The sequence below is a fragment of the Equus asinus genome, chromosome 16 (genome assembly GCF_041296235.1).
Source record: "Equus asinus isolate D_3611 breed Donkey chromosome 16, EquAss-T2T_v2, whole genome shotgun sequence".
Classification (NCBI taxonomy): Eukaryota; Metazoa; Chordata; class Mammalia; order Perissodactyla; family Equidae; genus Equus; species Equus asinus.
The window spans coordinates 27,330,988-27,403,076 of NC_091805.1; the positions used below are offsets into that span (position 1 = coordinate 27,330,988).

At 39.9% G+C, this 72,089-nt stretch overlaps 1 protein-coding gene across 3 annotated transcripts; it reads left to right on the top strand.

Moving 5' to 3' along the window:
• Positions 1–25,594: 25,594 nt before the first annotated feature.
• CDC7 (cell division cycle 7) lies at positions 25,595–52,094 on the top strand. Of its 3 annotated transcripts, none has more exons than XM_014841855.3 (12): positions 25,595–25,733; positions 26,426–26,620; positions 34,500–34,583; positions 36,216–36,351; positions 39,593–39,686; positions 39,772–39,914; positions 40,835–41,087; positions 41,721–41,816; positions 42,593–42,771; positions 43,597–43,679; positions 46,216–46,365; positions 50,287–52,094. In XM_014841855.3, the coding sequence occupies exons 2-12, from the start codon at positions 26,506–26,508 to the stop codon at positions 50,679–50,681; spliced, it is 1,728 nt and encodes a 575-aa protein (XP_014697341.1). In that variant the 5' UTR covers positions 25,595–25,733; positions 26,426–26,505; the 3' UTR covers positions 50,682–52,094. The 3 variants fall into 3 exon arrangements, with proteins under 3 accessions (XP_014697341.1, XP_044605264.1, XP_014697342.1); XM_014841856.3 differs by lacking the exon at positions 25,595–25,733 and adding an exon at positions 25,911–26,252; XM_044749329.2 differs by lacking the exon at positions 41,721–41,816.
• The last annotated feature ends 19,995 nt before the right edge of the window (positions 52,095–72,089 follow it).

Here is a 72,089-nt window from a genome sequence, read left to right on the forward strand (position 1 = left end):
ACACTGTGAACATCCTAAAGTTGTGCTATGTTTTGAATCTGTTTGTATTGGGCCAAAATGTAGCAGGCACTCAATACAAATGCCAGATGAAATGATCGATCTCGTGAACATGTTGCAGTCTATACACAAGCCAAAATATAATAATGTACATCTGAAATTTACACAATGTTATAAACCAATGTGACCTCAATAAAATAAAATAAAAATATCTTTCATATCCTCATCTTTTCTGCCTGATTCAACAATAATTTCACAAATATAAATGCCAGGCACTTTGACGTATACTTTTAAATTCAATTCTCCCAGCAATATTGTAAGATAGATGTTAACATTACAGTTTTAAAGATAAAGAAAACTGAAGTCGAGAAGTATATATGGACTAAAACAAGATAATAATGTATTATCTTGCAGGGTTTTTTGAGAATTAAAGATAGCATAAATAAGTGCCATGTCTTGGATTCTGAACATAGCGGTAACTCAGTAACTGGTGATCCTAACAAATATTGATCCGTGGTACGTGCCAGGACTTGTTAGTGTCTCCCAGCTATACATCAGCGCAGGGCCAGATCCACCACAGCTGCTCATAATTTAAAATTAATGGCTCATCTTTTCCTAAGACTATTACTTCCTTTCTTCAGTGCTCATTCTGATCCTTGGTGCTATCCCTGGTTCCCACAGGTCCAGTTTTCTAATTTCTAGAGATCATTTCACAAAATGAGACACAGCTCCCCTCTGGAGACTTCCTGACCCCACTTTGGGGAATACATTTTTACATTTTTCCCAGGATTTTAAAAGAATTTCCTTCCTGGCTTTAAGAAGCTGAATGCTGCCCGCTTCTTGTCATTTTTAGAGTTGATGAGTTGCAGCCTTGCCTAAGCACAGTCAGGCTAGCACAGTTATGGAGGGCTGTGAGAGAAGCAGCTGGCTCTACTCAGACAAACCATGCAAGACTCCCGCAACCTTCAATTTCACTTTCCAGCCCCTCTCAACTGGTACCTGGAAATGCTCAAGCTCTCTAATGCAAATACTGTACCATAAAATATTTCCTTCCCACTGTGGGGTAGGATGAGGTTAGCCTGCCCAACACAAGTGAGCAGTCCCTTCTAGGATGCCAGTCCCAGCTGTACCTCAACCCTGACTGCATTCTCCCCATCCTGGCACTTACTTGACTCCTCAGGGATTTTGATGAGAAGGGAGAGGAAGAGAGGAAAAGAGTGCAAAGAAAAGCCAGGAGGGGGCCCCAGATAAGCTCACACTCCCTCAGAAAAAGGATCTAAATCTGAAGATACTAGTGTTAGAGAAATAGAGAAGGAATGGACCTTGGGGCCAACTAGTTCACTACTGAGTAAACTTCTTGGCGTGTGGGCCAAAATGAAAATGCACACAGGTGTGGCAGGAATTGATCTTTACAATTGAAGAGACATCTTTTACTCCACATTTCCTCAAACCTCATAACTCTTAGCTTTAATCAGGTGGCAGATAGAACAAGAGGCAGGCAGTGCCTCAAAGAGAAAATAAAGCACGCTGCAGATAATAATTCTTGGCTTACGAAATTTCAAAGCTTAGGCCTAGGCTTAGTAAAAATATTGTATCAAACCACACATTTTACAGGTATTCTCTTGTTTAATCCCCACAATAATCCTATTACGTGGTGTGGTAGACAGAATAAAGGCCCTCCTCAAAAATCACCTTGCCCTAATCCGTGAAACCTGTTAATGTGTTACTTTGCACAGCAAGAGGAATTTTGCAGATGTGATTAAGTTAAGGACCTTGAGATGGGGAGATTAGCCTGGATTATCCAGGTGAGTCCAGTGTAATCACAAAGGTCCTTTCTTTCTTTTTTTTTTTTAGGAAGATTAGCCTGAGCTAACATCTGCTGCCCATCCTCCTCTCTTTCCTGAGGAAGACTGGCCCTGAGCTAACATCTGTGCCCATCTTCCTCTACTTTATATGTAGGACACCTACCACAGCATGGCTTGCCAAGCGGTGCCATGTCCGCACCCAGGATCTGAACCGGTGAACCCCGGGTAGCCCAAGTGGAATGTGCAACCTTAACCACTGCACCACTGGGCTGGCCCCACAAGGGTCCTTATAGAAGGGAGGCAGAAGAGTCAGAGAAGGAAATGTGATGATGGAAGAAGAGGGGAGGGGAGGGGAGTTGAAACAGTCACTCATATTAGCCAAGATCAGGGAATGTTTGATTGTTTTTGTGATTTGTACAAGGTTCATGTTTTGTTGTGACATAAATAAAGAGTGGTCTTGTTTTTGCCTTGATCTATCTGAGTCGCAGAGTGGCCATGTCTGATGTTGCTGTTTTGTGAAGTTGTGTATGTTCAACAGGGGAACAGTAAGGCCTAGCCGATAGTACCAGGCTAGCTCTCGGATGCCCGGGGCTGCTTCTTTCTTTCTCACTTTTTATATAGTCTGTATAATCACCCATTTGATGTTTCATTTTTCATTTAACTATTCTCCTTCTGTTGAACATGTAGATTGTTTCCAGGTTTTCAGTATTATAAGTAAACCTGTAAATTTCCACCGCAAACTCACTTAAACAATAAAGGAGATTTACTGGCTCCTGTCACTCATATGTCAAGAAAATAAGAAGATCGGTTACAGACTGGGAGAAAATATTTGCAAATCAAATATCTGATAAAGGCCTTGTGCGTCCAAAATACATGAAGAACTCTCAAAACTCAATAATAAAACAATTTTTTTTAATGTGCAAAAGATTTGAACAAACACTTTACAAAAGAAGATACGCATTTGGAGTACAAACACATGAAATATGCTTAGCATCATTAGTCACTAAGGAAATGCACAATGAGATACTACTGTACACCTATTAGAATGACTAAAATGAAAAAGACTAATTGTACCAAGTGTCAGTGAGGATGTGGAGGAACTGGAACTCTCATAAACTGCTGGTAGGATGCAAAATAGTACAACCACGTTGGAAGACAGTTTGACAATTTCTTAGAAAGTTAAACATACCTACCATGTTATACAGCCATTCTATTCCTAGGTATCTACCCAAGGGAAAAGGAAATATGTGTCCATACAAAGACTTGTATACAAATGATCACAGCAGTTTTATTTGTAATAGTAAAAAACTAGAAACAACCCAAATGTCCATCAACAGGTAAATGGACAAACAACAGTAGTACATTCATACAATGGCATACTACTCAACAGTAAAAATGAATGAGCTTTTGATACACAAAACAAGAGTAAATTTCAAAAATAATTAAGCTGAATGAAAGAAGCCAGACCAAAAAAAGGGACATCCGTATGATTCTATTTGTATAAAACTCAGAAAACGCAACTAATCTGTAGTGAGAGAAAGTATATGAGATGTTGCCTGGGGAATGGGAAGGGGTGGGAGTGAGTGATTACAAAGGCGCAGGAGGACACTTCTGGAGGTGATGGAGAGATTTACTATCCTGTTTGTGGTGATGGTTTTTCGGGATATACATATGTCAAAACTCATTAAATTATACTCTTTAAATATGTGCAGTTTATTATATGTCGTTATACCTCAATAAAACTGTTTTAAAAAGCAGCACGAGGGGCCAGCCCTGTGGCTCAGTGGTTAAATTCGCGCGCTCCGCTTCGGTGGCCCAGGGTTTCACCCGTTTGGATCCTGGGTGTGGACATGGCACTGCTCATCAAGCCAAGCTGAGGTGGCATCCCACATGCCACAACTAGAAGGACTCACAACTAAAATATACAGCTGTGTACCACGGGGCTTTGGAGAGAAAAAGGAAAAATGAAATCTTTAAAAAGAAAAAAGCCAGTGCCTGTCATCAGAGATCCAATTTCTTTTCATTTCTCCACTGTGCCTCCTGGTCTGAAAGACAGAAAGCGTCCCCCTCATTGACAGGGGATTTCCAAGCAAGAGACCTGAGACCCAAAATTCTCCCTGGTTGAATATGCTTAGTTCACCTGGCTAATTTCCAAACAATCATTCTGGCCAGGGGAACAGAATGCAGGGAACTGGGCCCCCCGCAGGAGGTGGGGTCATAAGTCTTTGTAGCGCTGATTCTTTTCTTGTGAGAATCAGAATTACTGTTAAAAGAAAAAGGTATCAGATTTTTAAGGCTTAATGTTCTGGAAAAATAAGAAAAGCATACTGAAAAGGGTAATTTAGGAGAGTTTAGTGAAGGACTCGTTACGAAGGCATGAGGAGAATCAAGGGCTAATGAAACTGCAGAGGGATTGACAAGAGCAAAAGGGATGGGATGAAGGGTAGGGAACCGTTTCCATTTTCTGGACATGAAGGGTGGATGGCGGAGCTGTTCTTGGTAGCTGGAGAGTGAAAACTATGGGAGAGGAGCTATTTGGGGTTGCTGTGGCCTTAGGTGAGGAACACAGCCCCTCCAATTCGAGGCCTAGCAGGGAGGGAGCTGGGGAAATAAAACCCCAACTTCTCTCCCCTCCTCCTCCTCTTGCCTGTCAGTTAACCGACCTCATTCAGAGTCTGGAAGGTAAGGGAGCCTGAGTGATGTGGTCCAGTCAGTAGAGATCAGCCTCAGGACATTGAGAAGAGTGGAGAAGGGTGGAGAGTGATGTGCAGAGAAGAGTATCCAGCACAATACTTCTTGCTCAATTGCTTTCCACAAAGCTATTGTTTAAAAATTTGTATTTTTCTTTCTTAAAACACTGCTGGGAGGTGATTAATCAGGGACTTCCATGCCCTGCTAAGAAACAGCCTCCCGTCCTCCTCCTGCCCCCAAATTGTTGTCTGCCAAATACGTTTGCTATAACCTTACAAAAACTGAAGTTCTCCAAAAGGCAGGACTGCGGGCCATCTGGCAGCACAAACAGGGGCTGGCTTTTTCAAGGAGGGTCTTGCTATTAAATAGCCAAAAGAAAACTCAGATGATCTGTTTCTCTGGGTTTCCTCCCTCTCCCCAAATTCATAAACAGAACAGTTCTAATTGGACTTAAAAATAAAATAGCAATCCCCTCGATTTGACATGTAAAATGTAAACACATAGGAGGTGCCACTGAACGAAAAGAGGTGAGACTGGGACATTCTACCTGAGAATAAGCCACATGAGGAAATGGAAGAGCAACTGAGAAGAGATATTGACCTCCCTTTGTAAAACAAAGAGGGGAATTCCTGCCTGGTTTTCAAAGATTGGTCTCTCTTATAAAGCGGGTTTTTACTGGAGTGGCAGGAAGTATAGTCTAAGCAGTGACCCCTCTGCAGACCACACTTATCTGGGTGCATGGGCCAAATCCTATCCAACGAGGGCTGCAGAGCCTTTCAGGCACGGAACAAAGCGTATAAGGCAAGGTTTCTCAAACTTCGATGTGCACAGGAATCACGTAGGATCTTTTAAAAATGCAGATTCTGATTCAACAGGCCTGGGGTGGGGTCTGAGAACCTACCTCTCTAACCAGTTCCCAAGTGATGCTGATGCTGCTGGTCCCGGGAGCACACTTTGGATAGCGAGGCTGTAAAACAGGAGTGCAACCTCAGAGTCCAAGCCAGTACAGATGTGTGATGCAGGAGGACACAGTACAACATGCTGGGGACTAATGGGAACCCTGGTGAACTGGAGCACCATGCTCTGCCTTCAAGCATTCAAACAGCAACAATGTGATCTGCCAACAAAAACTGTCTGTGGTTGAATTCCACCCCTCAACTACCTGCTAGTTTTCAGCTGCTGCACAAAGAAAAAGGCAGACAGGCATGCCTGGCCTGGTAGCAAAACCTAAATGATAAACAGGAGGGCTAATTCTTGCTTGCTCAGGTTTTTCTCTCAGCTTAGCTCCCCATGGACTCACGTCTAGATGTGGTGGAGAGCAGAGACTCTGACATTGTTGTGAGCTATTGCATTTAAAACTACCTAAAAGACCTTGAAGCACAGGCAGTATACTATTGCTTGTGCTCTCGCTCTCTCTCTAATAGTAAAACCCAAAAGGGACAGGGCAGTGTTCTCCTCCATTTGCAGTGAGGTGCTATTGTGGTACCTTGAGGCTTCCTCTGAAGTCACAAAGTTGGCAGTTTTAGGTAAGTGCCATGGTTCACAAACAGAAGCAGGGCTGTGGTGCCAGGCAAGGTGATGCCTATGGGAAGGGAGCTGGAGCAGGAGAAAAAAAAAGCCATATGGTAACTAAAATTTTTTCATGACAACCCCTGATCTCACCCAGGAATACCCGGATGGGGTGGGATAGGGGTTTCCCAGAGCTAGGAAACTACATTGGTAGATAGGACAAGAATCAGCCAAACACAGGTTACATTAAGATCACTAGGGAATGGTTCATTTGTCCTATGTGATCATTTGTGCCCATTACTGTTTTATGTTCCATCTTCATTTCCATCTTTTCTTTTCTTTTTTTTTTTAAACACTGGCACCTGAGCTAACAGCTGTTGCCAATCTTTTTTTTTTCCCTGCTTTTTCTCCCCCCCCGCCCCGCCCCCCAGTACATAGTTGCATATTTTTTAGTTGTGGGTCCTTCTAGTTGTGGCATGTGGGACGCTGCCTCAGCACCGCCTGACGAGTGGTGCCATGTCCATGCCCAGGATCCAAACCAACGAAACCCTGGGCTGCCGAAGTGGAGCGCGAGAACTTAACTACTCGGCCTCGGGGCCGGCCCCCATTTCCATCTTTTGAAACAGGTTAGACCAGCACAATCCAATAGAGGTATAACATGAGCCACGATGTAGTTTTAAATGTTCTAGCAGCCACATTAAAAAAGTAAAAAAGTGAAATCTATTTTAATAATATATTTTAATCCAATATACCAAAAAATATTATCATTTCAACACGTATTCAGTATAAAAAAATGAGATTTTTCACATTCTATTTTTTTGTACTATATCTTTGAAATAATTGTGTATTTTATTCTTACAGCACATCTTCAATTCAGACTAGCCACATTTTTGGTACCCAATAGCCATTTGTGGCTGGTAGCTGCTACATTGGACAGCATAGGATTAGGCTATGCTATACCTTGTCTTGTAGTTTAAAAAATTCATTTCACATACATACTCTTATTCCACAGGAATCACTTCCACAAAACATTAAATATCATATACTATAACCTGAAGTTTATTCTAAAGTGTATTATAATATAATTTATATGATCGTTAATGTAATAAAAATGTATTCCAGATAATATATTTATTTACCCATCTCCCTCCGTTCCAAGTGCTATAGTGAGTGAAGAAAACAATTATGGTCTGATCTTGACCAGTCACAAAGCTATAAGTCAACAGCTTTAGTTAATGAAACTTAATGAAATGAACAGAATTTTGTCTCAAATATTGGTGCCGTATATTTAAGATAGAGGTTAATCGAAGATTTTTAAAATTGAAACAAAGTAGTGTGTAGTTTTAAAGTGTTTTTGGAGACCAATGAAACGTGTTAAAAGTACCTACCTCCTTTGTATGTATGAGAATATTGAAGTGATGGTTTAAATAAACCAGCAGTAGAGTGATCACATGTTCCAGTTTTTCAGGAACAATGCCGGTTTACGCCTGTTGTCACATCATTAATGACTAATGCCGCGTTATCAATGACTCCCCCTTTCACTTTCAAAATTATCCCAGTTTAAACAATTTTGGATAAAGTATACGATCATCCTAGCTATAGCACATAATGTGGTAAAAATCTTAGCATTAATTGAAGTTTAAACTTTAATTACTAACATGTATAGCTTATACTTAAATATTCTTTCTCAAAGAAAACAAAAACCTTCTATGTTGAGTTTTCCTATATAAAATCTTGTACTCAATGTAAAGAAACAATGAAGGATATTTTTATCTCTTTTTACTCTTCTTTCCAAGACTATACTTCAATAGGTTTAATTTACGTAAACGATTTCTAGAAAATTGATCCAAGGGCATAATGGAGTCACTTTGGTTTCTGTGTTTCACTCTTTAAGATTAATTATTTTGTTCCTATGGGCCAGCATTTCTTGACATAGTACTCTCACCAATATTTTAGTATTCAAAAGTTTTTGCAAAAAAAGGTGCTATATGAATATAAAGTATTCTTTTTGCCACTAGGATAATATAATTACTTATTTTTAAATAAAATAAGGAAAACATTTTAAGATTTTATGTTAATTCACAACAGTTCACCTAGAATGATCTGGAACCAGGTGGGATATTCCTAATATACCACCAAGATGGGCTCTCTGTTGTCTGGAAGGGCTGAGCCTGCAGATGATTTGTCTTTAATACTTGAATCAGGAAGAAAGGGGCAGACACAGACAAGCATTGGCATAAAGTCACCACTCCTGTGTGGACTTGAGATGTGAACATGGGTTTTCTAATTCCAAGCCAAGGTTTTTCCCACTTCCTTCAATATGTCAGACATTATGATACAAGGAAAAGAGCAAATCTCCAAAATTTGGGGGAATGGAATAGGGAGGAACACACAGGCAGAGGTGGATTGTTAATGCTCTAGTTCTTGAGCTGCATGATGGGTTTGTAGGTGTTCATTATACTATTAAAAATAAACAAATAGATAACAGATTATGCATGGCACAGTGATAACAGTGTGTCCATAAATCAAAGATTATAATTAATTAAACTCTTTGCCAATTGAGCTACAGATTTTTTAAAATTCTAGCACTATACTTGATGGCTATATGACCTTGGGCAAAACACATAACCTCTCTGAATGGAACTTTTGTAAATCTGTATGTATTAGAGCTCAAGAGAACCAATAGGAGATATATGTACAGAGAGAGAGAGTGAGAGAAAGAGAGACAGAGAGACACATTTACTACAGTAATTGGCTCATGCAGTTATGGAGGCCAAGCAGTCCCACGATCTGCTGTCTGTAAGCTGGAGAATCAGGACAGCAGGTGGTGTAATTCAGTCTAAGTCTGAAGGCCTGAGAATCAGGGGCTGATGGTGGAAGTCCCGGTCTGAGTCAGAAAGCCCAAGAACCAGGAACACCAACATCCAAGGGCAGGAGAGGAAGGATGTCTCAGCTTAAGCAGAGAGCACAAATTCACCCTTCCTCTACCTTTTTGTTCTATGAATTGAATCACACCCCCCCTGAATTGGTGAGAATGCTCTTTACTCATCTACTGATTCAAATGTTAATCTCTTCTGGAAACACCCTCACAGATACTTCCAAAAAAATGTTTTACTGGCTCTCTGACCATCCCTTGACCCAGTCAAGTTGACACATAAAATTTACCATCACACTTCATTTGAAAAAAAGAAAAACTTGCTTTACCACCTGCCTAACAGGATTATTGGAATATTACACTAAAAAAAATTATGTGAAAAACAAAATGCCTGGCTCATAATAGGCATAGTTTTCTTTCTTCCTTTTCGTGCTATCTTGTTTCATAACAAGTTGTTTTCAATTACTTGACTGCTTTTTTCATTCTCTCCTTTTTTTCTTTTTGTGAGATTTCAGCTTTCACTCATCAGGTATAATTTGCTAATAAATATCCCTTTTAACATACTTGGATTAACGTAGGGGGAGGCAGAAATGGAAAGGTAACTATAGTGGGTTGAATGGTGCCCCCAAAAAGATATGTCAAGATATGTCAACTCCACACATTTGGAACATGTGAATGTGACCTTTTTTGGAAAAAAAAAAAAAAAAAGCCTCTTTGCTGATATAATTAAGCTAAGGGTCTAAAGATGAGATCATTCTTGTTTATCCGGGTGGGCCCTAAACCCAATGACAGGTATCCTTATGAGAGACACACAAGGAGAGACAGAGAGAAAACGAGAAGGCCATGTGAAGATAGAGGCAGAGATTGGAGTTACGCTTCCACTAATCAAGCAATGCCTGGAGCCCCCAGAAGCTGAACCAGGCACGGAAGGATTCCCTCTAGAGCCTTCAGAGGGAGTGCAGCCCTGCTGACACCTGGACTTCAGTTCTGGCCTCCAGAAGTGGGAGAGAGTACACTTCTGTTGTAAGCTGTCCAGTCTGTGGTAATATGTTATGGCAGCCACAAGAAACTAACAGGAGAACTAACATTTATTGCATGCTAGCTCTCTTCCACAAGCCTCAAACACGTTGTCTCAGTTAGCCCTCAAAAGAACCTGGTCAAGTAGTATTATGTTGCCTACTTTTAGATGAGGTAACTTACCCACAGTCACGCGGCTAAGGAGTGACGAGCTGAGATTAAACCTAAATTAGTCTGATCATAAATCTCACACACTATCCACTGCACCGCACTACCTGCCATAATTTATTTACCATAAATTATTCTCTTTATAGAGAGCATGACATTGAAAAGAAAAATCAAGGCATCTTTTTTTTTACCATAAACATACAAAGTAGTCTCACCATATAAGTGTTCATAAATATTTTCTGTCTGCTTGACAACTGAATGGACAGGAAGATTTAAGCAGAAATAAAATAGCAATATCCTATTAAGTAAGTCAAGGAGTGTTGTACTTCAATATTGCTATTTAGGTTTCTTTTTGGTCTTTCACCTTTTCTTTCAGGTGACCTTTGTCTTTCATTTATTCATTCAATAATTCATTCAACAAATATCTTTTTGAGTATGTATTATGTGCCTGGTATTGTGCTAAGTGACAGTGATATAAAAATGAATAAAATATCCTTCCATCCAAGTTACTCCAAAAGGAAAATTAGTTATAGCTTATAGGTTGTACAAAATACTGTAGATTGTTCAAACACTTTTAGCCATCAAAAAAGCACTGTTGTTAAATTTTACATGACTTCTGCTCTTTACTATGACTCAAACACTGAAGATTCCCCACCTTGGTGTGGAACATAAATCTCCCTAAGCCCAGTTTTGTACTGTATGCATAGGACAAGTTGGCAATGAGACACAAATGCAGGTAGTTATTAGTCATGACAGTAATGTATGGCAATGTGTGAGAGTCAAGCCAGACCCATTGAACTTCTAAGTTTTTTCATAGTTTAGCTTAGATAATTGTGTGAGCTTTCCAGACCCAGGAGCAATAGGCTCTGCAGAAGTTATCTCATTAAGCAAGGTAACCAGGCTTGAAAGACTCTAAACATTTCTATTGCTTAAACCTGTTAAACACCATTTATATTGAACACTTCTTGTCCATGTCAGGAGACAATTTTCTATTGATCTCTCACTTTTATGCACGTCTTGTGAGTAGAGTCACCAATAGCTTTTGCTCTAGACTATCTCTTCAAGGCTGTCTGTATAGCAAACAGCTTTGGATGACTGAGGTAATATTCCTCTTCGGGGAAGACGGCAGATTTATTTGCCAACCAGTAAAATAAAGGTCTTGTCTTCCACTAGTGAAAAGTTTGATCAGGTTTGCTTGTGGCTCTTATGTTAAAAAATTGAGGATTCTTAGGCTCACAGTTCCTCAGCTGTTCCTAACACTGTGTGGGCCTCATCCACGTGGACTCACCTCTTCACTGTCCCAGTGGGACTTGGAGTAAAGGGGAACTAACATGAACATGAATTTCATGCTACCTGCTGTACAGTAAGGAATGAAGTCCTTTGTCTCTGACCCAGCAATCTCATATCTTCTACTAGCATCCATGAAACTGTGACCGCCTACCTTGTTAGCTTGCAAGAAGGATAAAATTTGGACCCTTCACAGTTCCTGACGGCGGTGCACCGCTTCAAATCCCATCAGCCATAACTCTCACTTCAGCCACAACTGCTGCAGCTTGTCCCAAGTAGACCTCAGCTAATTTTGTGAAGAAACATTTGATAGTACCCTTGCTTCAACCTGTGAAGTGTCCCTCTAGCTGTCTACTCTGGCGAACTTCTGACACTCCTGTGTGCAACACCCGTAGGAACCTACTCAGCACTCTGGCATGTGCCATCTGGAAAGGTAGAGGGAATTGACCAATGAGAAACAGTATTTGGCAATGGAAAAATACTTGCTTCCTCTTTTAAACCCAGGTGGAAAGTTCTACAACACATTTCAAAAGCCCCCTCAGATGATTCTACAGGATCACGCACCAGTCACCCTCAGGGTCGGCCAACCCCTTAACACATCTTTGTCTTGGCTTCTCCTTCTTCCTGCCTTTTACGCCTGCTCCCCGGAGTCACACTGTTCAATAAATGTTACTGGCCTCAACGAGAACCCAGACAAAGAAACCATCTTATGTGTCTTGGCTTTAACAATTGTTACTTTCCTGTAGGTTAACATCCAGAATATTTGAAGAGTTATTATTGCATAAATTTTGAGACTGAGCTGTTTAGCGCAGAGTCTGGGATCCCGGGTTCTAACAGAATACCAATGCTTTTCAGATGCCTTAAGTAGCATGTTTAGTCCCTCTATTAATGTCTTTCTTAGGACTTCCCAATCTCATATTGAAAAAGAGCAAATGTAAAATGATAACCACAAAATGGCATAGAAGAGGGAAGCGGGCATATCCCACAAACACATTCATCTCTTTAATTGCCTATTCAAGGCTTACTAAAAAATAGAAAAAAGACAGGGAAACTTGGAATGCTGGTTTTTAGACCAGTTTTACAACAAAGTGCTCACTTAGTTCAAGCAAAATGTAAAGTTTAAGGGAACTTACCCTTCATTTTTAATATTCGTGGTGACTATCCATGGGTAAACTGCAGTGGAAATGTGGTGGAAAGAATGCATTGGCCAGGGGTCTTGCTACAAGGAACGATCTTGTAAAGTTAACCTGCTTTGACAAGTTCCAGATGTGCTTCATCTGACCAGAAATACTGAGAACTGGAGCCTAGCACAGATCATAGAGATGTGATTTTTTGGCTATATAGAAGATGAGTGTTTATATAATCATTGTTATCTGCTTATAGGATCTAAAAGTAGAATACATTGGTTTTTTTTAAAGATTGGCACCTGAGCTAACAACTGTTGCCAATTTTTTTTTCCTGCTTTTTCTCCCCAAATCCCCCCAGTTCATAGTTAAGTATTTTAGTTGTGTGCCCTTTTAGTTGTGGCATGTGGGACGCTGCCTCAATGTGGCCTGATGAGCAGTGTCATGTCCACGCCCAGGATCCGAACCGGCGAAACCCTGGGCCACCAACACAGAGTGCACGAACCTAACCACTCAGCCACGGGGCCGGCCCAAATACATTGGTTTTTTATTTTAATATTTTTTGGCAAGGCCACTGTTTATTGGGATGTGATGCTTTATTACGTCACGTGTAAGAAGGCACCAATCATCCCTATTCCTGGGCCTCTGTTTTCCCTTCTCTTTTATTTTTTGGGTTGCCACCCTCTGCCACTTTCTTAGCTATGAGAGGGCTGGAAGAGATGGTAGCTATACGTTCTTAAAGCATATAGCTCATCATCTTCAGCGATGGCTAGTAGGCAAGGGATCCACTTTAGCTCCCCTTAACATATCTGAAATCATAGTTACTCTTTTTTAAGGGATGAAAACAAGGGGCTATTTGTAGACAGTGAGAATATAATACACGTTATTTAGGTTTTATGACACCCAGAGGAGCTTCCAGCTTTCTAAAGAGGCGTCATAAAAATTCTCAAGAAAAGTTTATAACGTAACTTATTTTAATTTGCTCCAAATTTTAAGACACATGTGCTACTCTATCCTTTTCATGTGGCTAGAGAGAGAGAATGTATTAGAATGCATCAGTAACAACAAAAGTAGAACTTAAAACTGTTGAGAAGGGTTAGCATCATTGCTATTAAAGGATGTTGAAGAAATTTTACTGGCTCTACCACAACCCGTTCCCAGCTGGACCACGGCAGGAAGGAAAAACTCAGTGGGTCTTTGCCTTCATTTCAAAGAGGCACTGAGTATTTGCTGGGTACTCCTTCCTCCCGTCAAAAGTAAACACCAAAGTCACTGTCCATCCATTGTCACGCTGTTAACAAAGCCTTCAGCATATGGATTCATGCTATATTTCCTCCATCTCTGTCTTCTGTATTTTTTTCACATGGAGAGGGTGACCTGGGGCTCTGCTGTCAAGAAAAAAGCATTAGTCACAGTTCTTAACTGTTGTAATTAACAAATACTAAGTAAGTACTTGTGTTCTTTCTTTCTCCAAAATAAATAGCTGATTTAATGTATGATAAAATTTCTTCTGCACTCCTCAGTGACATTTGTTTAATTTGTATATTCATGCCACAATGCAAGCTGCTTTTGTGACACTCCAGGAGTTAGCACACTTTTTCCGTAAAGGGCCAGATAGTAAACATTTTAGACTTTCAAGCCACACATCTCTGTGGCAACTACTCAGCCCGGCCGTTGTAAGGCAAAAACAGGCACAGACAATACCTAAACAAATGAGAGTGGCCATGTTGCAACAAGACTTTATTTACAGACACAGAAATTTAGTTTTCATATAATTTTCATGTGTCACAAAATATTATGTTTAAAAACTCTTTTTTCAATAACTTAAACGTGAAAAATCCATTCTTAGTTTGCTGTGTGTACAAAAACAGGCAGCAAGCTAGATGTGGCCCACAAACTGTAGTTCACAGACCTCTGATGCTCCGGTTATCACATTTTTGAGAGTTAAGTTTACTATTGTGTTTGAAACTTCAGAGTAAATTGTGCCTGTGCCTCCATTTAAAATTCTACTTTAGTATTTTTGGGGAGGGGCAGGGATTTACAACCTAACTAAAATTCATCTTTGGGGTAAAATCTGGTATTTAAAAACTAAAACAGAGAAGACAACTCTTCTAAATCTGAAAAATCTCTAGCACTGAACCCCAATTAACATTGCTATATTAAACTATATCTTGCTAAATTGTCTTAATAATAATGGACATTCACATTTTTAAGTTTTTAAAATAAAAGTTGACTAATCATAATCTTATTCTGGAATTTTAAAACATACAAGACTATTAAAATTGTTATACAATATTGATACGTCATTTTTAAAATTTACTCTCAAGCATACTTCTTTTCCAGGAAAAGGGCACCAAGACAAAGGCCCTGAACTTGGAATTTCTAGGGATTTTTCAAAACTTTAAATCATTTTCTTTAAAGATAATAAGCAATTGGAAGTCAAATCATTATGACTTCATTGTAGTGAATATTTTTCCCATTAATGGCTGAGCTGAAATTGTCAGCCCATTTCAGAGTGGTACCAGATGCTAGCAAGTTTCGGGCCCTGGAGACGAGACTCAACACATCACAGTACTCTCTCCTTGACCCCCCAGTCTTAATAGTATTTTACTTTATATTGGAGCCCAGTGAATGTAAAGAAAATTTCAACTTTCAGAAGTTTGTATTTAAATTTTTAAAATATGAATTTGTCCTGTGGGTGTCTCTGAATTTTAGTAATAATAACAAGATTTACTCCAGAGTGTTTGAAATCTGTATGTTTTAGGGGAAAAAATATGTTGTTTGTTTTCTTTGTATGCTGCAATCACCTTCAAGTATAGCATGTTTATTTCATCTTATAAATACTTTTTCCCTCTTGGTCGATTTCCAGATTTTCTTACAGAGCATCCTATTCTTTATGCTTTTAATTTTGAGATTGAGTTACAACTAACCACAGGTACCACAAAAATGGATAGATGAATAGATTTTAGGTTTTATGAAACCCAGAGGAGCTTCCAGCTTTCAAGACAAGACAAGAAGATAGATAATTATTATACTGAATAGCTTGGCTTCCTTTTTTGTTTGTTTATTTTTACCTAATCCTGAGAGATTTGTATCTCTTTAAACAATGCTACAAAAACATAGGACAAAAATCAGTATCTTCTTTCCAATAATAGAGCACACAATTATCTATACTTTAAAGTTGAATTTCAAATTTAACTTAATCTAAGCCATTTATTTGCTAGCTATGTTGAACAAAACTTTTTTAGAAATACAATCTAGGTAGGGGCCAGCCCCGTGACCAAGTGGTTAAGTTTGCACACTCCGCTTCTGCGGCCCAGGATTTCACCGGTTCGGATCCTGGGCATGGACCTAGCACCACTCATCAAGCCATGCTGAAGCGGTGTCCCACATAGCAGAGCCAGAAGGACTTACAACTAGAATATACAACTATGTACTGGGGGACTTTGGGGAGAAGAGAAAAAACAAAAGAAGAGTGGCAATACATGTTAGCTCAGGTGCCTATATATATATATATATATATATATATATATATATGTATAGTTGAGGTCTACTGGAAAAACTAGATATCCACATGCAAAAGAATGAAGCTGGATGCTTACCTAACACCATATGCAAAAATTAACTCAAAATGGATCAAAAACCTAAACATAAGAGGTAAAACTATATACCTCTTAGAAGAAAACAAAGGGCAAAATTTTCATGACATTAGATTTGGCAATGATTTCTTCAATATGACACCAAAGACACAGGCAACAAAAGAAAAAATAAATTGAATTTCATGAAAATGAAAAACTTTTGTACATCAAAAGACACTATCAACAGAGTCAAAAGACAACTACAGAATAGGAGAAAATATTTGCAAATCATATATCTGATAAGAGATTAATATTCAGAATATGTAGAGAACTCGTAAAACTCAACAACAAAATCCATTTCAAAAATGGGCAAAGGACTTGAATAGACATTTCTTCAAAGAAGATACACAAATGATCAACAAGCACTTGAAAAGATGCTCAACATCACTAATTATTAGAGAAATGCAAATCAAAACCTTAATGACATACAACCTCAAACCCATGAGGATGGCTACTACCAAAAACAGAAAATAACAAGCGTTGGCAAGGATGTGGAGAAATTAGAAGAAGCCTTGTGCGCTGTTGATGGGAATGTAAAATGGTACAGCTGCTGTGGAAAACTGTATGGTGGTTCCTCAAAAAATTAAAAATAGAATTACATGTGGGGCTGGCCCCGTGGCAGAGTGGTTAAGTTCGCGCGCTCCACTGCAGGCGGCCCAGTGTTTCATTGGTTCGAATCCTGGGCGCGGACATGGCACTGCTCATCAAACCATGCTGAGGCAGCATCCCACATGCCACAACTAGAAGGACCCACACGAAGAATATACAACTATGTACCGGGGGACTTTGGGGAGAAAAAGGAAAAAAATAAAATCTTTAAAAAAAAAAAATAGAATTACACATGATCCAGCAATTCCACTTCTGTATATATCCCCAAAGAATTAAAAGCAGGGTGTTACAGAGACATTTGTACACCCATGTTCATAGCAGCATTATTCACAGTGGCTAAAATATGAAAGCGACATAAGTGTCCACCTATGGATAATCAAAATGTGTTATATGCGCACAATGGATTATTATTCAGCCTCAAAAAGGAAGGAAATTCTGACATATGCTACAACATGGATGAAGCTTGAGGACATTATGTAAGCGAAATAAGCCAGGCACAAAGACAAATAGTGTGTGACTCCACTTATATGTGGTACCTAGAGTCAGAAAATAGACTGATGGTAGCTGGGGTTGGAGGAAGTGGGGAAGGGGAAGTTATTGTTTAATGGGTGTACATTTTCAGTTTTACAAGATGGAAGGAGTTCTGGAGATGGATGGTGGTGACTGCTGCACAACAATATGAATGTCCTTAACACCACTGAACTGCACACTTAAGAATGGTTAAGATGGTTACGGTTGTCGAATGAAATAGTCTGGGTAAAAGTTAATAAAGAAATCTATTTGATAATCAAGGTGAGGAACTCAAGTCCCGGGAAACAGTCCAACAGAGTGTGTTGAGGAACTGCTCCAAGGTCTACAGATCTGAGTGCAGTTTATACACTTTTTAACAAAGCAGTGTCCGGACGGCAGAGAGCTTACACACCTGATAGTCATATACTTTAAAGAGAACGTGAACAAGAGCTTTTTGGTTGTAATGTTGGTGTCATCTATGCACTGAGGAGGGAGGTAAGGGCAGGGTCATTACTTTTTCCCTCAATCTCTAAGAAATTCAGCTGGGGGCTGGCCCGGTGGTGCAGCGGTTAGGTTCTTGGCAGCCCGGGGTTCGCCAGTTCGGATCCTGGGTGTGGACATGGCACTGCTTGGCACACCATGCTGTGGTAGGCGTCCCACATATAAAGTAGAGGAAGATAGGCATGGATGTTAGCTCAGGGCCAGTCTTCCTCAGCAAAAAGAGGAGGATTGGCAATAGTTAGCTCAGGGCTAATCTTCCTCAAATTAATTAATTAATTAATTAATTAAATGCAGCTGGGAAAGTGGGAGTGAGGTACCCTTTATCTTTTCCTGTTGTGGATCTGTCCAGCTGGCACCTTCAGTCATGAGGTGCGGGGTGGCAAAGACGTTCTAACAGAGGCTTGGGATGGCCTGCACAGCTGCTTCACAGGACAGTGTGGATTTCTGTTGTACTGACTTTAAGCCTATGCAGCTTGCTTGCTAGATTCGCCTGGTAGACCAGGGCGGGCGGCGGGGATAGGGGGTGGGATCCCAGTTTCGTTCACAAGGTTATGTGTATTTTACCACACATGCAAATTGTTTTTTAAGTATAGTTGAGATCTAATGTAAATCAAGACCTTTGTAATCAAAGAGTCCTAGATTCAAATTCCAGCTCTGACACTTACTGGCTTGTTGTCGGCCATTCACTTAGCCTTTTCTAAAGCTTATTTTCCTGGTCCATAAAATAGGTCTAATAATTAAAAGACTTAACGAGATAACACATATAAAGATCTGATTGCAGTATCTGAGTCAGTGCCTATGACATTGCCTAGTAAATGTATCCCATTCTCTTCCTCTCATTATACCAATATTTCAAATATACATCAAATGGGATTGAGAGGGAATTCTTGGAGGTTTTCCCTTACAGCACTGCTATTGAACTTTCCTAATTTCTGTTCAGGATGCCTGAATGGGAGGGAAGTCTCCTAGTTTGGTCACTAGAATTTATGTCCCTCAATGCCAACACTGTGTTCTTTTACCTGTAAATACCCATTTCTCTCACTATTCTAATCCAAGACTAAGCTTAAATATTATCTACCTACCTCAACTACAGCTGGACTCTGAGGAAAAGAGTTGGGGTTGGAACCATTTATCCCAATTCTCTCTCAACTATCCATCAGGTTCTTAAAAACAAACAGACCTATTAATTCAAGGAGAAGCAGGCCAAAAAAAAGTCCTATCGCCAGCTGCCAGACTCTTGTTGTATATAGGTAATATCTGTTCTGTTTGTTCATACCCACCATTGATCCCAGAGCAGCATATTCTCCTGTTTTGGGTGTTTTCTCACAGGAGAGACGTGTCTGGAGGCAAGTGCCATATTAGGGACCCTTCTTGGACCACGATTTTGACTGTTACTGACTCTCATCTTCAGAGAGAAGTCAAAAAAGGCAGAATCAAGTCTCAATCCATCACCCACACAAGCAGGATACACATAGGAATCTCCTCCTGTGTCCAGGGTTCAGGCTGTCCCCTCCCCAACTCCTACTCCTAAAAGTGACCCACTGCTCACCAATCCACCTTCTCTAAAAGTGGCTACATCAGAAGAAGGAATGTATTTTTCATTGGCTAATCTGCTCCATCTCCTCATTAGAATCTCTGACCTAGTTATTATTATTCTCTTGCAGAGGAGAGCAGGTCTGGCAACACCAGAAGCAGCATCCTTGTGGTCATGTCAGCAATGAGAACAGGGTTGCTGCTTTTGCTTTCTTGTAAATCTTTCAGTTCATAAGCAAACTAGATGCTTGCTCTCCTTTCAACATCTCTCAAGAAGAAATAAACACAGAAAAATAGAAATACCTTGTACGCAGTGTAAAGCCTCACATAGGAGTAAACTCAAAAAACAGAAGCTTTTTCAAAAAAGAGACCAGTTCAGGTCATCCATTTCAAGTTCTTGCTCTTGCCTGCTCTCTAAACATTTACTAAGTAGCTCATCCATCTTATAACCTCTTCCTCCTATAGTTTATTTTCAACACTCTCCCCAAAGTGATCTTAATAAAAGATCAAGTTTATTTCTCTCCCTCTCCCATTTAATACCCTTTAGAACTCTCTATTGCCTTCATTTTGAAAATAACACACAAAAATGTTCGTGATGAGGTCCCTGTCTACTCTCCAGCTCATCTCCTACCAATCTTTCTCTATTTGTGCTGAAGTAATACCAAATAACTAACAGTTCCTTGAACATATTTGTCTGTTTCAGTCCCCTTAGAATGCTTAAGAGTATGCCTCTTCCGTCCCCTATTCACCTGGTAAACTCCTATTAATTCTTCATAACCCAACTTGGACTTTAATTTCCCCAGAAAAAGTTCTCTGACTCAGAGTTAATAACTCCCTGTCCTGTGCACTTATTCCATCTTACTGATTCATTTATTTGACAAATTCAATAACATTTGGCAAATATTTACTGACCTACTTAATAGATGTCAAGTGCTGTGCCAGGGAATCTCATTATCATTGTTTCATCCCGGCTAATACTCACATAGAGTTCACCATGTGCCAGGTACTATTCTAAACGATATGCATGTATTAATTTATTAACCTGAGCAACAACTCTGTGAAGTAGATACTCTTATTAGTGCCATTACATAAACGAAGCAATTGAATCCCAGAGAGGTTAAGTAACTTGCCCATGGGCACCCGGCAATCCAGCCTCAGCGTGCATGTTCAAGACAGGTCTCCTCCATATTCTAACAGAGATAACAAGTCTAGTGAGAAAGATTGACATTAACAAGTAATTATAATAAAATGTGCTGAAAGAAGGAAAACAGAATGCTATGGAAGTGTGCACCTGGGGACCTAACCTATTCAGTTGGTGAGGCTTCTCTGAGAAAGATGTGTTTAAAGCTGGGTTGCGAAGGATGAAGATGGAACCTGTCCACTTCAACCCCTAGGTAGACTTGAAGCCACCTGAGGGAGGAGTCCTCTTCTTAGTCATCTCCATGTAACAGATCTATTCTATTGCTAGGCAAAGCAAGTGTGAGAAAGTATTTATCGAATGAATAAAATTAAAATGTTAGGTGTCTTCTATAAGCTCTACCAGAAGCTTTAAATATTTTCTTATTCAACCTGGTTATAACAATCCTGCAAGGCAGTTATTTCTCCCTCCTACATTACTAACTGAGAAAAAACTTCAGTTCAGTCGTGGACCTTTGTGTTTTCCAAAATTCCTTGATGTTTCACTGCCGTTTCAGAATTGACTCAGGAACAGCTCTTTGACTTTTCAATAACTTATCATTTTATTTTTCAAATAAACTTTTCCCCCTACGAAACCCTAAGTGTTTTGTTCTATGTATATTTTACAATGACTTTCTAGGATTTTATTTCATAACATGGGGTTTATTTTATTTACACAACTATTTCTGTCTTAGTCCATTCAGACCGCTATAACAAAGATACCCTTGACTGGCTGGCTTAAATAATATTTATTTCTCTCAGTTCTGGAAGCTGGAAAGTCCAAGATTAAGGCCCAGACAGATTGGGTTTCTGGTGAGAACATTCTTCCTAGTTCATAGACAGCAGTCTTCCTGCTGTGTTCTCACCTGGCAGCAGGGGTGAGGTGACTCTCTGAGGTCTCTTTCATAAGAGCACTAATCCCATTCATGAGGCTCCATGCTCATGACCTAATTACCTCCCCAAAGCCCCATCTCCTAATACCGCGGCATTGGGGGTTAGATTTCAACATCAACATGTGAATTCAGGGGAACATAAACATTCACTCTCTAGCAATTGCCCTAAGAGAACATGTCCCTTCATATTCAAAAGCAATGTATTTGCTTTATCTTTATCCTAGGCTGTCTAACTGAGGAGTTTCTAACAGAGTGCCTCAGCTTAACAGTGGAGGTAAAGGAAAAAAAGCAGAGAGGAGATAAGACTTCCAATAACTTTTCCTTTTTGTTGTACACTAGGCATTCCTTCCTTCCTTCCTTTCTTCCACGGGTACCTTCATGGAAAGAGAGATGGACAGAACTATTTGAAAGTTGTGCTGGGAACTTATTCTGCACAGACTGTACAAGGGACCGACCAGGGACTCCTCACTTTTCCCAGAGGGAGAGGCTGCATGCAAGTCAAAATTTCCACAGCCTCCAAGGTCTCCACTTGCTGGATGCCTGGTTTTCCCCAGACGAGTTTTCTATAGCCACTTGGCATCTAAACACAGACTGCCTGGTATCCGAGTAGTTTGAACCTCACTAATAAAATTGTTCTCATGTGTTGCCTATAAGAAACGAGAACAACAGGAGGGCAGGATAACCTTTGCTGCAACACAGATCCACAATTTCACTGGCAACAACAGGTCTGTGGCTTCTCTTGCTAACTCTTAGTTAATAACTTATCCTAACAATGTTTATTTCTTTACCCAGACTGTGTGATTCTGACACTGTAAAATTCACTCTTAGCCACCTAGGAAGACAGCACTAAGTAATTCTTTGTCAAATGAAAATTTCTGTTCTACTTAGCAATCAGGAGTAAAAGGTTTTGAGAGAGTGCTAAGAGATTAAGGGGTAGAAGGATGAGAAGAGTTCTGCTGACAACTGCTTCAGGACGAGTTAAGGATTTTTAACACAATTGGATAAATATAGGAGGACTTGGGGTCATATGGTACCACAGGCCCCAGCCCAGATAGAGAATGGCTAATTGTTGAACCAGCGGTGATGATCTAGTGGGTAAAGTTCCCTGCTCTCCATCTTGTGGCCCAGGTTCATTTTCCAGTCATGGAACCACACTACTCATCTGTCAGTTGCCATGCTGTGGTGGTAGCTCATGTAGAAGAACTAGGAGGACTTATAACTAGGATAGACAACCATGCATAGGGGCTTTGGGGAGAAGAAAGAGAATGGCTAATTGTCCCTCTCACTCACTTACTCCTTCAATGGAAAATGCACAGGCTTTATGACATAAGGAGTAGTATTATAAGTCCTGATTCATCTACTGTTGTGCGAACCTGTCAGCAAGTCCAACTTCCAACTCAGCTGTTCAAAACAATGCCTCATTTATTTGTCTGAATCCAATTTAACTTATCTCTAAGCTATCATTCTAATAAGATGGTAGAAAATTCACTCCCTACCTCTCTAAGCCCTGCCAAGATCATACAAAGGTCCAGGGAAGTGTCTCATGCAGCACCAAAGCACTAAAGAGGCCACTTATTAGTGATGAGATACCCATTGTCCAGCCCAGTGGGTCCCTGTCCTGTGCCAACGGGTATGGTCATCTTGCCAGGCCTGGGAGCCAGTCTTCCTGTAAGTAGTGCCTAGTCATTTCACCACTCAAGTTTTCCACCTCTCCTTCTAGCAGACAAGACCCACCAACCTCTGTCCTCTTCCCATTTGAAGGACCCCATCCCTTCCTCCATCAACTTTTTCCCTTCCCCACAAAACATCTAGAACAATAAGATTAAAGTGAGCACAACGGTCTGTATTTTCACATGTTAATTCCTTTTTCTACTTCCACTTTCTCCTCCTTTTCTACTTTCCCCTTTCTATTCCCTATCTTTTACCTTTGAAGATGAAGAATTCAAAACTCTTATTTTACATATTCATTATCTTTTCTCTGACATAGTTTGGAACCATAGAAGGATCTAATACAGCCCTGTTCTGATATCAATTGTCTAAAATCATTGCAGAGCTTTCTCATTCCTTTGAAATAAGACTACCTTCAGATTCTTACACCAATTGGTTTCTGCTTCTGTCTCTTTTAAGTCTCTGTTCTCAACTCTGTTTCCCCTTCTTGGTAATCCTTAACTATCTCCTTTGGAAGTAACAGAAAGAGAAAATAACCTACTGGATAAACTAACTCCCTTTCCTAAAAAAATGAGTTCAACTAGATAGGATCAAAAACTCAGTATGTGTTGGCCAGTGCAAAAAAAGATGCTAAACATTAATAAAACACCTACTCTACGGCTAGCACTGAACTAAGTGCTATGAAGAATAAAGAAATCCTTAAAAGACAAGGTCCTTCTCCATAAGATTAGAGTCTAGTTAGAACATGAAATGCACAGAAGAGCAGTGTAGCTCAGAAAATGTGACAGTATATTTAATAATGAACTGAACTGTTCAATACAGTTAATTAGAAAACAAAACAGCATGTGACCAAATTACTTGTAGTTGGTCTATAAGAAGTTAACCATGAATTAGGGAAGGGCCAGATCCTAGGCTGGGATATCCAGAGAAACGGAACTTTCACTGACCTTGGAGGATGCATAGATAGAAACGAAAGATAAAAACAAGAAACACACACAGACCTAGAGGTAGAACAAACATCCTGTGAAGGAAAAATAGCGACGGTACTATTTTATTCTGTGTCCTCACCACCTGACTTTCACGCAGCATTTGCTATAGTTGACCACCCTCCTTCAATTGTAAAACTTTCTTTTCGTGACATGACCTTCTTACCCCACAGCTTGCTCCTTCTGTCTCTTGCTCGTCTTCCTCCTCTGCCCAACTTTGAAATGTTGGAGGTTCTCATAGCCCAGTTCTCTATCTACAATCTTTGCTTAGATAATCTCATCTAGTCCCAAGGTTTTAAGTTGCAAAAATAGAATCATAACTGTCAAAGTCATGTCTCCATCTAGACCCCATTCCAGACCAATATATTCATCTGTTTACTTGACATTACCACTGGATATCTAATAGGCATCTTGGACTTGATTATTGTCAATGCCCTCCAGTCAAAGACCACTAGGAACACAACTGTAGTTGTATAAATTGGGTTTATTACTTGTTTCAGTAAGTGAGAATGCACACCATGGAGAACCATGGGGCATCTCAGTAAGAGGGTGTTAGAAATTTGGTCTTGTGTTAGGTGATTTAGTGAATGGTTCAAAGAAAAGAGACTTTGCTCTGGATTGGAAGCTGTAGGGAGGTAGGAGTCATTCTATAATTGGGTATTTTAGTAGGTATTATCTAGAAGGACTGAGTATTATCTACTAGACTGAGGCTAAAACTAATTGGTAAGAAGTGTAGTCACTCATATTTGCCAGGCTAGAGAAATGTTTGCTGATCTTTTTGGCTTGGGTAATGTTCATGTTTCGTCTATGTTCAGAAATGATTACAGAATGATCTTATTGTCTTGATCCATCATGGTCACAGAGTGGCCTTGTCTGATGCTGATGTTTTGTGAAATTTCTCCCTCAAACCTACCAAGCTCATTCCTACCTCTGCACATGCTCTGTCCTTTGCCTGGTAGCCTCTTTCCCCACTGGCTGCCATCACAGTGCCTCCTTCCTAGTCACTATCACATCCTCCTACTTTAGTTCCTTCTGAGAACTAATCAATATCTGAATGTTGCTCATTTATTCATTTATTGTCACCGCCTCACCGGAATTTAGCTTCACAAAGGGGTGGTGTTTTTTCCGCCGTGTTCGCCGCTGTAACCCCAGCCTCTACCAACCTGCATCATAGACAAGGGCTCAATAAATATGCTATACTGTTTCACTGAATGAATAAATGCCATTAGGCTCACATCTGCGAATACAGCCATAAACAACCAGCAATTGCATTTTTTGTTTGTTTTTAACGGAGAAGTAGGCACTCAACAAAAAGAAGTAAAAGCAGGGAGTCAAGAAAGTGACTTTTATCCAGAGCGTCCGCTGTCTCGTGTGGCCGCAGTATGTCCGGACGTGTTAGGACTTCAGGACCTTTTCTGTCTCTGAATTATTTTCTTTCCTGAAAACCGTGTTGGATCCTTAAGCTTATGGTTCACTCTACGTTTTAGTAAAGGGTTATTCCCGCTCTTTACTCTGTAACCGCCCTTTCGGCCACCCACGGACTTGGAGAAGTAACCCGAGCTGGTTGCGCAAGCGCCCAGTAGCGGATTCCGCGGCACAGAAGGCTTTCCAGTGCGCATGAGCAACTAGAAGCGGCGAGGCGGGAAGTGTTGCGCAGGCGCGTTTGGCAGACTGGCTAAGTGGGGAGCTCTTGGAGGCGGCGACCCAGGCATCTGGGGAGCCACAGAAGTCGTATTCCCTTAAACCGTGAGTTTGCGACGGTTTGTTCCATGGCGCGGGATTGTGAGGGATTAGAAACGAATTCTGGATCATGACTTCGGTCTTGTCACAGCGCAGTACTCCCCACCCCCCCTCGGATCCCGCGGAGTCGCGGCGGGAAAGTGGTGCGCCTGCGCACTAAGCATCCTGTTCGGTCTCTGGGCTGAGGGAGGAAGGTCCCTGCCCGCGGAGCTCGCTGCCCGCGCTCCGGGAAGGATCCCATTCATTCCCCCTTCCCTTCCTCCGCCCGGCGCTCGTGGCCAGTATCGTATCAGTTCTCCACCAACTTGCATGGGGCTTTGGACCAGCCTCCTGACGCTCCCTTTCCGTAGGCAAACGATTCCCCCCGTCAGTCCTCTTCCTCGGGTCAAACCGCTCTCCCCGCTCAGGCCTTCCCCGCCCCGGCCCCACTCGCCAGAAGCCGGGCTCGCGGCCCCAGCGGTGCCCGCCGCCGCCGGCCGCCCGGGAGGCTCCCCGGCCGGGAGAGTTGCCCTCGGCGCCCAGCCGGTATGTCTGGAAGGTGAAAGCGAAGCAAATGGAATCCTTAGAACTGGCCCACAGTTTTCCTTCCTTTGGGGATTTGGACATAGGGTGCGTCGTTAAATGTTTGCCCCTTTGGAGGCAGGGGCATTTTTCAGTGCTTGGTTCAGTGAGTGATTTCAACTTCTCGTCTTCTCCAGTATTCTAATTTCCACAGCTGCTCTGCTGCCCCTCTGGACATGACCCCTTAGCTGGCATTTTGCATCCCACTTGTTTTGTGATGGAGGCGTCTTTGGGGATTCAGATGGATGAACCGGTGGCTTTTTCTCCCCTGCGTGACCGGTTTCAGGCGGATGGCTCGTTAAAAAAACATGAGCAGAATTTTAAACTACCAGGTATGTGTTTAATTCCGAAGATGTACTGCAACAATTCTGTAATTTCGATTATTTAGAAAAAAATAACTTCCTGAATCTTAAAATGAGTTGTGTGTTTATATAGGAGCATTTTACAAATCAGTAAAGCTTCCTAAGGTCTAGATTTAGGATTGGATTGCATTTTAGGATTGTAGTCCAACCATGTCATTTCACAGACGTAGTTGCTAAGGTCTAAATATTAGTGATTGTCTAAGAACACGAAGTTATTGATACCAGAACTAGAATTTCTCTTCTAGAGACCTGTGTTCCTATATCTACTCACCATATTGCATTAAACTTGGATTTAGAAATCGACATTGGAGGGATTTTCTCTTAAGTATTCAAAAGCAGAATTCATCGACAAAAATAAATGAAGTTTATTTTTGTATTTATTTGTGGCAATAGGTCACTGTATCTCAGTGTATACCATGAAGTGTTGTTTGACCCTAACCCAGACCTTGAAGTGAGAGAGAGTCAAAGAGTACCTGATCTTGTGCCCTGAAATGTGCGCCTTCATTCCTGCTCCAGCACAGTGCTGGGACATACTGGGTGTTTAATAAATGTTTGTTAAATAGAGGAGTTTCAGTCGACTCTATTTTTTTCCCCTAAAAGAGAGCTAAATCTTCTTTTCCATCTTTGTCTTAAGCATATTTAGTGCTTGTCCAAAAGATACTAATTTTACCCTTTCATCTGTGATGTATACGTAAACACTACAAAATAGACTTTAACCCCACCCTAGAAAAATATGATGTCACATGCTTTTGCTTTCTAAAACTCACCTCATCTTTGGTGTCAAAATGAGTATCCTTCCTGATGCCCCTGTTTTTGGTGATGAAAGCCACTGTTATTCCAGTTACCTATGCTTAAAACTTCAGAGTTGTCTTCGACTTATGTTTTGTATTTGCTCTGTATTCAGTCACCCAGCTTTCTTACTTTTTAATATGTATGGCATTGTCTCTTCCCATTCCCGCTTTCACCACATTTATTCCCTGACACTTTGCTCCTGGATTACAGTGAAGTTTCTCACCTAAACTGCCTGCTTTCACTTCTTTTCCATCCTCCAGTCCATCTTGTACATTGCTACTAAGAATAATCTTAAAATGCCACTTTCATCCAGTTTTGTGGATGCTGCACCTCTTCCCTTCCATTGTTCTTGCAATTACCTATTTTTCATGATTCACCTTTCCCTTACGTCATTGGAGACATAGCACAATAACATAGTCATTGTATTATTATTCTAGTGTTGTTTAGCCCTGTGTGTATTCTGTCTCTTCAGTTGTAGTATAAGCTCCTTGAAGGCAGTGTGTCATCTAGCTCCTGATATGTGTTGTGCACTAGGCAGAGTGTATGAATGGATAAATCTGACTTGGTTCTAGCATCATGTTCAGGTGAAAGCTCCCATTCTAATATTCTCCTGAAAATCTGGGCAACAAAGAGGGGAGTGGATTTTATTCCAGGTTTTCAAACTTTTGTGGCTTTTATGTAACAGAACATTGAACATTATAAACAGTACCTTTGATAATTTATAAAACATGCTGAAATGTTATTCATACAGTTCTTTTTTATATGATCTCAAAAGCTAAGGTTATATCAAAAACGTAACTTCAATAAGGAATAAAGCTGATGAGGTCCAGACACATAACCGTCTCATGATCTGATGTGATTTACTTTCCCCTGATGGAATAACTTTTGAAGGGTAGGATTTTTTATATGTCTTTGCATTACCAGAACCTAACAGTATCCAGCACATAGTAGGTGCTTGAAAATATTGAATGAGTGGTTTAATGCAAGGATATAAAGTAAAATACTTAGTGTCATGGAGGAATAACACAGCTCTTTGTTTTGGGATATTTGTCAGCTTTTTATAACTTTTTTCTGATAAAAATTACACATGGTTATTGAAGAAAATTTAGAAAGCCAACATGTGGAAATATTATCCCATTATTGCCCATGTTGACATTTTATTATATTCCTTTAGTTGTGCATACAGAGATACATTTTTTAAAAAACTAAATTGGGATCATAGCCAACTTATTATTGTCTTTTTTTCTTTCTTTTTTGTTTTTTGAGAAAGGTTAGCCCTGAGCTAACATCTGCTGCCCATCCTCCTCTTTTTGCCGAGGAAGACTGGCCCTGAGCTAACATCCGTACCCATCTTCCTCTATTGTATATGTGGGACGCCTGCCACAGCATAGCTTGTCAAGCAATACCATGTCCGCACCAAGGATCCAAACTGGTGAACCCCAGGCCGCTGAAGCGGAATATGCAAACCTAACCGCTGCGCCACCGGGTCGGCCCCCACCAACTTATTTCTAATCTCGATTTTTTACTTAGCAATATATATCTTGAACATTCCCTATGTAATTAAATATTCTGTAACTTGATTTAAAATGACTGCCTAATATTCCATTGCATAGTATGCTATAATTTATTTAAATTGCCTTTTCTTATTGAACCTTTGGATTCTTTTCCATTTCTTCCTATTAAGAAAAATGCTGCAATGAACAAAGTACCTGGCATAGTATTGAATCAAGTGTTTATTCTTTCATTCTTTCAGCAAGCTTTTTTTTTTTAAGTATCTGCTATATGCCAAGTTTAGTTAAGTGATAAAGATCTGTTCAGTGAAAGAAGGAAGTATAAACTATGTATACACCGTACTCCGACTGTCTCTTGCATACTGTTGAACTGTACTGGAAAGCTTGCTTTTGGTGTGTTGTATAGATATTCTTAGCTCATGCTTCTAAAATGGGTTTTCGATACCATCTTGGTTTGCCTGGGACGAATCCAGTTTATGCTGTGTTGTCAGAGTGTAATAATTATTATCGGTGCCCTTTTCACTCTCAAGAGGTCCCAGTTTGGGCTAAATTTTATGATCTCCTTAGTTATAGGAGGTGTCAATCAGGCAGCACATGAAGCCCCAGAATTAGTATGACATATAATTCCTAGAGTGTCACTTTTACTCCATGGTAAGTGATTGAAAACATTTCATGTATATGATAAATATTTATTATTAAATGTCTACTATGTGCAGGCATTTTTCTGGGTGCTAGGGATAAATCAGTGCATAACATGCAAAAGTCAATGCCCTCAATCTAGCAGAAAGAGATAGACAGTAAACAAAAATAAATAGTATGTTCCAAAGTGATGAGTGCTGTGAAGAAAATACAGAAGAGAAGGGAAAATGGGAAGTATCAAGGGAGGAGATTGCAATTTTAATAAGTGTAATTGGTTAGAGAAGGCTTCAGTGTGGTAACATTTAAACTAAGTTGGCGAAGGAGTGAGTTATGTAGGTATCTGGGGGAGGCATTCCAGGCAGAGGAAAAAGCAAGCATGAAGGCGGTGAGATGGGAGTGTGCCTGGCATGGAGGAATAGCAAGGAGGTCATTGTGACTGGAAGTGGGGGGATGATGGGAGTGAAGTCAGAGGTGAGGAGAGGAGGTAGTTCTTTGGCTTTTATATGGAGCAAGATTTGAAAGTGGGTTTGAGCAAACATGATTTGGTGAGCTTTAACAGTCTCACTCTGGCCACCGTGTTACGAGTAGACTGTAGGCCAGCAAGGGTGAAAGCAGGGAGTACAGTTAAGGAGGCTATTGCTGTATTAAAGCCAACTTGGATGTATTAAATAGCAGGAAAAAAAAAATCACTTTAAATTTCAAAACAGAAGCCTCGACTTTCTTGTATAAAACATGGGCATTTAAATAATTTTTTAGCTGATGGACTTTCAGTATCTCCCCCCAGTCCTCAAAATATATATTCATTGGTCTCTGTCTTTAGTAGTATTTTCCTGCTTTTGACATGAATACTTTCTTCTGTCTGCTTTCATCTCCCACTTCAGAATTTGAGGATTTTGCATTCGTTTTGGTTGTCAGGAAGTTTTACTATTGTTTAAAAATGTCAAAGTTGTTCGTAGTGACAGGAGACCTCAATATAAATATTCTGAGTTTTGTAAAGATAGGTAAGTACGTAGTAAGTGAGTAGAGGTGGAAGCACATTGAGCTTACATGATCATTCACATGCTTGTGCATTACAGTATTTTCTTATTACATGTATTTTCTTTCTGGTGGTTTCTAACATCTTATCAGCATTTCTGCTACTAACTGCCAGCTCATGCTTATGCAAAGGGAAGTTCCAAGATGTGTGGAACTCATAGGAAAACCATAGACTGTTATGGTTGGAAGGTAAAGTTCATCTGATTCAACTCCTTTGTTTTATAGATTAAGAAATTGAACATGAATGTGGTTTAATGATGAGTTGATTCCAGATCTTTAGATTCTAGGCTTTCTTCTTATTGGTGCTGTCCAATAAAGTTTCTGTGGTAACAGAAATTTCTTTATATTGTCACATGTGGCTAGTGTGACTGAGGAAATTAAATTTTAATTTGATTTAATTTTGATTAATTTAAATAGCCACATGAAACTAGTGGATAGCATAATTCTTTATCATCCTCCTACAAAACTTTTGGTGTTATTAATCACGTACACACAACAAAACATGCACATAAACACTTCAGTACATTTAGTAGTAAAAGGACTATAAACAGGGTTCTTAAAATATTTTGTCATATCGGGGCTGGCCCCGTGGCCGAAGTGGTTAAGTTCGCGCGCTCCGCTGCAGGCGGCCCAGTGTTTCGTTGGTTCGAATCCTGGGCGCGGACATGGCACTGCTCACCGAACCACGCTGAGGCAGCGTCCCACATGCCACAACTAGAAGGACCCACAACGAAGAATAGACAACTATGCACTGGGGGGCTTTGGGGAGAAAAAGGAAAAAAAATTTAAAAATCTTAAAAAAAAAAAATATTTCGTCATATCTAAACATGAATGATTGTAAGATACACCATTTTATGTACTGGTCAGACATGCTGTCAGTTATACTGTGGCACAATGCTTTCTCATCACTTAGAATTTTTTATTTTGTATTTGTTGAAAGAGTTCTTTTAGGCCTAATTAGACAAATAATTGTATATCTCTGGTATGTACTTAAAAAGGAAAATGAACTTTCACATCTCTCTTCTGAATCACTTTTTGTATTCAGGCTTGTTGATTTTCTGTTTTCTCCCTCACAATATTCTTCTCTATATATTGGTGATGCAGAATTTCTTTGAAGAATCCAATTTTAGAAAAAGCCATTATTAATGGGCTCTTAAGAGTCCGATTATGTGGAGCTGGCCTGCATTTGCTTTCTTCTTCACCATCTCTACCACTCCTCCCTACAACTATTTGGTTCTTCATGGTTAAATGTGAATGCTCCTCTATGATTTCTTGGATTTTTTCAAGTCACTGACACCTATTCCGTAAGTTTTGATGCTGGCTGACAACAATTATAAGTTACATCCCAATTTCAGAGTTATTAAAATTGTGTTTTAGAATCAAAGAAATGTACTATGAAATTGAACATATTTTAGTACCCGTTCATGGTGCTTTTCCTATGATACTGGATTTGAAACTGGTTGGAATTGACACTCGTTAGGGAATATTCTAATTGACTGTGGCAACCATGACTACTAGAAAGCTGGCTTTTCCTCCAGGCCTTGGTTTGGTTTCTAGAGTGAAGTGGTGTGGTAGCTGATAGTGAGGGACCTGCTGCTGTCTTTGGCTTCACTCTCTTGTAAACTTTTCTATTTTTTTCCTACAGCTACCTCTGAATGCTTATTATGATGGTAATAATTCATTCATTTGACAGATGTGCCAGGCACTGTTCTAACCAGGAGCTGAGTGTACTGTGGTGAATTATACAGACAGGGAACCTGTGCTGGTGAAGTTTATATTCTAGTGGGAAGAGACAAACGGCAGACAAATAAACGGAATAATTTTACGGTAGATAAGTATGCCAAAGACGATAAACAGGGTAATGTGAGTAATGGGAGGAGTGCTAATTTAAATAGGATGGAGACTAAGGAGACTGTAACAGTTGAGCCAACCACATGAAGTTACAATGGCAGAGGATTCCAAGCAGAAGAAATAATAAGAGCAAACTCCCTAAAGAAATAGTAATAAGAATAACTACAACAATAAGAATTACCACTGTAACTTATTTAGTATTTACTGTATGCCAGACATTGCATGAAAAGCTTCTCATATATATTATTCATTTAATCCTCACAGTATCTCCAGGGCACGGGTACTGTTATTACCCCCTTTTCTATAGATGGAGAACTAAGGCTCACAGCGATAAGCTGTTTGCTCAAAGAAGGTCATACTGGCTGGTAAATAGTGGAGCCAGGATTTTAACTGAGGCTCCCATCTCGGAAACTGGCATGCAGAATTATTGTTATATTGCTTCTTGTATTGAAATCCATGAAGCTTTTCCAGTCCACCTATGAGATAGACGGGGAAGCGAGGGTAACTTAGGTAAGTTCTTCCCATTTCCTTAGATGGGCTGATACAGTGGAGAGAATACTGGACTAGATCTGCTTAGCCTCTTATTTAGTCTCCAGCTCTTAATGTTCTTCCTCCTCAAGTTATCCTCCACATATCATCTTCCTGCTTAGAACCTTTCCATGGTTTTCACTTGCATTCTCTGCCCTTCCCTTTCCTAGCCACATTGCATTTCATTATCTCCCCCCCAACACACACACAGTAATCCATGCCTTTTTTCATTTCCATGTCTTTGCATACATAGTTCCTTCTTCCTAAAATGCCTTCTTCCACTTTTCTACTTGGTGAATGCTTCAAAACACAGCTTAACTGTCACCCGAAGCTTCCTGGCACCTTCAGAAGTGTTCGTTCCCCTCACCCCCCACCTATACTATGTGCATTCCTCTATTATTACAATTATCATCTTGTATTAAGAGTGAGCTTTTAACATCTGTCTCTTCCACTAGGCTAAGCTCCTAGAGAACAGGGGCTGCACCAAATTTGTTCAATTTCTTAAATATGCCCATTGCTGAGCATTTTTTAAAACACAATGTTTGTTAAATGAATCAGTCTATAGACTTATCAGCCATACCTCTGTGAAACTGGACAAATGACTGAACTTCCCTGAATAGAATTTCCTTATCTGAAAAATCATGATAATAATTCATGTTCTGCCAATATCACTGTGCTGTTGTGAAGATCTGAAAAGATAATGCATGTGAAAGTGCTTTGAGATGTCTTAAACTGTTACACTATGCAGAGTATTATGATAACTTAAAAAGTAGCTGTTGCTTGGGCTAGCTATTATAATAAAATGTGATGATTCCTAAGTATGTAGTTCTTTTGTATCCAGTAGTTTATTGCATTTTGTCTTACTGCCTCTCCTTATTTTAACCATGTACGTTTTTGTAAAGAACTTATATTTATTTAAAAGTAGCAATTTATCTGCTGTCAAAGATAGAGGATAATATTGGTAGTTGGAACAGTTTTTTAAAAATATTTCTTAACTTCCTCGAGAGCTTTAGTATACCACCTCTCTGAGGGTATACTGTGAATATTCAATACATAAAACTTTCTCAAGCCTGTAAGATTTTGTATCTTTGGGGGAAGGAAATAGTTTTCAAGAAGATTGCATTGTGTTCTTGTCATGCCATCTAGTGATCATAGCACAAATTGTTTAGTTATTTTGTAAGTTTAGTTTCTTCATTGTGTTGTAGCTATGCAGTGACAGTGTATCCATTAGTAAGTAATTCTAGAGTAAAAGAATTAATTGTGTGTGATTCTTGGACTTAATCAGTTTTGTCTGTTAGTTTAAGTGGGGTGTGTGAGTTATGGCTACTTGATGGGGTTTTAATTATTCTTGTCATGATTTTGAGGTTTATTATAGCTATTTTTTTCTTGGTAACTTAATTACTCATGTTTTAGAATTAATTTCATTGAGTTTTTTTTTAAGTATAAGATATACTCTCATTAATTATAACTATAAATTCTTTTTTCCTTGATAGGCATTAAAAAAGATATTGAGAAGCTTTATGAAGCTGTACCACAGCTTGGCAGTGTGTTTAAGATTAAGGACAAAATTGGAGAAGGTAATTTGGGGATATACTTTATTATCTTTAGAAGTTATTTTTCCTTCTGTTTTCCTTGTATAATCTTGACTTTCATTATTAGTTCTTATTGAAAAATATACCCCCTTTTAAAAATATTAAGACCATGTAACAGTAACGTGAAAAGAATGGAAGAATAAATAAATATTTACAGTAAAATAAATAGTCCTATTTGATTCTTTATGCTTTTCTACCATTAAAAGTATTGATGTGTTCATAACATATTAATGATAGATTAATTATTAAAAGTGGATATTTTAAGATTCAAATGGGGGGATTTGATCAAGGGAAGCCAAATATTTTTCCTCTTTCTCCATTGCAGTTAGGTAGAATTGTACATTGAAACATATATGAAACCTAAGATGGCAAAATGATGAAAATAAAGTGGTACAATATTTATAGGATTATATTAACATAAATACCATTGAGAGACTGGCACTCATATTGATTGAATGAAAGGTGAATTTGGCAGACAGATGTGAAGTGAATGAGAAAATAAAAGATTATAGAACTTTTTGGCTCTGTTGATAAATGCCTAAATAGTAAAAAACTTCCATTTCCTTGTTGCTTGCTTTGCACAATGGGAAGTGTCAGATGAGAAAAGGCTGTCAGTGGGGGCAGGGAAATTAGAAGATGAGGTGATTTGGAATGTAAGAAGCATATCTTTACATCTTTTTCCTTACATTTTTGGACACTGACTTAATGTTCAAAAACTTGGTTTTGGAAAACAGTGATTTCCTCCTAACAAATTGATAGCTTTTCCTGAAGTGGGGAGGGGTGGAGTGTGTTCTAAGGCTAAATAAGCTTGGAAAATATAGCATATGTACTTGCTTTTGGTTATTCATGACGTTCTTGAACACTTTAAAGACTCTGGGAAATTTTGTAGTAAAGGAATTAATTTGTTATAACTTCATATTTCTCAAATTTAATTGACTACTAAATCTTTTATTTTTTCTGTTTAACACTAAATTTAAAATCCCAGGTATTTTTGTAGGGTTTTTTTTTTCCCTAAGACTATTGTCATTTCTGCTTCTAACAGACCTGTATCCAAGTCTTAAGTAAGTAATTTCAAATGATAATATTATAGAAAAATAATTATTAGAATAGATCATGACCATGGAAATATTTTATGCTAACCCAGTCAAACAGATTTACTATAGAGTTTTGGTAAATTAATAAACCCCTAAAGAACTGAGGACATTTAAGAATTTACTGAAGATTGAAGATAAGTTGTAGGGGGCTGGCCCTGCGGCCGAGTGGTTAAGTTCGCGCCCTCTGCTTCCGCGACCCAGGGTTTCGCCGGTTCAGGTCCTGGGCGCGCGCGACATGGCACTGCTCATCTAGGCCATGCTGAGGCGGGGTCCCACATGCCACGACCGGAAGGACCCACAACTAAAAATATACAACTCTATACCAGGAGGCTTTGGGGAAAAGTAAAATAAAAAAAAAAAGAAGTATTTATAGATGTGTTGCTCTTTGTGTTCATTGTCATTAAAATATTGGTAATTATCATAATTTTATGGGTTCCAAACAGTTTTTAAGATCTATTTTAGCATTGTTTCATTAACAGTTTTAAAAACCAAATATTGAAAAATCTGATAAATTGTTTTACAGGCACTTTCAGCTCTGTTTATTTGGCTACAGCACAGTTACAAGTAGGACCTGAAGAGAAAATTGCTCTAAAACACTTAATTCCAACAAGTCATCCTATAAGAATTGCAGCTGAACTTCAGTGCCTAACAGTGGCTGGGTAGGCAATTTAAAGATATTTTAATTGAACCGGTTATATATTATTTTTAAGAGTTTTGAGTAGATGTCTAACAGGGATGATGAGATTGTCCATGAATTAAACATAGTTTTCAGTCAGGCCTGTGCAATTTGCTAGCAGTTTTCCTCTAAACTTGGAATGGTTAGTTAAATTTATATTAATTTTTAGAGTGGATTTCCTTTCAGGGTCAGCTTGACTTCCTGTTTTCTTAGCACTTCTTTTTCTAATCTTCCTGCCAAATCATAAACCTTGGCGTCCATGGTCTAGATATTAAAAAAAATTGTGGGGAAGTCATATTTCACATCTCCTCAGCTATTGACAGCCTCATCTCATATTTTATTTTGAACAGCAGAATCATCTGGCATATCTTTCTCATTGGTCTCTCTCTGCTAGGTCATTGCTCTCAATATACCAACGTGATCTAGTATCTCTTGTCACTCCTGTACTGCCATCCCTCTTCCAGTTGCTCTGTCATTTCTTTGCTTCCCTTCACAGCAAGACTTCTCAAAAATTGCCTACACCTACTGTTTTCACTTCCACACCCTCCTTTCACAACAAACACGTTGTGGCTGCTCTCCTCTATGCTAAACTGAAACTACTGTAGGTAGAGTCAACCATGATTTCATTTTGCCAGTTCCTGTTTCTGTTTACATGAACTCTAGGCAGTGTTTAAGATAATTGATTTGAACCATCGTCTTTTGACTTCTTTACTGCCCCATGCTCTTTGTTTTCTTCCTGCTTTATTTAGCTTTTCATTTTCAGTATCCATTGCCAGGTCTTCCTCTTCTACCTGAACCGTAATTGTTGGAGCTCCTCAGTGCTCTATCCTGGGCTCGCTTTCTCTAGACTCTTCCCTAGGTAGTATCGTGTTTCTACCTGGCTTTAAATACATAGTAACAATTCCCCTAAGTATATAGCTGGCCTCAGACCTCTTAACTGCAGATTTGTATATGTCCACCTGCCTATTTGCATTTCTACTTGGATACTGCATAAAAATCTCAAATGTAATATGCCAAAAATTAAATTTTAATCCACCTTCACCTGCCAAAAAAAAAGAAAATACCTTATTGCAGCAACCTGTTTTCATCTACCCATCTCAACAGATAGCACTACCAACTACCCAGTGGCTCAAGCCAGAAACCTAGTCATCTTCTGACTCCATTTCTCTCCTAAACCACATCCATCACCAAGTCCTGGCCATTTTGCCTCCAAAATATATCTAAAAACCCATCCGTATCTTTCTATCTACTCAACGACAACCTCAGTCCAAACCTAGGTTACTACAATAGCCTGTTTCTTTCTCTTCCCTCTTAATTCTGTGGTCGTAAAACAGCCAGTGATCTTTAAAATATAAAAATGTGGATACTGTTAGTCCCACCACTTAAAATCCTTCAATAGTTTCCAAATGTACTTGAAAAAAAAATCCAGCCTTATCTCATGGCAGTCCTCCCACCTCCCTCGCTCTGCTCCGGTTTCTTTAGTTCCTCGAATTTGTCTCGAGCCTTCTTACCTAAAGGCACTTCCCATTCTGTTTGCCCATTCAGGAAGACCCCTCCCCGTCTTTGCATGCTGACTGCTCATCTTTCTGATCTGAGCAAGAGTGGCACCACTTCAAAGAGGTCTCTGAATTAAATTAAGTTCTGTTTTTTCTCGTCACAGCACCTCTTGATCTCTTTCAAAACCCTCATCTCAAACTGTCATTGTTTATTACCTTGTTTACTATCTGTTTTGTCCACTACATAGTAAACTCCATGAGGGCAGAAATCATGTTAATTTTAATTCTCCATTGCATCCCTAATGTGTAACATAGTGTTTGCCAAATAACTACCCACTAAATATTTATTGAATGAATGAACAAGCCTATTTCTTTGTTTCACCCTTCTGTTTATTATAGAGCATGAGGTGGCCTCTCTAAGACATGATTATATGCATTCTAGTCCCCTGAATAAGATCATTTCTTTTTCTACACTTTAAATGTCTCTCTCTACCACTTTTCCGTTCCCTGTACTTTGAAACAGTGTGTGCTAAAAAAGTCTTTATCTGATCTTGCTTCCCTTCTAGCTCCTATGCTGGCTTTTCTTCTTTTCTTTGTCAGATAGTTCAAGGAAGTGGTCTTTATGTTCTGCTTCCATTGTGTCCTATTTTCTCTCCTTAAATTCTGTTTTGCCTCTTCCTTTCCAGTTAAATTGCTCTCTGAAAAATTACCAGTTAATTCCTCTTGGCCAAACTAAAAGCCTTCCGTCAGTGTTCATTCTCTTTGACCTTCAAGCCGATCACCCTTCCTTCAAAACTCCTCACTTGGGTGACATTCCTGTCTGGGCTTTCTGGCCCATCTTCCTTATTTTGCCCTCCAACTTGAGACTTTTCCAAGGTTCAGTTTTCTCTTCTGTCTAATCATTTTCACAGCTTTGGGTTTCGTTTCTTTGCAAGTACTGTCCTGAGTTCTCACTTAAGATTTAGTTCTGTATCTAGATATCTTTATCAAAATGATGAGGTCTTAGTTTTGATGCTTCTTTTCCTCATTTCTCTACATACTTTGTTGGTATCCATGTTGTTTTACTCACTTAGGTTCAAAACCATGGAAATCAACTTTACCCTATTTTCCTCATCTTTTATGAAGCAGTGTGGCATAGTGGTTAAGAACATAGATCTGAAGCAGGCTGCCTGGATTGAAATCCTTGCTCCATGACTTACTAATTTAGTGACCTTGGGGAAGTTCCTTAACCTCTCTGTGCCTCAATTTCCTTATCTGTAAAAAAGAGGGAGGAAATAATAGCACCATTCTCATAGGGTGTTGTGAAGATTAAGTGAATTGTTAATAGATGTCAAGTGCTTAGATCAGAGCTTGGCATATAGCGAATGCTCAATAAATGTTAGCTATTATTAATTAATTTGTTTATTATTATTACTGTCTTATCTGCTATTGAGTTTTGTTAATTCATTCTTGTTATTCATCTTTTCCTTCTCATTCTGTCACTTCCCCAATTAAAACTATAATTATCCCATGTTTAAATTATTATAGTAACCTCACAACTGGTGCTATTTTTGTTTTTAAAAAAAAATCTTTATCTTGTACAAGTCAGTTAAATGTGTATACTGTCCTTTAAGTTAGTTTTCTATCATTATTTATGCATTGCTAAAATTACATTTTTAAAAGAACTCGGCATAAAATTTCAGTTCATTTGACCTTTCCTCTAAAGTTCATTGTGCATTTTTCCACTAGGGGGCAAGACAATGTCATGGGAGTTAAATACTGCTTTAGGAAAAATGATCATGTGGTTATTGCTATGCCATATCTGGAGCATGAGTCCTTTTTGGTAGGTTTTAATATTTCTTGAATTTTTATTAGCTGAATATTTAATTGGAAACAATTTTATGACCTTATTCATAACTTTATTTTAGGACATTTTGAATTCTCTTTCCTTTCAAGAAGTACGTGAATATATGTTTAATCTGTTCAAAGCTTTGAAACGCATTCATCAGTTTGGTATTGTTCACCGTGATGTTAAGCCCAGCAATTTTTTATATAATAGGCGTCTGAAAAAGTAAGTATGGAAAGTTACCAGAAAATATTTACACTTGAATGAATTTGTGCTATGAGGTCATCTTTTAGACATAGAACATACTGCAGCAGCCATGCACAGATTTTTTTCTATTTCAAATTTTCATTGTGATTGGGGATGGGGGAAATACAGTGAATGAGAAGATAAAATTGTGTTGGTACAGCAATATACATCATTAGATGTTCCATGGCTCAACGGAAATAGCACTTAGCTAAAAGAAACTTAGAAAGGATCTAGTCCTTTTTGACCTTACACATTTCTCTTATCTCTGTGTTGTTTTTCCTTTCTCATAAATGAGGGGATTGCTCCATAGGATAGCCAATTTCCTGTTTGAACACTAATGTTCTGTTTTTAAGTATATTTTTTATGCTGATTATATACATAGAGGCATTGAAAACTTAAGTACTGCTTTTTATACAATATATCATAGTGAGTATGATAGGAAGAATAGAACTATAACTTCTTTTCTTGGGCTTTTAAAATACTCCTGACTTTTCTCTTTAATTTTCTTTAATTAAGTCAGATTTTTAAACTATGATTTTAATTTATTTTGCTTTTAAATCTGTTTAGTTAAAAATTAATCTGCTGTGATGCCATCTCTGCCACTATCAGAGAACAAAGGATTGTGCTTATATCCTGCATTCCTTGTCTGCCTTGTCAGTATAGGAAAAAGGGGATAAAAGATTTTTGTGTGTGGGGGGGATTTTCAATCCTAGTTAGCTATTAAATCCTTACCTTGTCTGCAAAACTTATTTTTTTTTCTTTTTTCAAGAATGTTACAATTTCTTCATTGATCCCCAAAAGAATTACAGTTTCTGTATGAATATGGTTTGAGCCTACTGTGATGTTACTAAGCTTTAACTGTTACAGAGAAGTAAAAAATGCTTGCTTTTGTTTCTTAGGTACGCCTTGGTAGACTTTGGTTTGGCCCAGGGAACCCATGATACAAAAATAGAGCTGCTCAAATTTGTCCAATCGGAAGCTCAGCAAGAAAGTTGTCTACAAAATAAATCCCACGTAATCACAGGAAACAAGATTTCATTGAGTGGCCTAGCAGCACCTAAGGAGCTGGATCAGCAGCCCACCACAAAAACTTCTGTTAAAAGGCCCTACACAAATGCGCAAATTCAGATTAAACATGGAAAAGATGGAAAGGTTCTACCTCTTTTATTTCTTAAGTACTAATATGATTTCAGAAATTTACTCCTTTATCCAACAAAGGGAGGTATAATAGTAGGATAATACTTGGCAATTAAAAAAATTTTTTTTGCATTTGTTATATACTCAATTGATGAGATTTTCACTAAGATTTGTAATGGATCATTTTACTATTTCAAAACTGAAATTTACTTGGAAGTTTTAGAATGTTTTTATCATTATACATTATATAACAAAAATGGAAAATAATAAATTTTCCCTGCATGTTATAAAATTCAGATTAATTATCTTTTTCAAAAGACAGCATCAGTTATAGGGGAAAAATTCTGAAGTGTCTATCTCCATTTTAGCTGCACAGCCAAATGTAACATCCATGCAGGTGGTTTTTTTAATTTTTTTATTTGTGTATATATATATGTATTTGTGGACTATGATAACATGTATGGGTGTTAAGCGTTCTGTCTAGACTCTTTTCTCCGTTCACAGAAGTGTTTTGGGGCCTGAGAATGACTTGGATGCAGCTGTTTTTGTTTCATGTCACTTAACTCTTTCAAAACTATGGCAGAGTACAGCTGGCAGAAAGTGTTACAGATATAATCCTTATTTTCCTTGTTTTTGTTGGTATTGTAGGAGGGATCTGTAGGCCTTTCTGTCCAGCGCTCTGTTTTTGGAGAAAGAAATTTCAATATACACAGCTCCATTTCACATGAGAGCCCTGCAGTGAAAGTAAGTAATGTAGCTTAATAGTGCAATCATCAGCCAGTCGTACCCTGAAGAGAACTTAGAGAATGGCTAGATTAGTGTTTATTATCAGTAAGTTTTTAAAAGTAGGGTTTTGCTTTGGCAGAAGGTATTACTACTGCTTTGAGCATCTAGGCAAACTTTTATTTTCTCCAGTTTTTTCCTGAACTTTTCTGGTGGAATTTTTCATTATTTTTGGTTAGCTCACTATAATTGCTCTTTCTCTGAAGGAACATTTAGAACATTAGGCCTTTTCTTTCATTGGCTAGAATGTGAGCTCCCAAGAACTAACACATTTCTGACACACAGTTGATGGCATAAAGATATTTGTAAAGTTTACAAAATTGTCATCAGTGTTCAGTGGTTTTAAATTGACATATGATATCTTGTAACAGCTAGATAGCATGAGCAACAAATTAAAACCCTGATTTTAGCCAATGTAATTGTGCAGTTTACAGTTCTGAAATGGAGTTAGACACTAGAACGTAACTGTTTTATGTTTTTGTAACATATCAGGAAAAGTGCTAATAAAGTATAAGTCAAATATTTACCAAATAGAACTAATTAGTAAATTTTAGTGTTTATTCAGAAAAACCTAAACAGACCTTAAATGTTTTCATAGAGAACTGTTTATTTACAATCCAGTACCACATTCGGCAGTTTTAAAAGTTGTGCTTCCACTGTTGTGTTTTGCCATACTAGCATTTGAGGGCATCATGTTAAATATCATAAAGATAGAAAATATGACTTTTCTTTTACAGCTTATGAAGCAGTCAAAGACTGTGGATGTACTCTCTAGAAAGTTAGCAACAAAAAAGAAGGCTGTTTCTACAAAAGTTATGAATAGTGGTGTGATGAGGAAAACTGCCAGTTCTTGCCCAGCTAGCCTGACCTGTGACTGTTATGCAACAGATAAAGTTTGCAGTATTTGCCTTTCAAGGTAATGTGTTTTAATGGTGCTGTGAAATCACCAGCATGCTGCAAGGCAAGAGAGACATTGCATTGATTTTGGTGGACAGTTGGTTTAGTGTGTGAAAGTCAGGAACAGCACAGTTCTGTGAACACAGGCACTGATGAGAGTGGTACCTTGAAGAGCACATGATAATTATAGTTAGGTATTGTTCATTTACCATGCGTATGCTCTTTGGAAAACACATTTGCTCTTATATGCAAATAATTTTGATGCAGGGGATAGCTCTTTTGGAACCTTAGAATTGCACATTTTGCTTGCTGATTTGATCTCGTTTTCTTTCTTTATTCCTGCCATTGTGGAATAACCAGAACCAAATAATAAAGCTCCTCTCTCACTCCCACCTCCAACTCTTTGCCACATAAATTCCTCCCTTTCTTTCAAGTCTTGGCTTTCATGAGCCTTTCCCAGTTAACTCAAGTATGTGAGTGACTAAGTATATCAGTAATTAGTCACTCCAAACAGAAATGGATTTTTTTACCTCTGAATTCCTGTTGTATTCTAGTTTTATTTTATGGGTCTTATCATCTACTATCTTTTTTTATGCCTATAAGTTACCTTCAAACCTTTCTGGAATAGGGCCTGGGAACTAGGTGGCAGGGCGGGGTGGGGGGACTGGTAGAAGCAAAATCTAGGATTTTTATCACACTGGATTATTGTCTGCTTTATAATAACTTTTATTTATGTAGATATCAAGGCAGAATTTAGTGTGAACTAAATTGATAAATGTTATTTTTTGGTCTTAAATAATTAAACTTTAACATAACTAGAGTAATCTTATTTCATTGTCATCAGGCGGCAACAGGTTGCCCCTCGGGCAGGTACACCGGGATTCAGAGCACCAGAGGTCTTGACAAAGTGCCCCAATCAGACTACAGGTATGTTGCACTAGAAACTCAGAACCCTATTAAAATTGACTGTCCCAGGTATGTTTTATTTTATGATCTTTGTCTATTTATCACTAATACTTAAGCTCTCCTGCTTTTAATTAAATTATGTAAGTGGTTCTAACAGTGTGGCATTCCCATTTTTGAGATAATGCTATTTATGAAAGTTTTTAATTCTAGTGTTGCCTTTTTTTTAAACAACTTTTTTCTATAGATTGCATTTTGCTTATCTTTTATAAGATGATTTTATCAGGAATTTTGTTAATATCACCTTTGTGGGGGAAAAAATTGTGTTTAGTAATCTTTGCTAACGTAAGACTTATAGCATTTTATCTGTTTGCCTAATACCTCGAAAGTTTTCTGTGATGTACATATGATTGTGTGTTTGATTGAAATTATTTTTTGTTATAGTAATACAATATAATAGCATTAAAAGGATTTTAGAAAGAGAAAAAAGTCTGTGATGTAAAGAAGTTGTCATAGAGCCAGAACCCAGGAACATCTTATTGAATAGATGAATCCTGCTATTCACTTGGATTATGGACTTTAAAGAAATGCATTCATTCATTGTGTGTATTCTGTGCTTGCTAATGATACAAAAAAGTGAATGAAACTATTTGTGTTTTACACTCTAGTCAGGGAACACTAATAATTATCAAATAATCTGTTGAGTATGGTTATAAAACTTTTTTTTAACAGTTTATTAATTTTTTTGGTGCGGAAGATTGGCCCTGCACTGACACTTGTTGCCAATCTTCCTCTTTTTGCTTGAGGAAGAGTAGCCCTGAGCTAACATCTGTGCCCATCTTCCTCTATTTTTTTATATGTGGGATGATACCACAGCATAGCTTGATGAGTGGTGTAGGTCCGCATCCGGGATCCAAACCCATGAATCCAGGCCACCAAAGTGGAGCGCACTGAACTTAACACCATCAGGCTGGCCCCTGGTTATAAAACTTTATACAAGATATTTTAGGGATCTCTAACTATTCTTCACTGAAGGGATTATGGAAGGAAGTTTATGGAAGAGAATCTCTTTGAAGAGAATGTAAAATTGGGGTGGAGAGGTTGGCATTGAGGCCTGCACAGAGGAACTCAAGAAACAGCACGGTCTAATCATGCAGGAAACAAGTTTATTGTTGCTAGAATGTAAGATGGAAGTCAAGGAATGATGAGAAATAAACCTAGAAAGAGGTAGACAAGGTCAGATCACACGTGTTTAAGCGTCTTGGACTGTATCCTATAAGTGTTGGAAAGTTATTCAAGGAAAAGAGATGGTAATGGTTGTGTTCCAGATGGAGTGTTCTGGCAGGTTTGCAGAGAGGATAGATCTTGGAGAGTGGTGTTGTGGTCCAGGTGAGAGGTGATGAAAGCCCGAATGAGGGCATTAGTAATAGGAATGAAAAGAAAGGTGAAGAATTGGAAAAGCAGAGCTTGGTGGATACTTGGATATGGGATTTGAGTGGGGGGTGGAGAGGGAGAAGGCATGCAGGATGTTTATCAGATTCCTAGGTTGAGGGACTTGGATGGATACCAGTAACCAAGGTGGAGAATAAAGAAGTTTAACTGGTTTACAGGGAAAGATAAAGTTGATTGGGGGCATAATTGGTTTAAGATATTTGTGGGACATCTAGATAGAGATGTCCGACAGAATAAAAGTATGTCTGAGGTTCAGGCAAGTCTGGGCTGGAAATATAGATGTGTCATTGTTGTATAAATGGTAGTTGAAGCCATGAAATGGATGGGCCAGTCAGGGAGAGTATGCAGGGGAAGAGGTTGGAACTCCGAGGAACCTCAGCACTCAAGGGTTGATGCTGAAAACGTTGAAGGAGCAGGCAGAGGTACGAAGGGAACCGAGAAAGGCAGATGATACAGTGGCCAAGGGAATAGAGAGCAAATAATTGGTGATACTGGGAGGCCAACAATTAGGAGAGAAGTACCTAAAAGAAAAAAAATGTGTTTCTTGACATGAGGCTGAGCTGGTCTTAATCTTATCTGCCAGAAGTCTGGAGATTAAAGCTTCTATCACAAAAGTTAGCATTAGCATCTGGCTGAAGAAGAGCTTCTAATGTTCAGTACTTTTTACTAAAATGAAACACTTTCACTACTTTGGTGTGTAATTCTTGAGAAGCATCCAGTTTTTTCCCCACATAGCTATTTTTGGATTTCTTTTGATCTTATAAAATGTGCATTTACTTAGTGTTTTCTAATGATAAAATATCCTTTTAAACTCACCAACATGTTGCTCAAGAAAGAAAACAGTGTATTTTGTGTTAAGGATGTTAGGCCAGAGATGTTCAATCCTGGAATTACATTAAAAGCACCTAAGCAACTTTTAAAAAATACTGATGCCTGAGCCCTACCCCAGAACAGTTAAATCAGAATTTCTGAGGGATTGGGCCTGGCTTTCAGAATTTTTTTTAAGATTCTCAAGATAATTCAAATGCATAGTAAAGGTTGAGAACTTCTGATGTAGATGAAAAATTATAGATTTGGGATTTTGTTTAAAGTTTATTTTCTGTTACAGCAATTGACATGTGGTCTGCAGGTGTGATATTCCTTTCTTTGCTTAGTGGACGATATCCGTTTTATAAAGCAAGTGATGATTTAACTGCTTTGGCTCAAATTATGACAATTCGTGGATCCAGGGAAACTATCCAGGCTGCTAAAACTTTTGGTAAGCAGTTTTATATTATAGAACAAAACAAATGCCTTTTATTATCTCCTACAAATTACTTAATAAATTATTATGAAATTCTCTTTATAAATAAACATAGCCTGTATTCATAAAGTTCTCTGATGTTAAGTAGAAAATTTCTCAGTTGCTTGGAAATTAATTGCATTGTGTAATCAGAAAGTAATTTATCACTTCTCTACGTGTAGTCATTTAATCTTATCAAGTACAAAATGCTATACTTCACTATTTAGAGTTCAACTTTATAATCTTAAACAAGAGTAAGGAATAAAATCTCAACTGCCTGTAGTTATGGTTTGACTTTGTTACATGACTATTTTTAATAACAGGTTTTGTTTATTGTGTATTTATTAAGCATCAGGTGCTCTTTGGCCTACGCTAAATGATCTTAGTCTATACTCACAAACAGTTACAATACAGCATAAGGACTGCAGTAAGAAAGACAATAGTTGTAAGGTTTCTTGGAGTTAGGGTAGCAGAGAAGAGAAGTGAACAGAACACCTTTACTGATGGAGTATTCTTGTAAGCATATATTGGACATAGGAAGTCATCTCCTTAGCTACACAAGTTCTTGTACTTCAAGACTGGGATATACACTGTACCTCATAGGGCACCTGAGAATTCTCTCAGCCTGGCTCTGGCCAGCAACTTGAACTCAAATGCCTACCTTCTGCTATTCTCCATGCACAATTATAGTTAATACTTTCCAAAATGGATGGATGTGATTGAGTCAGCATACTACTGCACAATGTGGAACACCCCTTTGGGACAAAATTTTAGTCAATGCACCTCAAAAGTAGCTGGGTTGCCTTGTGCCCAGTCCCAAAATCAGTGGGTCTTAATAAGGTTGCATATCAGAATTATCTGAGACACTTCAAGAAATCGTATGCATCTCTCATCTTACCCTTTCCTGGAAAATGTGATTCAGAAAAATATGATGTGTAGGAAGGGTCCAGGCTTGTTAGTTTGAAAACATAAGTGATTTTGACCAAGAATTACTTCTAAGAACCACTGTGAAAATTATTGTCCCTTGCTTAAGCACCAGTGCCGTGGTCTAATCAGCCAGAAAAACTTAGTCGTGGTTGTGAAGAAAGCCGCATAATAGAGGCTTACAAAAAAATGTTTTTGCAGCAAGATCAATCTGCAACTTGTACCTTTCTTACACCTATTATAAGAAAATTTTGTCTGAGGATAATAGGGTGAAATAATACATACATACAAGGGAAAAGTGACCATGAATGGGAAGCAAGATTGATACCTTGGAAATTATACTTTTACATGAGTATGATTATTCTCAGCTTATTGAGAAAATTTTGATGTACTATTGAATAATTTCACGAGAAATTCATGAACATGAATTTCATCAGAGAACACCAAAACATTTTGTTGAAGAACTTACATCTCTGCCATCTGTAGTGAAAGTTACAATGAGGACCAACAATAGAAGTGCAACATCTGACACACAGATTCCCGGGCAAGTGTCACGATAACAGGCAAGAGCTTTTAGAGATTTATCGTTGTAATGTTTGTTCTCATGTTAAAAAAAATAATGCTATGTAGCACTTATCTCCGTGTTATTAGTGTTACTTCTGTAGTTATTTCAGTCAGATCTTACTATAACCTTGGGCTGAATACAGAAGGACTCAAAACTTCAAAAACCATGACTGTGCTTCCCTTTATGACCCCAAGAAATGACTGGCCTTAGATTAGCAGCAAGAGTACTTCTACTTTCTTGTGTGTAAACTGCACTACTGTCCTCAGCCCCTAGGCCTGACCCCATTGTAGCTTGTCATCAAGTACTTGTTGAATTGTGTCGAATACATTCAAAGGAAAAACCTTGAGCTAAAACAAATACCTGACACCTGGTAGTCTGTAACATAATATTTTTTGATTGAATGTATTAGTTTAAATTATTTTCCCTGAATAATGAGCCCTCTCTTTGGTCATGTAAGAAAATAATTTAGGCATGTTGTGTAACTTGGGGACATGCTGTAACACATACTGTTAGTTATTTCTTGACTTCAGAGTAGCCTATAAATTAAGGAATAAAACTGTATGACTATTCTCCTCTGGCCATAGTTTTCTCAAGAGGAATGATACAATAGATCTAAAAGTGAAAAAGGATTGGCATGTTGTATCTTCAACAAAGTTAGTTTTTGGTAGTTTGTTTCCTTTGTCTCCTCCCTGCCTGTCTCCCCATCCCCTACCTTTTTTCTCTTAGTATTCCAACCCAGTAGTTAGATCAAAATATGTAAAAGTAACTCTTTAACATCCCAAGGTAGATTAATTGCTTTGTTAGCAATCAACATACCCGAGAAAGAAGTCTAAATGCTGTGCTACTCATCGTTTACAGCCACATTTCTGTTTAATAAGGAAATATAAGGCAAAATTAGTACATGTTTGTGTGCTTAACTTATTTTTGCCCATGTCTGATGATACTCCTGTTGTGAACTTGTTTCAAAGATATTTGGTTTTTTTTTTAAGATTGGCCCTGAACTAATATCTGTTGCCAGTCTTCCTCTTTTTTTTTCTCCCCAAAGCCCCAGTACATAGTTGTATATCCTAGTCGTAGGTCATTCTAGTTCTGTGAGGGATGCCACCACAGCGTGGTGGCTTGATGAGCGGTGCCTAGGTCCATGCCCAGGATCCAAACCAGCAATTGCCAGGACGCCAAAGCAGAGTGCGCCAACTTAATCATTCGGCCACAGGGCTGGCCCTGACATTTGTATTTTTAAAAACAGATCTGGTTTATTCATTAATTCATTCAAAAACATTTATTGGAACTTTATGTGCGCCAGGTACTATTGTTGAGTCTGTGTGCTCAAAGAGCTTAAATTCTAGTGGGAGAGACAAACAAAAATATACTGTCAGACAGATGAGTGGTATTGAGAAAGATTAATGGTGGGGCCAGCCCCGTGGCCGAGTGGTTAAGTTCCCGCGCTCCGCTTCCACGGCCCAGGGCTTCACCAGTTCAGATTCTAGGCGCGGACGTGGTACCACTTATCAAGCCGTGCTGAGGCGCCATCCCACATGCCACAACTAGAAGGACCCACAACTGAAAATATATACAACTATGTACTGGGGGGCTTTGGGGAGAAAAAGGAAAAATAAAATCTTTAAAAAAAGATTAAAGGTGAAAGGAAGTGAAGAAGGCTCAGCTGTTTCAGATAGATTGGTCAAGGACAGCATCTATAAGGATGTGATGTTTGAGCTGAGACATGAGAGGCTGAATAATGCCTTTTTGTCCAGTTCAACAGACATTAGTTGAGAACCTAGTATATATCAGACATTGTCTAAGTTTTGGGGATTCAAAAATAAATAAGATAGTCCCTGTCTTCAAAGAGCTCATAGTCTAGTAAGCAAGATAGTCATTCAGTTTTTCAATTACAATACAGGATGGCAAAATTAAGAATAGAAATCTTCACAGGATGCAACACAAGCTTAGAATGATCAACTCTGAGAGTGCAGGTCTCACAGAGGTAATTCTTGATCTGAGTGGTGATGTAAGTGGGGATATCCTGGGCATACTGGGGAGTGCAGGGCATCCCAGGCAAAGACAGGAACCGTGTAGTCAAAGGCATATAGAAGCTTGGAAGGAGGAGAGGGAATGGGAGCTGCAGCTGACTAAAAGATTACAGAAGGGTACGATGAAGCTGGAGAAGTTGACAGAATCATGTGAATCTCTTACACGACTTAGTAAGTCACTGCTTTCTACTTACTATCTCCCACTTATGATTTGACCTTCAAATATTTTGTGCAAAACACAAATATAGCATGTGGCACTCCATCTCATACCCAATGTGACTATCTCTACAAAGCACATGGTTGGACTTGCATGTTTCTCATGAGAGAGGCTTCTGATATATTCAAATAATATAAAATGTATGTATTTTTTCTCTTTAGGCAAATCAATATTATGTAGCAAAGAAGTCCCTGCACAAGACTTGAGAAAACTCTGTGAGAAGCTCAGAGGTATAGATTCTAAGACTTCCAAATTAACCAGTGATATACAGGGGCCTGCTTCTCATGACCCAACTGTTTCAGAGAAGACTGACCATAAAGCTTCTCACCTTATACAAACACCTCAAGCACAGCCCTCAGGGACTTCACTGTGTAAAGGGGACAGTAATGGTTGTGGGGGTCATTTTGATGTGTGTTCTACCAACTTAGAGGGCTGGGATGAGGTGCCTGATGAAGCTTATGACCTACTTGATAAACTTCTTGATCTAAATCCAGCGTCAAGAATAACAGCAGGAGAAGCTTTGTTGCATCCTTTTTTTAAAGATATGAGCTTGTGATCCTCCTTCATTTAACATTTGCTATTGTGTATTGTAAGGTGCAGTGAAAAAGAGTTCTTTGTAATATCTGTAAGTTCTTGATTAGAGACCAGGGCAGGAACAATAATTTATTTTAAAATTTTAGTGTTTACTCTGTTGGCAGATTCTGAAATATGGATTAAGATTACTTAAGATTCCTGGGATAGTTCTTTGGATTAACAACATGATCTTTGATTAGATCTACCCAAGTAGAAGCAGATCTGTAGTGTCCCTAATTACTTGTCACTGCCATATGCAGAAAAAGGAACAGTTTTAGCCTAGTACACAGGAGTTGGAGATGCAAATCTTATAATTAAGGCATGTGATAGGGATTAAATGAGTCAAAAGACTTAGTTTATTGGTTTCTTCAAGCTGTGAGCTATGTGTACTTTTGGAAAACTCAACCTGGTGCTGGTGCTCTAACCATTCTGTAGGTAAAGTAGATAATTTCCTCTTCTGGAAGCATATATCATACCTTTGATTTTATTTCTTTCGTACCTTTTATGAACACTAAACCAATTAATGAGAAAATGTTGGCGGGAAGTATCACTTAAAATTGAATATATTTATCCATTTGTAAAAGTATTTTGTGAAAGCATTTTTTGTGTGAATTGCTTTGATTTTCTTAATGGTTTCTCTCCTGAGTTTTCTGCCTTCTCTACCCCAACCTAACACATTTCCTTGGAAATTATATGGTGCTTTCCAAAGTTTTTGGTCACTTTGTTAAATATTGCATGTGTTTACAGTTGGGAACTTAATGTGTACACTGGTTGATAAAGGGAAACCGCAGGACCAATGTGAGGATTGATAGTCCAAAATCTTTTTCTTTTGCTTTGAATATGTTTCTTTTTTCACATCATCTTAGGTGTAATTAGGTAACTGCCGAAAGGAAAAGTGAACACAGAATTGAGAACATTATTGGAGATATTTCCTCTGCTTAGAGCCATTCAGATCTCTGTATCCTGTTTTGACTAAGTTGGTCCTGCTAAGAGAAGGATGACTGCTGGAGTCTTGGGTGGGTTGGGAAGAGAGAGAATGAAGTAGGCAAAATAGAAAAGGACCGAAAATAGAGGTTTATATATTACTACATTTCAAAATGATAAATATCAGTGACAGCATATCAAACTTCCTATGGGAAATAAGTCTGGGGGTGTGGATCTGCTGAGAAGTTTCCCATTTAGTAGATATAGAGTATAGAAACAGCTTAGGGACATATAGCATTCATTTTGTTATTTTGAGCATTGAAATCAGTATGTCTACCTACTGTGTTTAGTAAGTATAGTATATGCATAAACCATTACCATTGATCTGCTCTGTCTTCTCATGCTGTAATCTTAAAAAAAATTTGAATGTTCTTGAATTTTTATGTTTAATAAAGTTCTTTTATATTTTTTATATCAGACTATTTATTTGAAAAGTACCTTTTTAAAAAACATATTGAGCAGGGGCCGGCCCCGTGGCCAAGTGGTTAAGTTCGAGTGCACTGCTTCGGCGGCCCGGGGTCTCACCAGTTTGAATACTGGGTGTGGACATGGCACTACTCATCAGGCCATGCTGAAGTGGCATCCCTCATGCCACAACTAGAAGGACCCACAACTGAAAATACACAACTATGTACCAGGGGGCTTTGGGAGAAAAAGGAAAAATTTTAAAAATCTTAAAAAAAAAAAAAAAGTATTGACCACTCAAAGTACTTTCCTTCTGGGTTTGATGAATACTCTCTCTTTAGCGTATAGTAGGTAGTTGATTAACAAATACTGACCTGGCTCAAGTAATATGTGAAAGATAAAAGTAGGGTTTTTTTATAGAAAAGTTGCTCATTAACTTCTTTTGTGGGATATTTGTCACAAATAGTAAAGCAGTAAACCATCTCAGTAATTAAAATGAAGTCTTAGCTAAAAAAAACTTCTTAATATGACTCATAATCAAGTTAACATATTCTCAGAAAATTAACAAGAAGAAAAATGTAACTACCAAAAGTGCAGGGAAGGAGACACTCTCAGGAAGTTTAATACTCCACCTTTCATTAAAGTCACTTTTAGAATTGAACTTGGTTGATATACAAGGGGAGGTGAAGGGAGCTAATGTTTTAAAAGATACCCAGTGTTACAGGTTAGTTCTCAGGGAATTCCAATCCCACTAGAGAATGTTGCCTCGGTTTTGGGTGCTATGATTAAAATTAGCAAGGAGCTTCCATTCACATATTCTTCAGGTTTTCAGCCTTCTGAAACCGTTTTATAATGGCAGATATCTCCCTAAAAGATTTTAGTTAGGCAAAATAGCCACTTCTAGGGAAAGATTAAGAAGGTGGTTGATGCCGTTTCCTATTGTAATGGAAGTTCCCAGAATATTTAGCTATTTTTCATGTCAGCTTTTTAAAATTCTTATTGCTCAAACTCTTGAGATAAAACTGTTAAGGGTGTTTTCATTTAATACGCCTTAGACATTTAGAACTATTAATATAACAAGCTACAAGTATTGGGTTTGAAACAGGCTGCAGCTCTAGCATTTTAATGAAACTTTTCCTTATAAGGAGATGATTATGGTTGTCTTAATGACCTAAATAAAAATGTGGTTCAAGAATGGTTATTCCAAAGGATTAAACTTAGTTTATTTCAAAATCTGTACAAGTCATCAAATGATATTAATCTCACATTTCTGGCATCAGCTTTTTAGAAACAAAATGGTGTTACAGATGTCAGAATATTGATTGCATAAAATCTTGTGAAACCCACAAAACTCGTAGGCTTATGTCTTAGTAATTTCTGCTGTTTATGTAATTTCAGCCCTACGCGTCACCGAAAAGTTATTTATCTTAAGAAACTGTGGCCAAATTTGGCGGGTGGTGCTGTCTGCCAGTGTCTGCAGATGTATTATTTCCGCCTACATTTGTGCGTGCTGTCTGTGGTCTTTAAAGAACACTATCTGACACCAGGCAGGAATGTCAACTCTCAGTGGAGATTTTTCCCTGTTTCTTAGAACTGATGTTACCGTTTCCTAATTTTGTCAAATTGTTTGAACTGCCTTTCTTGGAAGGTGGGTATTATCACCCATGTACTAGATAAGTAATCACAAATAGTTGATGCTGTGTCAGATTACAGCAAGATTTTCAACAAAGTAACCACAAAGTTCAGTGCTAAGGCAAATATTTAGTGAATAATGACATTTTAGATATCTAAAGTGAAAAGCATGATCTTAGGAAAGCGATTGCAAGTTGGGCAAAAAAAATTATGAAAATGAAGTTGAGAAAAGTGATTGCAAAATAGTTCAAGCTTAATTTGATGTGCTAATTTTTTTTCTCAATAGAAAAAAATGAACAAAAAGAATAAAATTGTCATCAACCTCTGTTTTGAGTGCTTTAAAAAATTAAGAATTTATGGAAAAGAATTAAGAAGGATGAGCAAAAACCTTATTTGGAGAGTGTGTACATATCTTTTCTAAAAGATGAGTAGACAACAGATATAAATGGTTTAGAATTTCGATTTACACATGCACCGTGTGCAAAATGCCCTTTTAAATTGAACACATTACGCTCACCTATCCCCTAAGCAGATTCTATCTTGGACCCTACTGAAGCAATTCTTTGAGGAAAGTAACAGCTTTAGTACTACAAAATTTAATGCTGTCTTATGAAGGAAAATAGAGAATAACAGCTTCTAGATTCTAGGTGTAGATTTAGAGAAGCCCACTTCAGAGGAATGTCACTTAGGTAGGGAACCCAAGAAGATGAATCAATGGATGGGCTTCTGACATCCTGAAATCAACATCTTTGAGCTGAGGGGTGAGTAGCACAAATCAGAAAATGAAAGCCATCTGATAATTTCCTTCTCATCAGAATTTTTGCATATGTTTCTTATCTACATTCTATCCATGGTGTTTTTGTATCTGTGTGTTTAATTATATATTCACCCTTTGTGTAAATTCCTTCTGTAACTTCTCTGAAGACTAGCATATGATCTAGAAATGACTCCAACTAGGACAAGACCAAGACAGTAAATCAGAAACAGATGTATGGCTCTGTAGTCTCACACTGTTATTTCAGCTCTGTCCATAAGCAAAAGGAGCAAGGGGCTGGGGATCCAACCCCCTCTGAATTTCTCTAGACACTCATCTTAATGCTTTTTTACCCAGTAGAAGTTTCTTTATTTCTTCTGGCATGTTGCTGGTCTTCCTACACTCAAATGTTGATTAAAAAAACCAGTCCCACTGTATTTGTTATGTATATATGAGTAATCTTTAGAGAAGTGTTAGCAATGCCCCTTTTTACACTTTCCCCCCAAGTTTGTGAAATGAATGCCAGGTGTTCTGTGGGTGTCCTTTCTGTCATTTTAATTTTCTGTTTTGAGACTCCATAGATAAATGGCCATTCCAAATGTGTACTCTTAATAAGGGTGCCTATTTTCCTAAGTTTCGTACATTTTATTTGATAGGGAGTGACACCAAATGGTAAGGAAAATGAGATGCCTCATTCTTCCTTACACAGTCTCTTTCTAGTAGAGACCATCTCCTCCCACCCTTCCCCCACCCCCTAATAAATATGTAATTTAAACAAAGGCAAGATTTTGATGCCAGGCTTTAGGTTCAGAATGGCTGCGAAGGGATCTTTGGAGTGTTAGTTGCCATTACCTACAATGCCTTTTCCTCCTCTCTATATCCCAGAATGTATTCATTCTTATTAGGCTATCAGAAGTCTGACTCCTCCCTCTACAAAACCTTCCCTGATCGTTCCAATCCAAATGATCGTTCCCTTGATTTCCTATGTCTATATTATAAATTTCTGGAAGGAAGAAACTGTTTCATGTGTGTCGTGTCATCCCGCCTCTGCCCCCAGGCCCCCTGCCGGCCTACGTTTCTTACCACAGTAGAAACTCAAGTACTCAGTCAAAACTTTGGAGTTGACTACAAGCCTGACACCAGGGGTTATTTCCAAACCCCACCAGAATAATCCCAGCCTAAAGATAGACCCTTTTACTCTTGAACATCTACAAGATGATGCTGTTTTCCCTTGGTAGTCTGTCCTAAGACTTCCCAGCTCCCCATCCCCATCCCAGCCCTGTCAGTTCTAATTTCTCTGCACTCGTATTTGCACCTCTGATTTGCTGGTGCTCCATCCCTATTGCTTTGGCCTCAGTGCAGACAGAGAACAACTGGTGGACAGTCTGTAATAACCTTTCACATCCTAGTATAAGAGGCGTATGAGCAAAAATTTCATAATTACAGTCATGTTTTTAGCTCCTACTGTGTGCTAAGCACCATTACCAAAAAAAAAAAAAAATGTTTCAAGAACTTGTAAGTAGGTATAAAGTACTACGGGAAATCACTATATGCACACTTGATTATCCTTCGCTAACGTGATGCATCTTCATACATGCAGGACACTATTCATCTTGGATTTTTCTGAGACAGCTTCAATTCCAAAAATGTCGGTCCTTGTTGATGTGTTCTGAGAATCGCAACAATTCTGCATCCAAATTGCATTTCTAAGAATGTCTCTCAACTAGAAGTAGTGTGACATTGTTAGAAATGCTTTCCTGTTTTTAGCTTTGAAAATATGTCTGTCCTTTATGACATGGGGCATTTGAGGCTTCCTCTGCTTTAGGAACCAGCTGATGTGTATATTACTGAGTAAAATAGAGAGTCTACCAATGTCTCCTGAGGACCGAATGGGGCCTTGAGTATTTTCATTGAGGTTCTCACACTTAAAAGTATAGATGGGGAACGAATGCTCCTTACTCACACTTCATTGAGTAAGAATGAACCCTGACTAGAGGTAGCATAACACAAAGGAGTCAGCCCTGTACAGTGAGTCTTGGTTTCCTCAGCTGCAAAATGAGTTTATATGCGTACCTCATCGTTTGGAGGAATAAGTGAGAGCATGCCCCCTAAGTATAATGTTGACACAGAACATAATTGTTTCCCTTCCCTCCTTCCTTTATTCCCCTGGTTTCCCTTCATCTCCCTCCAACAGGGGAGTTTGGCCTGACAATATTCTTAGATATTTCTTAACTTTTTTTTTTTTTTTTTAGCACAGCAGGACTTTCAAACTATGGAATGGAAAATTACCATAATCTGAGATGCTGTGAGCCTGAAACTATATGTAGTAAATGCTAATTTTCCACGCATTGTGATGTTCTGTCTGTCCACTAGATGGCAGGAGTTACTTTGTCATGTTCTGTCATCTATCCAGACATGTTTGGACTAGTGTATCAGTAAGGCTACTAAAACAGAAAAGAATGTACACAAAAATACTGGCCCTTACACAATTAAAACAATTTTACCAGGCAAAGGGGGAGCTAGTGGTCATCTGCTACACCTTCATCTTTTCCAGCACAAATTTCTCATATGTTCTATTCCTTCTTCCCTGGGCTTTTGCATATCCTGCTTCTTTTGCCTGGAACAGTTCTCCATCAAATGCCAGCCTCCGTCATCTGGATAACTCCTGTTGATATTTATCCTTCAAGGCTCAGTTCAGGCATCACCACCTTTAGGAAGCCTTCCTTGACCTCTCATTTTGAGTGCAATGCACAACACCCTTCCTTCCCAGTCCCTGGATCCTGCTCCTCATTTAGTACCCTGCTCAAGTATTGCCTCCTTGAACAGACCTCCTGGTTTACTTATTTATCATCTCTTCCTCTGGAATCTAGAACAGTGTTTAGGACAAGCTAACACTAAAACCCTATGGTAAGGGATGACTGTGCTGCCACAGCACCCTGGAGCCTCCAGTCATTCCTGTGTGGCACTTGCAGCATATAGTATCAGTCTCTCTTGCTGGTGTCACTTACCAGACTGTAAACTTCGTGACAACAAGAATCATGTATATTTTTTGCACCACTGTATCTTCAGTGCCTGGCATGTAATCAGGCCTCAATAAATGTTTGTTGAAAAATGAGCACACATAATTATAATATGCACACAGTATTACTACGGTGAAGCAAATGATTTGGTTTTGCTTTTTGAGGAGCTCAGAGAAGCAGAAGGGGAGAGATGGTAGCAGGGACCTTTACTAGGTTTTCTTTTGCTACAGCAGCATCTGTACATTCAGAGTCAGCCAGGTGGACTTCTGACAGCAGCTACACTAAATGCATAGGTCTTATGTTGGCCTGAATTCTCGAGAAATTTAGAATTAATGTCAAACTTTGTAGGAAGTTAAACATGGTTTGCAGAGCAAGCAGTTAGGAGGCCACAGAAGATTTGAAGAGAAAGAGAAGATGTTTGTGAGCAGCCATCTGGTGACCAAACAGATATGGTGACATAAAAATATCCAACAGGAGAACCTATGTGGGTTTAGACAGTTAGCTATAAGGAATGGGGCTGAGGTGTAGCATTCAGAAGAAGAAAAAGACTCATAGACTTGGACATGAGAAGCTCTTCTAAAGACGTGCTCTGGGTCTTGAGCTCTTGTGCGCCGGGTCATATGATGCTCATATACACATGTGTCAGAGGCCTCTGTGAGGGTCCCAAGCTGAAGGTAGAACCTGGCTTTGGCCAGAGTCAAGAAGAGCCTAGGTAACTTTCATTTTTTTTGAAGATCCCAACATATTATTTTAAAAAGAATGACAAGATGACAAAGCAGGTTTATGGAAGTGATAATTTTTAATATTTCATCTAACAAATTAACATCTTTAACATGTATATAATTTACAGTGTATACTATGTATTAAGTTAAGCCACATGAAATGGTTGATGTTCAATCATTTTTTAACCTACAAAAACAATTTTGTATAGTTTAGCCTAAGACTGCCTCACCTGGAGATAACTGTCAGAAATCTAAATCTGAGGCCCTGCGCTTCCTTCGCGTGGCTGTGAGGCCCGAGCTCGGTGCACCCCTACCCGCCCCAACTCCCCCAGTGCTGACTACGGCCTTGAGGTTGACTGTGAGCGTGACAACTCATCCTCCACACAAAGCCTTATAAGCTGTCCGACCCGGTGGTGGAGGCTGAACACCCGGCTAAAAGCTCCATCCTAGAGATGAAGCCTGTGTGTGTGTTAAGGGTGAAGAGAGGCCTGATACGTCTTTGTAAATCTCCAAGTACGAATGCTGGAGGTTTCTCTGTCCCTAAGTTCCCAAGCTGAAGCAAATGCAGCAGTGCCTGACATAGTGGATCTACAGAAATATTAATTGACTGGCTCCTTTTCTCCCTCAACTGATCACCTCCTTGCTCTCTACTGCTAAAAGTGAGACTGACTCTGTTTTGCCTACTCTCCTCCACTTCAATAGTGAAAACCACGCTAAACAACTCCAGTCTTTCCCTTTCCCTCTGCTCCCAGACACGTGCACCCTTCTCCCTCCTTAATCGCCCTGCTCCCCTGCTTCTCTTCAGCCTTCCCTTCCTCTGCATCCCCTTTGCCCCTGCCTCCTGCTGTAACCACCGACTAAAGACAAGCCAAAAGGATTAGTACTAAGTGAAGAAGCCATTGCATTGCCCACCCTCATATCAGATCCTAAACTGATCTTCCCTGACCCTGAGGGGTCATGAGGTGCACCTGGTGCTCAATAAAGCAAGGTTGTTTTGATCATCCCAGTGGGACCGAGATGTTTATATTCTTCTCACTCTCTCACCACCACACCATGAGAAGGATCCAAATATGTTGCAACAGCTCTTGAGTTATGAAATGTTGCAGCAAACTCTCCTTGTACAGCGATGTTATCAGCAAAGTCTCTGTCCTTAACCCCATCTGTAAGAATTCTAGAGGTCTTTGTCTGTGCTCATGGATTTTCAGAAGTGTCTCCTTGATGGAACTAACATCTGAAATCTTCGCAGGGGTATAGGCAGGACTCCTCTGGCAATTCCCTTTTTCCTTCTCAGATACCGTGTTTATATGGTCCATCTAAGAAGGGCACATGAGCCCCCTGAACCTGTTGCTTCCCTAAGTGCACGTTTAAGGGGCGACAGATGTTTGAATTGGCAGCTGGGCTGCAGGAGGTGGAAATAAGAACATTGTGTTCCTTTCCATGTGGAGTCATGTATGGTTTCTCCAGCATATGATGAAGTTCCAATAAGAAGGAAAATCTGGACTTGACTTTTTGGTTTTCCTCTGGATATAAATGTTAGGGAACCTCTCCATATTGTAAAATCTCATAGCACTTTGTGCGTCTTTTGGAGCCTTGCATTGTCGTGCCTTTACCCTGCCCTGCGTTGTCATGATTTATAGGCCTGTCTTATCCTTGAGCCAGATCTTGCTGATTTCCAATCCCAACCTCATCCCTTTCCCCACCCAGTGTCTAGCTTAGTACTTTGCACAGAGTAAGCGTTCAATGATGATTTGTGGAACTGTTAAAGATGCTGTGGAGCTATTTTCATCCAACCCTTCCAATACCCAATTTTATTTGGGGGAACTTATTATTTAAAACATTAGAGAGACGGCTGTAGGAGACTCAAGTTGGGGTGTATGCCCAGGACTCAACAGTTCCCTTTTTCTCTGGGGAACTGTCTAATACATAGGAGTGGTTCCCCAATCATCATGTCAGTGTTCTGTTACCCTGCCCCTTCCCAAACACACCCCAGCACAGCTGATTGATCCAGGGCTTTTATCTGACCAGGTGGGGTCCCTCAAATTTTCACTTCCAGATATTTGAAACTTTAAGAAAGTGGGCTTGAGCTGAGTCCTAGTAAAGACTGGGATCTTGAGGGAAGATTCAAAGGCTTACATCGCTGGAGCTGCTCTTGTGTCCGCTTCACCTGGAGTCTGGTCCTTCAGGTCCTCCAATTATGTGTGCTGGCCCAGCATCGTTCCAGGAAATCTCTTTTGTGCTCAAGTTGGCTAAGGTCAGTTTCTCTTGCACATACTCACAGGACTTGAGCCAATACAATGATTGAAAAGGGCACAAAGAAAGCCTACCGGGCTTTGAGACCTGACACTGCCTTCTCCTTGCTGTGTAATACAGTTCAAGTCACAAGCCACTCTGAGCCTCACACACTCATCTTTAAATCATCAGGGATTCAGGCCAATGCTGGTGAGAGTACATGGAAGGATGGATAGAATTGTAAGATGCAGAAATGGCAGAGGGAGTTCATTCTGAGAATGAGGTATAGCACAGGCAAAGATATGGGTGCAGGAAAGCAGGGGCCTTCTGGGAAGCAGAGATAGCTTCTCTGGAGCATCAGCTTCCTCGTTTTAAAGTACGGGTTTCATTATTAATTAGGTATGACAAGGCCAACAGGTTATTAGAGGACTGCTATTGAAAAGATAGTTATACTCACATGTCCCAGGAGAGAGGGGCATGCCGCACCACAGGGGGCCACGTGGGGAAGCCTTGGGGACAGTTAAGAAGCAGAAGGACCAGGGGAAAACAAACGCAAGAGCCTTTATTGTGGTTTCCAAAGGAAGGAATGGGTGCAACAAGGTAAGCAGGTTTAGGATTGGCTAGTTTGAATAATTTCAGTGAGTTCAGGGGCACAGGGTTTGTCCCTAGTTGTTTGGTACCTGACCCTGGGGTGTTTTGGGCAGAGGAATAGTGGCCCTGAGTATGACAGCCTGACAGGGGAGGTGGTTAGGGAGGTGGGCTCTGGATTGGCCAGTTTGCGTCAGAAAGGTGCACTCAAGGGCTAGTTGTTTACCATCTCTAGGAATTGTCTAGCCTTGGAAGGGGCAGTCCCTCTGGGGTCAGCAAGGCCCCAGATGTCAAAGAATAGATATGCAAAAAAAATAATAATAATAATACATGGTTGATATAGTTCTGTAGGAGAGTAGCAGGACTTGAGGGAGGAAATGGGAGCTGGGACTAGATCATGAGGAACCACAGATGTTAAGCTAAGGGGTTTGAGTTTCATTCTACAAATTCTGTGGCACCCTGAAGGATTTTGAGCAGGAAATGATATGAGCTGTACATTAGGAATACTCTTCTGGTGTTTTTGGATAGGATGAAGTAGAATTTAAAGATCAGATCAACAGGATCTAGTGACTAACTGGATGTGGGTTTGAGGGAAAGACAAGAATAAAAACTAACTTCAGTAATTCAAACCCTTGTGATTGGAAGATAGTGTTACTGTTAACAGATACAGGCATCTGAGGAGAAAGCACGTCCAGTAGCAGACTTGGGAGAAAAGTAGGCAGAAATGATGAGATGGGTTTCAGCGACGTCAAGAGGGAAATGGCACCAGCACATCCATGTGACCATAACCAACAAGCAGTTCCCATGTATTGTCACTCTGTGTGATTACATAGCATTGTGTATGTCTCAGCTCCCCAACTATGTCAGAAGAACCCTGAAGGACTGGTGTCTTACTGTCTTTGTCCTTCCCCAATACCTAGCACAGAGCATCACTCCCTTGGTCCCTGCCCTTTGGGAGGTTGACCTAGACTGTTTCTCAGGGGATGCATCCATCAGGACTTATCCACATTAAAAAGGACCCAGTCCGGGCTCTCTCACTGCCTAGCAGGGGTCTAAAGGTGTCACAGGCTTGCACACCCCGGACACAGATAAGCGACTTAATTCCAGTGAACTTTGGTGTCCTCATCTGTAAATGAAGAAGCTTTCTAAATGTCCTTTAAGGTCTTTTCTGGCTAATATTTTATAAATCATTTTTGAGACTTTGTGAAGCTAGAAATATACCTAGTAGGTCAGGGACGTTGCCTGCTCTTGCTTTTTCAATATCAACTTTAGACAAGCCTCTTCCATCTTGACTCCTACCAGATCTTGTTAACCTGAGAAGCAGTTAATTTTAAAGGTGTTAGTGCCTCCTTGTTCCCTTCCTCATCATCTTAACCTTGACCTTCTTACCTGCCTTGACTCCTTTGCGGGGTAAGGATGCTGCACCAAGTTGGCCCATCTGTTGGAGTGAGTGGCTTTCAACTTGTGCTTTAAACAAAATAGGCAGATGTCTAGTCACTGAATCAAATCAGGGCTTCTCTGGAGTGTCCTAGTTCTTCTGTAAGCACGTGGACATGAGTGGACTAATCAGTGGTGAATGTACCATGATGAAGAAGAAAACAGCCAGGAGGAAGGAGGGGAAAAGGAAGTCACATTCATGAAGGGCCTTCCATGTGTGGCTGTCTACTGGATTCCTTATTAACCACTCCCACAGTGCCCTGAACTATTATAACATCATCAGACTTGTAAATGTAAGTTCAGGGTCTCTCTTCCCGTTGGAGTATATGCTCCATGAAGACAGGGACTCAACTCTGCCTGTCTCGTTCACTTCTGTATTCTGCTTCCTCATAGAGTGCCAAGAAAATGTGGCTGCTGGGTACATATTAAATGAATGAACAGATAAATACATTTAATCCTAATAGATCTGCAAAGTAACAGTATTTGCATTTTACAGAAGTTGCGGCTTAGAGGGATTTAGTGACTTACCTGTGGTTACATGGTTAGAAAGTTAAGGAGTCAGATGACTGAAGGTGGTGACTGAAGCTGGGCTCTTTCTGCTCCCTTTGCATGTCCTCTATGAAAACTGCTCCAAGCAAGAGTGCCATAGCCATGTTCTATGTCTGTTCTTTGAAACAGTAATGGGCCACAGCTAACATAAGCAACACAGAATTTATTGGAATGATATCAGGGACTCACAAAATAGAAGAGGAGTTAAGAAATAGGTGGAGCTGGGATTCAAGTAGCAAGTGTAGTTAAGGCTGAGCGAGGGCCGTGGAGTCAGATCCTCTTCAACGGTTTTTTTCCACTCTCAGCCATCACCCAGCTCAACTCAGAGTCCAGGAGGGAGAGTTTAATTGGACAGAGGAGGTAGCGTCCCTGTGTTGACAGCCCCACCAAAACTGCACATAATGGGGGAAGGAAACTCCTGAAAAAGGAATCCAAGTGTTTTTACCAGAAAAAAGTAGGAGCATGTGCTGGGCATCCAAAACTATAGCAAGTGTCCACTACAAACCGTTACGTGGAGGACTGCCAGCATCCTGAGCCAGAAATGAGTTGTCCCTTCAAGCAGCTACTTTTCTCTCTCCTCCTCCAGGAAGTATTAATGGTGGAGGAGGGGAGGTGAAGGACTCTATCACAAAGCCATCTTTGAATGCCAGCTGGGCTCCTCCTTAGAAGCTATTCAAGTGTTGAAGAAAGTGAGAACTCACTTGTCTCCCAAGCCCACACCCCCTGGTCAGACCTGGCCTGGCTGGCTTTGTTTGTTGCCTCTGTTGTTATTCACACCTTCCTGTGGGATCGTTTCAAATCCCTATTTCCTGATGATCCAACATCCTTCTGCAATCAACTGGCGGGGGGTGAAGCCTGCCAAAACCTCAGGTAGCAACCCTGCCCGGCACCATTTTCAGCAACATCCTGTGTTCACAGCTTTCCAGCTCAGCTCCAAATGCCAATTTTGGTTTGTGAAAATTTCCATGGCCTCCTGCTGGGCTGATGTTCACATATCCCAGCTCATAGGCACAGTGACCCTGGCCACATTATATTTCTCTCATTCTAGGCCCCAGCCCCCACTCTGTGCTTATGCCATCATTACCTACACAGGACACTTTTGAGGTTGGCAATGAGCTCTGACTTCTGAAGCATCCCAACAACCCCATTTGGAAGATGGGGCATAACTTGGGAACCCAGGGAGGCTAAGGAACCCCATTAGGGTCATATGGTGTGATTGTGGTAGAACCAGTATTGGAAACCAAGGCTTTCGGCCCATTGTCCCAAGCTTCTTCATTAGTAAAGCTGCTAAATCAAGTCAGTGAGAGGCTTTAATTCTGCTACAACATACCCAGAGAGCCCATAATTCTACAGTTACAACAAAGCCCTGAATTTTCCGTAGGAGTAAATGGTCCAGAATTTTCCCTCAGCAAGTACTTACTATGTTGTCAGTCTCTGGGCTAAGCACTTCATATACATTACCTTCAATGTTCACAACTGTGTTGGTATTTCCTATTAGCCCCACTTTCCATAGACTCCAAGAAATTAAGTGCTGTGTCTCAAGTTCATACAGGTAGTAAGTGGCAGAACCGAGAATCAGACCCAGCATTCTGGCTCCAGAACCCCTGTGATTTTCCGCTGCCTTAAATTCATAACTATCTCCCATGGATGTTCTCTCTCTTCGTGTGACAACCACACACACACACACACACACACACACAACACCCTCTCCCCAAACACCTCTCTAGGAGTTTCCCTGTCCTTTGTTTTAACAGCTTTATTGATGTATAATTTACATCCTATGAAATTCATCCATCATAAGTGTACAGTTTGATCATTGATGTAAATTTATCCTGTTGTACAATCATCACAATTATCATAATAATCCAGTTTTAGAACACTTCCACCCCACCAACAATTTCCCTCCTATTCATAGTCAGGCAATTGCTGTTCCCACCTCAACTCCTCTTATCTGCTTTCTCTCTCTCTCTATACTTTTGCCTTTTCTAAAATTTTCATATAAATGAAATCATACAAAATGTAGTCTTCTGTAGCTGACTTTTTCTACTTTGCGTATTTTTGAAGTTCGTCCATATTGTTACATGTGTTGGTAATTCATTCCTTTTTATTGCTGACTAGTCGTCCATTGTCTGGATGTACCAGATTCTGTTTATCTACACACCATTTGACAGCCATTTGGATTATTTTCAGTTTGGGGTGTAGGGGAGGAAAAATAACTTTCCCTCCACTCTTCTGAGTTAGCTGAAACCCCTGTAATGAAAGACAGATTAATAAGAGAAAAAAAGACCCCAGAAGTTTATTAACATGTAGGCCTCATGTATACATAGAAGATACCCAAGGAAAAATGACTAACTCCCTGAGGTGGCCTAAACCACCATCTTAAATACCATCTTCAGCTAAAGACAAAACAAAGTTGTACGTGTGGAGCGGGTAGGGTGGCGGCCGGCTCTGGGAGGTTCCCAGGAAAAGCACGGTGAACAAGGGGAGGGTTTGCTGTGCAGCTTTCAATCAGTACCTTCTCTATTGATAAGATTCTCTTGTGATTTAGTCATCCTTCTCTTCCTGATACAGAGAGGGAGACACCCTGACGAATGGAGACTTCCTTTATAAATGTAAATTTCCCTTACCAAAGGGTAACTTCTACTCTGTTTTCAGACCTTCTCCTGTGTCTGCTGTTTCTCAAAATAATCCTTATGCCAAAGAGGCATATTTGGCAGGGGCATATTCTGCTACCCTTCAGGGGCTATTATGAATAATGCAGCCAGGAACATTTAAGTGTTTGTGTGGATATATGTATTCATTTCTCTTGGGTAGATACTTAGGAGTGGAACGGCTGGGTCATATGGTAAATATATATTTAACATTTTGAGAAACCGCCAAACTGTTATCTAAATTAGCTAAACTGTTTTATATTCCCTAAAGGCAATGTATGAGAGTTCCAATTTCTCCACATCCTTGCCAATACTTGATATCATCAGACTTTTATTATAGCCATTCTAATGGTAGGTGGTCATAGTTCATTGTAGTTTTTATTTGCCTTTCCTTATGACTAATGATGTTGAGCATCTTTTCATATGCTTATTGAACATTCGTATATCTGCTTTGGTGAGGTGCTTATTCAAATCTTTTGCTCATTTTTTAAAAATCAATTTATCTTCATATTGAGTTGTAAGAGTTCTTTATATATTCTGGATACAAGTTCTTTATCAGATACACAATTTACAAATATTTTCTCCCAGTCTGTGTCTTGCTTCTTCATTTTTTCAGTGGTATCTTCTGAAAAGTGAAAGTTTTAAATTTTGATGAAGTCCAACTTACCAATACTTTTCTTTTAAGCATCATGTTTTGGGTGTCATATCTAAGAAATCTTTGCCTAATCCATGTTCACAAAGGCTTTCTCCTATGTTTTCTTCTAGAAATGCTATAGTTTTAGTTCTTAAATGTAGGTCTATGATTCATTTTGAGTTAATTTTTGCACATAGTGTGAGGTAAGGAAATAAGTTCATTTTTTGCATATGGATATCCAATTGTTCCAGAATCATTTACTGAAAAGAATACTGAATGCCTTTGCAACTTTGTCAAAAGTAAATTGACTGTAAATGTAAGGGTTTATTTCTGGAGTTTATTCTGTCTCATTGATCTGTATGCCGATCTTTAAGTCAATACCACACTATCTTGATTACTGTAGCTTTATAATAAATCCTCCAACTTTGTTTTTCTTTTTCAAAATTATTTGATATCTTTAGGTCCTTTGCATTTTCATATAAATTTTAGAATCAGCTTGTCAAGTCCTACAAAAAAAACCAAAAACCTGCTGGGATTTTGACATAGATTGCATTGAAACTATAGATCAATTTGGGGACAATTTCTATCTTGATAATATTGAATCTTCCAATCCATGAACAGGATCTATCTCTCCATTTATTTAGATCTTCTTTAACTTATCTAGCATGTTTTGAGGTTTTCAGTGTATAGGTCTTGCACTTCTTTTAATAAAATTATTCCTAAGTATTTTCTTTTTTTGTGCTATTGTGAATGGAATTGTTTTCTTGACTTCATTTTTTGTTTGTTAATAGTGTATCCCACAACTCTACTGAACTTGCTTATTGGCTCTAGCAGACTTTTGTAGATTTCTTAGGGTTTTCTGCATGCAAAATCATGTTATCTGCAAATAAGGACAATTTTACTTCTTCTCCAATCTATATGTCTTTAATGTCTTTTTCATGCCCACTAGTACTGGCTAGGACCTCCTGTATAAAGTTGAATAGAAGCGATGAGACCAAACATTCTTGCCTTTTTCTGCCCCATCCTTTGACAGACCCTGGACGCTCTCTTTTCAAAGGGAGCCCTGATGCTTCTTCCAAAGGAGAAGGTATTGCAGATACCCAGGATCTCACAGGATGGCAACTTTCCAGCAGTGGCCTGAGACTCTCTTGTCATCTCTCTTCTCCCCAACCCCTGCTCCCTGCCTTAAAGCCTAGTTTCCCACCCCCACAGCCAGTCCTGTGCTCAAAACCTTTCTCCTTCTTTAGGGTGTCCCCTCAGCATCTCCTCCTGCCTTCTTGACTCCATGCCTAAAAGACTTGAAGCTCATAAGACACCTGTATTTGCCTCTCAAAGGTCCCTCTGGAGCAGCCTCATCCTCTCAGCACCAGAGGGTTAGGACCTCAGAGGAGTAGCACCTGGTTTTTTGGCCCCCTTCCATGGGGATTCAGTGAGGGGGAACTGAAAATCAACTAAACTGCTTGGAACTCTGATGAAAGATCTCCTAAACTCCCAAAGTTGCTGAGGATGAGTCTTAGGAGAAGACCCTGACAGCTGAGACTCTCCTAAGCACGGTGAGGTCCTGCAGTGAGCTCCTCTCTAAACCCCAGCTGCCTGTGCTCTCTTCTCTCCCATGCTCTTCGGAGCACCTGCTAAACTCCAAACAGTCTAATCCCGCTAAAGCCCCTCGAACTCTCCATGCTCCTCTCAGGGTCTTGGTTACGCTGCCTCCTCCCTCCTGGAATGCCTCCACTTTCCTCCGCCCATCCATAGATCTGCCCATCCATCAGCACCTACCTCCAGTTCGCCCTCTTCCACAAATTTTCCTGATCACTCTGGCCCCTAGAGAGCTTTCCACCTCACCACAGCTGTATTCAACTGCCACCCCATTTAGCATATGACCACAACAGGCTTGTACTACGTAAGCAGTATGGATTTTCCCAGACCACTTGGATGTAAGAAACTTCACATTTATTTGTTCTAAACTATGATCTCTGACTCGGCGCCTCCCACCAGCACTGATGAGAAATCCAGTATCGGCCACTTATCAGGGATGTCTCCTCCTCTTTGAGCTTCATGTGGTGGCTATGAGGGCAAGTCTTCAGTACACCTCATCCCTGCTAAGTTATTCACTACCTGTGCCCCAAAGCCCATTAGTTAGGCCGTGAGAGCCAAACTCACTGAGCTGAACCCAGCACAACAACCCAGGAAAGTCTTGCTGACCAACTGACAGATAGGACGCTGGGTTCTCTCCTGCAACTCCCTCACCTGTTCTTCCTGCCTTCCCTCCCTGCAGAGCAGCCTCCCAGCTCTCTTCGACACCCCTGAATTGGCTAACTTTGCCTCACGTGATCATATAAGCGGGCGGAGCCGGCACAACCTGGTCCAGCCCAGTGGGCTGTGCTGGGGGATCCGTGGACCCTGAGGCCTGAACAGGCAGCCAGACCCCTCCCGAGTAGTCCCTGCCTCCCTGAGGCTACCCTCGGGCCTTGGGCAACCCCATCCTTGACCCTGGAGCCTGAAATTGTCTCTTGGTTCATGATCGTTCTGCCTGCAGAGTGCATGCCTGTCTCACTGCCTCGCCAGCGTTTCCGTAGCACGCAGAGGGCCGTGAATTACAAAAGTTACTTTTCTCCAGTCAATTCAAGCCAGCCTGGCGCGAGTCCCTCATTCTCCTTTGTCAACGAGGCAAAGACTCAGTTGTTCCCCCAGCTTTGTCTTACAGAGAGCAGCCCTTTCTCTGCCCTTCCTCTCTGCCTCAGAAGCCCCTTTGTGCCTTACACTTGACCCTGCTCTGTAGTGCGTGGAAAATCTGGTTTTTTTCCACCTTTCACGTCTGCTACTCCGGGATTGATGGGAATAGGGGCTGGGAGGGAAGAAAGGTTGGAACAGTTTGCGATTGACAGCTCGTTAGTTGGGTGTTATTTTACTGCTGGGCAAGAATGATCAAACTAACACCGCGGGGAGGCCTCCAAGAGCCCTGGCAAGTGTGTTGCAGGACCATCCCGGTTGCTGGAGGGCGCGGTGTGGTCCCGCCGCTGCCCCAGGCGCTCAGAGCTGTTAGAGGAGAGTGCCCTGTGAGTCCTTGATAAATTCAGGTGTTTCTTCTCGATTTTTAAAACCTGACGGCTTTTCAGGGGCCCCCACCTGGAACATGTTCCTTCCTGCCTCTTGTACCTCTGCCTTTCAATCCTTCGACTCAGCAAACTCCTCGATCCACTTCCACTAATCCCCCTGGATTATCTCCTGCAAAGCACAGTGTGAAATTCACTTCTACCTGGAAGCCTCTCTCTTCTAACCCCATCCAGTTCAGTTCCCTACTTTGTTTTCAGCACCCTGGTGTTCTGTTTGATTTCTTTTGCAAGTGTTTAGTTGGGGCTTTGAAAGGATCTGAAATCTTATCAGATTTAATTGAAAATGCCCTAAAGCCAGAGACGACTTTTTTCCACATCTCTCCCTCACCCCCACAGTATATTGTCCACCTCCCACAAAGCCTCATAACTAAACCCCAGGATGTCTGAAGGAAAAACTCAAGAGTGGTTCCTCGTACCAGGAAGAGCCACTACCCTCCCAGTGTCCCCGCATCTCAGAACAGCCAGGTCCCTGCTGCCTTCTCCTGTGTGTAGACCAAGGTGTGTTCATTAATGTTAACAGGTTGATTTTCTCTTGATACTCCTTAACCCAAAGAAAAGGTTTGTTGGCAAAGACAAGTGGAAATTCCTCAAGGGGACCTGTCTCAGAGCAGTGTTTGTGAGCCCTCGAGGCCCATCGGGGAGGTGACTGGGGCCTCCAAGTCTGTAATTTAAACAACCAACCAAGGTGATGCTGACATACAGTCGTGTTGTCAGAACCAATGGTGGATCCTTGCTACTACAAGTGTGGTCCTCAGACAAATAGCATCAGCCTCACTTGGGAGTTGTTAAGAAATGCAGAATCTCAGGCCCCAGCCAGACTTACTGAAGCAATCTGCATTTTAACAAGATCCCCTGGTGATTGGTATATCCTAAAGCTCCTGCTCTATTGACGATTGCATTGGCACAAATTTAAATGGAAAATCAGGGAGCTAGGTGGGGTAGAGGGCTGGAAGGGGTAGAGGGGAAGTTTGAGCAGCCACAGCCCCGGGGTGCCCTCTATCCCCAACTGGGCCCTGGTTTGGGAATATGGTTTCAAGAGCCTGTCTTTCTCACAGTAGGCAACTATCTAATAACTGACCTGTTTGCTCTGCTAGTTAACTGTGTTTGTTATTATTATAACCATTAATGGTTACTAGAAGAGAGGCAAGATGTGTTTGTGGAAGCAAGGAGGAGTGTTAATAGTCTATGAGGCTGGTCTGAGAGGGAGACCCCAGGATCTGCCAGAATGCTTTATTCCATGCTCACTCGTACATCTGCCACCTCCTGCAGAGGCGCCCTCCCCACCCAAGTAGCCTTAGTTACTCTATAGGTTCTGCTCCTACATCCTGTTTCTGCCTTTTCTAGTTCTTGAGATTTTGACTTTTTATCCTGTTCCAGACCCTCAGCTTGTTTCCTGGCCTCCCGTCTGACTCCTCTATTAACCTTTAAGCCTTTAGCAGATAATTCTTTCAGTACCTTCTGTGTCCCTGGTAAGCACTGAGGATTCAAACTGCATCCAAGACACAGTCCCTACGTCGTAGGGCTGACAGCAGCACAGGGATGCCCTCACTACACCTCCGGGAGTGGGCTAAATGCTTCACTTACATAATCTAACTGAGCTTTCACAATCATAACTGTGAGGTTGTCCCCAGTTTTTAGTCAAAGAAGCTGAGCTCAAAGAGTCAAGCAAGTTCCCCAGGGTCACGCCTAATTAGTGGTACAAGCAGGATTTAAGCCCATCTGATTGCTTCAAAAGCCTGCCTTAAACCGGACCATAAAAGACTGTCTTCATCACTGCATCTTCAGCGATTGGGACAATGCCTGGGCATGTGTCACACAATCAACGTTTGTGGAAGGAAGAATGTTGTTTTGAAGCATCTCTTGCACTCCACCCTTCAACCATGGAGCCTCCCTCAAACCCAGCCTTGAGCTCCCTCAGCACCTCTAGGCCCCTCAGTCTTCCTGCTCCACAGACCCCAGCCCGGCGCCGGGGCCCTTTCCCCGCTTGACATCTACCTCTCAGGGGCAGGCAGCCAGACCAAGAAACCCCTCTCCATGTTATCTGAATATAATAAATATGGAGTTAATCCAAGATTTCTACCTAGAAAACACCAAAGAAATATTATCCTGAAGCTTTATAATTTATACAGCAGATAATAAAAATGTTGAGGGAACTTCAGTAGGTGGATATGGCACAATCTCGGCTCCTGGTGTTGCACAGGCTGCCACACTCTGCTGGCCGCCCCCCATGATGGCTGTGAGGTGAGAACATGGTGTCCACCCCCCTTCCAAGCTACCTCGTGCTGCCTCTTCAGCATAGATCATAAGATTTTCCCTTTTGTATTCCTCTAAACGGAAAAAGCACAATGTAAACCATAGAAAATGATATAGGTTTCCTGTCGTACAGATGAGAATTTGATTGTATTGTGATTATATTGTGGCATTTTTTTTCCCCCGTGTACCTAGTGGGCAGTGGAAAAAAGTACTGAAGGCTAAAATGGATTGAAACTGTTTAGACAATCTAAATTACAATCCTTCCCTTGTCAGGCCTTTCAGGAAGCTTTCTCAGGACTGGAACATATAGGGCAGGGATTAGTCCCATTTTATAGACTCGGAAACTGAGACAGAGAGAAGGTGAGTGAGGGTGCTGCAGTCACACTAATGGTTACTGCAGGAACGAGGCAGGACACATTC

Excerpts from the sequence above, each read along its gene's own strand:
- CDC7 (XM_014841855.3), top strand. The coding sequence starts at position 26,506 with ATGGAGGCGTCTTTGGGGATTCAGATGGATGAACCGGTGGCTTTTTCT. Across the intron at positions 26,621-34,499 it reads GCAGAATTTTAAACTACCAG|GCATTAAAAAAGATATTGAG; the intron begins GTATGTGTTTAA and ends TTTCCTTGATAG. Across the intron at positions 39,687-39,771 it reads TGGAGCATGAGTCCTTTTTG|GACATTTTGAATTCTCTTTC; the intron begins GTAGGTTTTAAT and ends ACTTTATTTTAG.